The sequence below is a fragment of the Carya illinoinensis genome, chromosome 1 (assembly GCF_018687715.1).
Source record: "Carya illinoinensis cultivar Pawnee chromosome 1, C.illinoinensisPawnee_v1, whole genome shotgun sequence".
NCBI lineage: Eukaryota > Viridiplantae > Streptophyta > Magnoliopsida > Fagales > Juglandaceae > Carya > Carya illinoinensis.
In genome coordinates, this window is record NC_056752.1 from 28,847,386 (window position 1) to 28,909,329 (window position 61,944).

A 61,944-nucleotide genomic window follows, 5' to 3' on the forward strand; every position below is an offset into this window, starting at 1 on the left:
ATCCAACACTCCTTGTCGCCCAGGCAGACAGGAAGATAATACATGAAAATGAGCAAAGGTCCCACAAGAATAAGAGCCCAAGAAAAAGAAGGACGACGATGAAAAGCGTGGAGAGCACCCCCCGTAGGATTCAAGATAATGTCCCCTTAGGCAAAATAAAGACCACAGGGGATTCGCCGCCTATCCTTCATAGTATCTCAGTCCTCCTCCAACAGTTTGGCCTCAAGGTAGCAGCAAGCTATCTCCTCCTTTGATTTTTCCAACTCACGTTGAAGGTGGGCCCTTTTGTAATGGAGACAGGAGGCCTTCATCTTCTTCCTACCCCACTTGGTGTGTACATAGATAAAGGCCTCCTTAATATGATCTCTCTTAGTCCGTACTTTGATGACCTCCTAGTGGGCTTGAACCGCAAAGGATCATAGCCCACAAACTTCCTCTTCCAGCTAGACCCCTCTCATCAACAATGCAAGCCACCAATTGATCACCCCCTAACACATCAACAATGGATCAACAAGGAATAGAGAAATGAAGCAAAAATCAAAGGCAAGCTACAAGAAAACTTACCAAGGTCAAGAACTTCCTAAGCTTGACAACCGTGTCATGAACAGATTCTGCCTAGGCAGCGTTATCGATCGGACCAGACCCAAAGGGACGGGTACTGGAAGGACCAGGTAACCCCAAAGGGCCTTGCCTTCCTCCATGCAAGGGACGTCGTAGGCCTCCTAATGGGCCCAATTGATGTACTAAAGAGGGAGAATGAGCCCAGGGAGGAGAGCTCACATTCTAGGCTGCATCAATTGCCACCTTACCCAGGGACTTTACAGCACCCGCATCAACTAGCTGCTTGGCCAAAACCGCTTCACCATCGGGGGGAAGAGTGGGTGGCATAGGCTATTCTAGCATCCTCAACCAAACGACTTCTTGCTCGAACAAGGAATCTAAATGGAGAGGAATGTATATAGACCATTTCCTCGCTCAAATCCATGACCAAGGAGTTGTCTTGGGACAAACCCCTAGGATCGAGGGGAAAGGTAGGCATCTCACCCCCCTTGAATCATTGATGGAACGGAGCATGATGAATGAGAGCTCCTGTCAACCTTACCCAACGATACGCTTGCGACAGAGAATGGTGGCACCTCCTCAAAGGTTACGATAGGAGGGCCAAGAAGAAGGCTACATCAAGCTCTTCCTCATCCCAACTAAGGACAACTGTTGCCCTTGATTGCCTAGCAAGGTCGAAGACGGAACCATTAAGGGCAATGAGGTAGAGCGCAATTTGGGTGAAGGGTGATCAAGACCCATCATTGTAGGGTAGTTGACCTCAGCTTGTTCTAAGAGAGTGTTAAGGCTATTCGAGCTAGGTGTGTCACGTTGAGTTGATCCACCGACCCCTGCTGATGACAAACCTGGCAAGGAATGACCCAGTCTACCAAACAGGAAAGGAAACTCCTGCTCGAACTCTAAGCTACTACTGCATCCCGATGGCTCGTGAACCACCTTGGTGTGAGGCTTTTTCCCTTCTCCCTACATTGGTGGGCCAGAGGGCCTCTTATGACCACGGGAGGCAAACGACTCTCTTAGAAAGTGGCGGCCACTAACCCTCGATCAATCTAGCATTACCAAGTATCAATCGATTTTGGCTCTAGTAAGGAGGATCTCGGTTCAGACCTCCTCTTGATGTCCCTCAACTTAGGAGCAAACCTTCTTGAGACAACCATGCTCATGGTCAAACAAATTCAGGGAGAACTCCTAGTCGTCAAGAACGACAACCCACACTACACAGGTTGGGAACTCCTGACGAGCCTCCTCGCTGGCAGGAAACTCCCAATTATGGTAGAACAAGAATCTTTTGAACCAATCCTTAACACGAGAAAATTGGGGCTCCAAGCGAGGTACCCAATACTTGGCACGAGACCAAAAGCTGCACAAGTTTTTATCATGGCCCTATATCCCATGGGTGTAGAAAAACCCTCTAGTGCCTTCTCCCCCCAAAACCATGCCCCAAATGACGCAACACGACAACAAGATTCTCCAAGCATTGGGGTGGAGTTGCAATGGGGCTAGTGCAAGGTAGTCCAGAACGTCCTGAGCAAAAGGGCAAAAAGGAAGTCGCAAGCCATTCGAGAACATTAAAGGGTATAGCACGACTTTCTCTGCATATCCCTCCGACCTTCTCTACATGTCCCAAACATACTCCAACCCTCACAATTCTTTTTTAGGATCATTGAGTAAGTCAGAGGTGGTGGCGTGAAGCAAGTCCTCAACACATCATTTAATTTTTTTTTTTTTTTTAACAAGAATGCATAATCAATATGAAAATGGCATAAAAATTAGATGAATGATAAATATTAGAAATATAGAAATATAAAGAAATTTAAATAAATGCATAAAAAAAAAAAGAAAATGGCATTTTATGTTAAACTGATTTGAAGAATAATAATAGAAAAATAATATAAAACAAAATAAACTCAAATAAAAGATATTAAAAAACATAAAATTATAAACTAATTTAAGTAATAATAATAATATAAAAATAATATAAAACAAAATACACTTAAAAATAATTAAAAAATTGACTAAATTAAAAATAAAAAACACAAACATCAGAAAAAAGGTTAATTTTTTTAAAGGGTGTGAAACTAAAAGAAGTCGGGACTTTTATTAAAAAAAAAAAAGAATTAAATTACGATAAAATGTAAATAGTAATCAGAAAAATATTGTAACAAATATTTACTAAATGAGAAAAGAGGGACGCATTGACCACTCGTGCCACTCACGAGTGGTCGTGGGTGGGCTGCCGAGGTCACCAACATGGTTACCCTGCCAGCCACCACTTTTACTATTTTTTTTATTTTTTAATTGAATATCAAAGATAAGAATTGAATTTATTTTTAAGCTGAGATGGCTCAATTTTACCAAGAATCTCAAAAGAACTTTCACTCTACGTAATGCTTGCTCAATAGTTATTCATTATTAATTATAGAATTGTTGTAAGTGCGTACATGAATTTGGCGACATCTTTTAAAATTTTAATTCATCCATCTATTAATTTTTAAGATTTTTAAATTCATTAATGCTATTTCTTAATTCCTGCACATATTTCATATTATTTATAAAATTTTTATTACATACAAATAAAACCACATAATAATTTACGTATCAATATTGATTCATTTATATTCAAAATTTAAATTAATACTGATTTTAATAAAATTTATTTTGATCAATCACATTAAATTCATGTACATACTAATATACAATTATACTTATAATTAAATTTTTTCTATAAAAAAATCTTAAAATAAATAATTTTGAACAGCTGAAAAATTAATTTTATATATTATAATCTTTCAATTTTTATTTTTTGGAATGAATGGTACTTTGTTATTGAAATCGATTGCCCAGAAAGCAAGGTAAATTAAAAAAGAAAAGAAAATAATCTACATAATTTTTATGGAAAAATTTTATACATTACATTATTATATACTTATTAAATTAATACTTATTAAAAAAAAAAAAAAAAACCCAAAGTAACACACACTCGGCTGCTGTACATCACTTTCAACGGATGCTATACACTACATTTCCGGCTGGATGCACACTCCCCGACTCACACTTTCAGAATTTGGGAAACGACGGCATTCGAGTATCCACAGATAAAACCTCTCTTTCGCCGTCACTCTCATTCCCATTTTATCAGTCCTTTTTCCGCGCTCAACACTAACAAAAGCTCAAAATTTGGTATTGGATGGTTAAGCCTTTCAGGACTGCAAAGCCCCCATAGGCACTCAGGAATAGAGCTTCTACAGATTGGTTTCTGAATATTTTCTTATTCTCTAAATTGGGTTTTTGACGAATATTTCTTCTTGGTTGCCTGTGTTCTGTGGAGAAGTAGAAGAAAATGATGAACTTCAAGGAGTTTTGGACCAAGAAGACGTTGATAGGTCTTGGGCTGGGACAGCTTCTCTCGTTTTTGATCACTTCCACTGGCTTCACGTCTTCTGAACTCGCCAAAAAAGGTGTAGTTGCTTTCTTATATGTTACATCTGTTATTATTTTCCGTCTTAACCTGAACTTATACTTCTATAATTCTACTGGTTAATCCCCTATTATTCCATTCTGTTCGTAATGACTCAAAGAGTAATCTTCTAATTATTTATTGCAAGTTTACAACTTACGTAAATGCCTGGAATAATTTTGTTACCTCTGTTGTTACATTTTGAAGTGTGCATTTTTCATTTGTTGTTTCAAATATTCTATAAGTTAACGTTTCTTGGAACATCCGATCAAGAATGGGGATTTTAGTTTTTCTTTTTCTTTTTTTTTTTAATAAAAAAGATGAAGAATTTGTTAAAATTGTATTCCGTTTTTCTGATTTTGAACAAAGAAACCAATAATCCACATTTTATGCTTTGAGGGATTGCATTAAATTCATATGTAAATATGTGTTTAATTTTCTTATACGCGTATGTGTGTGTGTGTGTGTGTGTGTGTGTGTGTTTTCACCCCACTATAAAAGAAAAAAAAAAAAAAAAAAGAACAGGCAGCATATATTTAGCATATATATATTTTGTGCGTGTGTGTAGAGAGAGAGAGAGAGAGATTTCATTATTTATACATGTTTCTGATATATAGTGTAGGATAGCATACTGTTACTCTCTGTTTCTTGGAATTTATTCCTTAATCTTTCATGGTTTTGTAGGAGTTAATGCCCCAACTTCACAGTCTTTTCTAAATTATGTGTTCTTGGCAATTATATATGGAAGTATTGTGCTTTACCGGAAGAAAGCACTCAAGGTTATCCTCCATGCTTTTATTTTTTATTTACTTTCATATCTATGTCCGAAACACCTACATTCAAATGATCTCAAATCAGTACGTGTGAAGTTTACACAGCAGACTGATGTGATAAGGAAGTAATATACTCAGTTGGATACACTTTGCCAGAAAGAGATGTTGAGATGGGTTTTCAAACAAGCACGATGTTTACGGTTGAAATGGTTACATCCATAACTCTGGAAGTCAATCCTAAAAGGACATGGTTTAAATGTAAATCAGAAACCACGGGCCCTTACTTCTAAAGGAACCATCTACTGGAATCCATGATTAAATAATTTTAAATGTGTAGTTATCCAAGCTGTGGCCCTCGGGCTTAGAGAACATGCTTCGTTTAAAAGCATATAAAAACCATCCTGGTGATGATTTCCTAGATGAGTGTAAAAATTACACATATCAAGAATCCTAACCTTCTTTATTAGTTTGTGTGTCCTCCAATTACAAATTAAAGAGACTAGTTGTGATTGCTGGAAGTCATGGTAATGGTTAATGTTATTTGGGCTGGAAGCCTTTATGATTTAAACACCAAATATGGGTTTCATCTTAAAAAGTTATCTTGATTGAACCAGTTCAAAGCAATAAATTATTCTCCTGCAATTGTATTATTACTGGCAGATATATAAACAAAACGATATATGGTTCAATATGCATTACAATACGTAGTATCAGTAAAAGAAACTTGATAAAAGAAAAAACAGCATCAAGTTGCTAAGAAGTAGTAAAAGACTATAACAGTCAGCTTTTTACGTGCTGGTTTTGAAATCTGGTGTCATTATGTTGTTTCAATCTATTTGCTGCATCTCTCTCTTTTTTTTTTCTTTTTTTTTTTTTTTAAACTTCATGTGAAACAAACTGTAAAATTTAAAAATGAGAGAACGGAATTATATGTGGAAATCAAGGTCCAGTGATGGGTGATAAAGGCTGAAAAGCCTGGGAGAAGAACCTCTTTAATACCACTCTAACAAGGACACTTCACACTTGGATTGATGATAGCTAAATAGTATGGAATCAGATTTGGAGAGTTCGTGTGAGTATGTGCTTTCTAATGCAAATATTCATGGCTGTAATTGAATAATTCGTCCGCAAATTTCTATGAAATTTCCAAAACTTGAGCCTTGCTTTAGGGGGCAGCATTTATTTTATTTTATTTTTTTATAGGTGAAAAGGAGGATAACAAAGGCGATGTGAGGAAGATGATTGTTGAAAATTTCAGTGGTTCAAATGAAATAGGGAGTAGCATTTTTTAACACTTAAGGAATTACATAGTCATGACATAACTATTGTAGTTTTCATAATTTCTTTATAGTGGATGAGTAGAAGGAATCTTGATTAACCTGGATGATGAGGAAGTGAACTAGGTTAATAGTATTTGTGCTCATGAGATTTTTTAGGTTGGGGTGAAGAGAAAGGACCAAATAGCTCATTAATTAGTCCTCCTTTCATCATTGTCTCTAGTTGTTTTTACTTATGTCAATATTTAAAGACTAGCACTTCTATCAATTTTTTTTTTGCTTTTTATTCATGCAGGCAAAATGGTATTACTACATACCTCTTGGATTGGTAGATGTAGAGGCCAATTTTCTTGGTGAGAATAACTAATATAGTTTCTCTTTACTGGTTGTGTTTAGCCTGATCAGTTGTATGCATGTGTACTGCTCTTATTTTTTATTTGTTATTTTTTCATGTGGGATTTAAATTATAATATTTGTTCAATCTGAATGATGTTATTTGTGACCTGAGAAACTGCATTTATCTAGTTCAAATAAACAGAATGTCATTTCTTTCTCTGTAAAGCTCGCCATCTTCTTTTTGGTTTGATATTCTGAATTGGTAGTGTATCCAATCTTCCTTGCAATTCGATTTTTCAGCACATTTCTTGAAGATACTAGAATGGGATGTGATATATAATTTTATGTTGGATAGTGTATGTTAGTTTAACTTGAAGCACATCTCTAGAGAGATAACTACACATTGATATCTACCCAAAGAATCTCCAACCCGGTACAACAATTGCAATGTAATTCCAACACTTACTGACCAACACTTGCATGGACATCATCCTTTGCCTCAGAAGCTTGGCTTCTAATCCATTTTTTTCATGTTTTGGCTTTCTGCGTTATTATTAACCCTGTTTACATCCCCAGTTCAAATAATGGAAGAACATGGGCCAAGTGGACGCGTACTCTAGAAAAAGTAGTTAATCGGGCAATTATTTTTATGATTATGCAGTTATCTTGATGATTTTTCTGTCTTTGCTTTGCTATTACAATTCAGATAGTCAATCAAGAGTATGATCTACAAAGAGACAGTTGTCTGTCACAATTGGACTTATCTAAATAAAGTCTAATGCATGTATTGTACTTTTATTTTATACTTCAGGGCAGCAGACTAAGATCAAATTCTTTATCAATACATCAATACAATAAACAGTAGAAGCTTAATTAAAGTTTTACATTTTGAAGTGCTTTAGATACTATGTGATTGAGATGGAAGGAAAACTGACAGCCAATGAGAAATCACACCATATGTGGAACTGTATATGAAAATGACAATTAATCTGAATTTTATGGTGCTCAAATAGTTTTTGGGTAGGGATTAAAGGCATGCTATCAACAACAGTAGTGGAGTCAAGATTTTACTTCTACAAAGGGGGGCGGGTGGAGGGAATAGAATATAAAAAGGAAAAATTAAGTTTCATAGTTTGAGGGTGTTCAAAACCCACAATATTAGTTCATCTTGGTTTTGAATCAATTTTGAAAAGCACAATAACTTAATTTTGTAAGTGGTTTGAGTGTATATATATATATAGATATATATATATATATATTTTATGTCAGGGAACCTCTCCAGGGCTGGGCCCTTTGGACCTACCCCTGCAGAGTAAACCCCAGTCGCCTGCACCTCACCCTTGGAAGTTTTCCTATATGGAATTGGTTAAATCGTTGGCTTTTTACCAAGGGGTGTGGCCTCAAATGATGGTTTGCATCCATGAGGTGTTGAATCTTGGACCTTGAGGGGAGTGATACCCCAAGACTAAGGCCTTCACCACTTGGGCCAATCCCTTGGGGTTGAGTATATTTAAGTTATCTACATTACATACATCATAATTACCTTTTCGACACACATATATAAAAGGTCTCTAAATACAGAGTAATAAGCCATGATGTCCATGAGGGTACATCATATAATTTAAGTTCAATTTAGACTACAAAGGATGATAGCATAAAAAGATGAGCATGCAAATGACACAAAAAGTGAAAACCCTACCTTATCTTTTTTTTTTTTTTTTTTTTTTTTTTCAATCCCACGAGTTGGTTTCCTTAGGGCTAAAGGGGGAAAGGAAAGCCATAGAATTGATGAAAGAGACAGAGAGGAAATACTTACAGTAATGAAAGTGTAACCTGTACCTAAGAGAAACAAAATTCCTCAAATATTGAAAGGGGGAAAGGAAAGCCATAGAATTGATGAAAGAGACAGAAAGGAAATACTTACAGTAATGAAAGTGTAACCTGTACCTAAGAGAAACAAAATTCCTCAAATATGGAGAGGGAGAAATAAATTTCAAATGCTAATTTGTTTTGTGGAATTAATAGACTATATTTCCGAATGAAAAGTTAACTAAGTTTCTTGTTGTTTTGGGAGAAGTTTTTGACATACGCATGGTTTATATGATATTTTAAAAACTTTAAAAATCATGCTTAATTAAGATACTAAGTATGAGACCTTTAATATGCAGTGGGTTTGGTTTTACCCATAAAACTATTTATGGTGATTGGATTATTATTTGTTAGGTTTCTATGATTTAAGATGGGACTGCACCACATTATTAATCTTAGAAGCCATAGGTAATGTATAAAACTCAAATACTTAGGAGTTTAGAGTATAGGGGAGAGGAGGGGCCCCTTCTCTTCTTGCTAGAGTGGGGGCACGTCATTCATAACGAAAGGAATAAATTTTTTTCCAACGTTCATGGGGATTATTTACCCCCGTCAATTCCCCTGGCTCTGCCCCTCATCAGGAAAGATGAGAGAGTCTATCTGGTAAAGTGGTATATTTAAGGCTGTGAATTTACAGAAAAACATACCTGGACGGGGTCAATGGGTGATCAAGAAGACCCATGGCCTAGGTGGGTGGCCTCCATTGCACCTAGGTGGTGCACCCGCCTAACATCTTCCTTTGCGGAGATTGTACGTCATAATTTCTGGTTGCGCGGGCTGTGTTCGTTTGGCCCCTGTTAAAAAAAAAAAAAAAACTTATAAAAAAAAAATTTACAGAAAATAGGTTACTAATGTAAACAAACAACTGAAATGTGGAAGCTTTGAAACAATCAATCATCTTAAAAAATATATGTATCGCATAGTTGTGGGGTTATCAAATTCAGAGTACACTTTAGAACTCAAATTACCTTTTTGGTGGACGGTAAAGTCATTCTTAAAGTATATTTTGCTCAGTCATCATGCAATTAATGTCCTTAAAAAAAAAGAATAAACAAGAAACTAAAGATGAAGTTTTTAATTTGGAAATTTTTAGTATTAATTAGTCCCTTTTTCATTATTTTTGCAGTCAATACAGGCTCTTGTTAGAGTCAGTTTTTAATTTCTTCTTAGGCTCTTTTTTTCAGAAATGTTTATTTTACTTATCAAAAACATTATTATTTTTGAAATGGTTGCATTAACTGTAACCGTTTCAATCTCTGTTTAATGTGCAGTGGTGAAGGCTTATCAGTACACATCTCTGACAAGCGTCATGCTTCTCGATTGTTGGTCAATACCCTCTGTCATGGTTCTTACCTGGATTTTCTTAAAAACAAAATATAGGTTTCGAAAGATAGTCGGTGTAGTTGTTTGTGTTGCTGGCCTTGTCGTTGTTATTTTTTCAGATGTTCATGCTGGTGATCGAGCAGGTAAACATCATCTTCTGTAGCATCTAATTGATCTTTAGTGTTGTCCTTTTTTCTTTATCTGGTGATGCTTGGGTCTATTTATGTAAATTTCCAGCAAGCTAATGTTAATATATCTATATTTCTCTCATTAATTAGTTGTTCTGATGCCATGTGCACTACTTGGCTTGTAGGAGGGAGCAACCCCCGTAAAGGAGATTCACTTGTTATTGCTGGTGCTATCCTATATGCTATCAGTAATGTCAGTGAGGTAAGCTAATGAAGATGATTTTTTTTTTTTTTTTTTTTTTCTTTTTCCCCCTGATGGCAGGCCATTCTAAAAGTAAAAAGAAAACAAGGTCTGTTTCTGTATGAACATGATAGTGCAGCATTTTTTTTATTTTGATGTTCATAGTTATTGTTGGAAATCTGGTGGAAAATTATCATTGTAGGAAACTCTGCCTTTGATTGTCCAAAGTGGTAGACTTATCACCTTGGGTCACCCCCCGCCCCTCCCTTCTCTCGATCATTACCTTCTTCCTTCCCTTCCATCATCACTTATGCTGTATTATTAGTAGTGTAATAGTGTAATATTACTGTCATTGTCAGTTTTTGGTCCTCTCTCTTTCCTGCTGCTCTTCTGATTTTTATTATTGAAAACCCAAGGAAGAAGTTTCAATTTTGTCTCTCCCATCCCTTCTCCCTTCTCTTTCTTTGTTCCGATCCCTACTATCGTTTTACATGGGAGCCCTTGAACTGATGCTTTTTTGTTCCCTTTTATTGAAATTGTTCCTATTTGAAATTGCTTTATCATAAAAAACCAAATTCCATAAGAGGAGTAAATTCTCCCTAGTGCTTACCTTTTTATGTACCATTCAGTCTTTCCCACACATGGGCACGCACATACAACTTTTCTTTTCTATGAATTTCCAAGGGGCCTCGGATTTTGTTTCCCAAAGTCAGCATGAGATCTCCCTTGTTATGGGTTCAAAGAAGTGCTTTTTTGGTTAATAGGAAAATTCCTTTTATTTCTCGTTCCAAGTGAGTTTGGCAGCACAAACTGGTAGACACTCAAACAAGCACCATATTAGGGGTGGATATTTTTGTTCCTTTTCTATTTTTTTTTTTTACCTTTTTTGTAGTGTGATTAGTTAACAGTGCCTAGTCAAAACTTGGTATTCTTTTCAATGCAGGAATTTCTTGTGAAGCACGCTGATAGAGTTGAGCTCATGGCACTGCTGGGCCTTTTTGGTGCCATTATCAGTGCTATCCAAATGTATCCTTGATTTCAGAGCTGATTATTATATAATTTTCTGTGTTGGTAGATTTTTGTCAGTTTTACTACTTCAGTTTGTTTTTTTCTCTTGAAGTGACAATTTTGCTAGACATAAATGCTTGTAGAAAGGTTTATTAATGGGGTCAAAGGAATTATATTGCATATTAATACCAATGCACTTGAGTTTTAGATGTTGTAGTGTAAAGAACTATACAAGCTCAAGTTGTTTTGTTGTATATGTGTGATTCTTTTTTGAAGTTTTGGCCCTTAATGATCTCTGTAGAAGCATTCTTGAGCGCAATGAGCTCAAATCTATTCAATGGTCAGTAGGGGCAGTAAGTAATTCTCTCTCCCCCCTAGCACGCACACTCTCCCACACAATATTCCTCAAGTGAAGTAAATCCACAGGCTTTGAGAGGCATCTAACTGTCATATATTTAAGTCTTTGATTAAAAACAATGAAACACATTAGTTTAAGTGAAGACAGCTTGTAGAAAATGATAGGAAAATATGTTGAACATTGTAGCTTATCTTATTTATAATATATATATATATATATGATCAATAGTGTATATTTAAGCCCATATAAAGTTCTATGTGAAATATAAATATATATATATTTGTCACTCCTCTTGGTTTACCAATTAAATGGAATGCATTTTTGGTTGTGTTCTTAATGGAGCTTGCTTAAATGACTTTCTTGTATCCCTTTCTAGCTCCTTTTTATGTAACTAGCTGTATGCTGTTTTTATACCTCCTGTGTACATGGGCTATGCCCATTTACTTCTATTAATAAAATGTTATATATATATATATATATATATAAAAGAATTTCTAAGAACTCTCTCCCTCCCACCCCCCATTCCACCCGAACCCAAAACAGGTGTACAACATTTTGACACATTGAAGAATATATTTAGTTGAGCTGTGTGAGTAAAGAACAAGGCCTAATGTTTAGGTTTAAAACATTTCAAAAAAACATTATGTAATGTTTGAATCTGGCTCTGAACAAATATCCAGTCAACATACTCTTGATTAAATACACCACTAAATACTCAAAAGTTAAGAATTCATTCCGGAGAAAGAGACTCGATATAAGATAGATGACAACATATTGGTTTTCCCTACACCTAATGGTTTTTTGATAGAGCTATGGTTTTGATTATATTTTGTCTATGTGTAGAGAAGTTTAATCATTGTTTTTTACCTCATTTAATGTGAAATTGCTTTGTTCATGTTCTGGTGTCAGGCACTTCCGTTTGTTGGATTTGCAGTGGCTATGTTTCTCTTTTACTCATTAGTCCCTATTTTGCTTAAGGTATGAGCTTAAGTATCCAAGACTTGTCTGTTTGATTTTGTACTTGTTCCCCTGATGTATGCCTTATAATAGGATTGAGAGCCTTAGATTGAAGTTGAAGGATAATGATGATAAGAGATATATTTTCTTTTGTGCTCATGGTTATAGTTATGCTTATTTTAATTTTTTTGTTGATGATTCTTTAACCCATTGAGGACAGTGCAACTTTACCTTTTTTGGTGTAATTACATTTTATCTTTCTCCCACGCATTATAAAGCTCTTTCCTATTTATTATGTGGGACTGCCCAGGGAATGGTACTAACACATAGTGCTGATAGTACTGATAAGACCCGGAACCCGGTTCGAGAACCTTCTCTCATAGATTCCCTTCACTACATGCGCATCTAGTGCAGTGGCTTCAAAGCAAAGCTACATTGACCATCTTCCAAGTTATAAATAATCTACTGATCAAAGGATAATTTTCATTTTAGTTAAATGCTTCATATCACTTAGAGAACTAGGTTTTTGAAAACATTGGCTTTTGATAGATTTGGATAGAAATTTTGGAATTTTTTATTTATTGGATATAGAGATGTGTTGGCTTGGAGCGGGGATGTGAATTGATTAATATCTTTAGTTCAAATTGCATACCAAAAGGAATTAAAAAGAAAACAAATTTTATGTTGAAGTATTGCATGGAAAATTGCAATGTTGAACATCTTGGGACATACTACTAAAGAACTTTGTCTACTCTTGAGAGGCTATTTGAAGAGAATGGAATCCTCAAACTTGTAAAATGGATGGTTAGTGGCAAAGCGCCATGCCCTTATGGATTACTATAGCCTTCTTTTGAGTTTTTTGGGAAGTGATTAAAGATGACATTATAAGCATATTTTAAGAGCATCTTTTAAAACCGTATCTCCTACCCACCTATCCATCCAAAAATTGATCCTACTACCATCCCCCAAACACAACCAGGTATTACAGAGGAGGGAGACCCACCCCTTCCTTATAAACTTCCATAGCCCCACTCCATTAATCCCCCTACCCTCTCTAGAGCACCAACCCCCACGTTCATTGCCATACTTCATGTCAAGCACCCCTTTCCATAAGGCTTCCCTCTCATAGTTATACTGCCACAACCATTTACCCAACAAAGCCTTATGAAAAGCCCCCACATCCCGAACCCCCAACCCACCATCTCTCAAGGTAGAACATACCTTATCCCATCTCACCAAGTGAAACTTAAACTCATCTCCTATACCACTCCATAAGAAATCACACTGGAGTTTCTCCAACCTCTGTTCAATGCTAATGGGGAGTGGAAATAGAGATAGGTAGCATGTAGGAAGTTTGGATAAAGTACTTTTGATCAGTGTAATCCACCCCCCCTTTCGTTAAATATGCCTTTTTCCACCCAGCCAGCCTATGCTCGAATTTTTACAGCAACCCCTCCCAAATTGACTTAGCTTTGAAAGAAGTCCCTAGTAGAAGACCCAGGTACTTCAAAGGCAACAAAGAAACCACACAACCGAAAATATTAGCTAACCCTCTAATATTACTTCACCCACCGTAACCATCTTCGTTTTAGCAAGATTGATCTTCAACTCGGAAACTGCTTCAATACAAAGTAAGATAACCTTCTAAGATTGGATATGACTTGCATTTGCCTCGCAAAAAAGTAAAGTGTCATCTACAAACAAAAGATAGGAGATAATGGTGGAGCCATGGGTGCCCTCCGTGGAAAAGCCTGAGAAAAATCCTCCCCCTACTGCTGCCGACACCATTCTACTTAAGGCCTCCATTACCAAAACAAATAAGAGAGGATAATGGATCTCCTTGTTGCAGTTCCCGCAAGCTATTAAAGAATCCCACTGGGTCACCATTTACCAAGACCGAAAAGTGCACCGTTGCACACAATGCCTTGTGCACATCCTCCATCTTTCCCCAAAACCGCATCTACTCAACATATAAATCAAGAATTCCCAGTTCACATGGTCATAAGCCTTCTCCATGTCAAGTTTGCACAAAATACTTGGGATGCTTGACCTGATTCTGCCATCCAGACATTCATTGGCTATAAGAATTGAGTCTAAAATTTGTCTTCCCTTCACAAAGCCATTTTGAGATTTAGAGATGATCTTCTCCATGATCGTACTCATCCTATTGGTAAGAACTTTTGAGAGTAGCTTATACACACTGCCCACAAGACTAATCGGTCTGAAATCAAGGACCTCCATTGCACTGGAAAAAGAAGCTACGGTGGCTGATTTGAGGGTAATCAATCGAGGCTCACAGGAGTGGAATCTTATCCTTATCAAGGATGCACATGATTGGGAAGTGAATGCTTTGATGGAATTCTTGAACCTGTTGTATAATGTGCCTATTGTTGCCACAAATGAAAATGTGATGGTATGGAGTCCTTCTAGAAAGGGGAAATTCTCAATACATTCTTTTTATGAAGTTATTAACATGCAACAAAGGCTCAATTTTCCTTGGAAGAACATTTGGAGAAGTAAAGCACCCCCCCAATGCCGCATTCTTTGTATGGACAACAGCACTAGGGAAGATTCTGACCATTGATAATCTTAGAAGACGTGACCTCATAATTGTGGACTGGTGCTGTTTGTGTAGAAACAATGGTGAAACGGTGGATCACATACTCCTACATTGTGAGTTTGCTTGTGAGATATGGAATTACTTTTTCAGCAGAATGGGAATAGCATGGGTAATGTCGTGTCGGGTGGTGGATCTTTTAGCATGTTAGAAAAGGATCACTGGGACATCACAGATTGCAGCAATGCGGAAGATGGCTCAAATTTGTATTTTTTGGTGTATTTGGAGTGAAAGAAACGCGAGACTTTTCGAGGATCATGAACGTTCCTCAGAAGAGTTTTGGAGTTTTTTCTAAAAGACTTTGTTTCTGTGGGCTATTGCTTTAGATTTTAATAGCCTCAGCTTCCATGATTTTCTTGTATCTATTTCTAGCTCTTAAATAGGTGTATGCACATGTATACTTCCAGTGTACCTGGGCTATGCCCATCTTTGTCTCAATAAAATTACTTATTACCTAAAAAAAAAAAAAAAGAGTTTTATACCAATAGAAGTTTAAAAGAAACCTCAATGCAACCTTCATAGCTTTCATTCCTAAAAAAGTCTGCAATAGATATAAAAGACTACTAACCCATTAGTCTTGTGAATGGTGGATAGAGTATAATTTCTGAGATCATTGCTAATCGATTGAGTAGGGTTGTCTAGAAGATTATGTTGAAGTTGTAGAATGTGCTTGTTTGGGGTAGACAAATTTTAGACTCGATGCTTAGTGCTATGGAATACCTATATAGGAGGCTCAACACAAGTGAACCGGGGGTACTTTGCAAGCTAGATATTGAGAAGGATTACTATCATGTTAACTGGGACCTTGTTTATAATTTACTTGGGAGATGCAGTTTTGGGGGGAAATGCAATCTTGGATTGCACATTATCACTTCAGTGAGTTTTTGGGTATTGGTAATTGGCAGTCCAACTAGTTTCTTCTATAGCTCTCGTGGTTTGAGACAAGGTGATCCATTATCTCTGCTACTATTTGTTATTTTCATTGAGGCTCTTAGCAAAATGTTATTGGCTACCATTGATGGAGGTTCTCTTTGGCTCTTCTATGGGTGCTAGTAATATTCAGTGTTCTTAACATTTCCAAACTATTGTTTGCAGATGATACTTTAATATTTTGTGGGTGGGTTGGGTAATTTTATCAATTGGATGAGTGTTTGTACACTTTTATTTTTCTCTCTGTACACTCTTTCTCCTGCATTGTCACAATGGGTGATCTTCTCTGGTGATCATTGTTGGATATCATTTTCTGTAGCTGCTTTTTGAGTTATTCAGCAGCGACAATGGGCTTGATTAAACATATATTAATAAAAACTTATCATGATGGTGCCAAGGCACTGTCTCACCGACGTTCTAATGATTTTGGACGATTCTTAGAAGTTACAGACTATGGTGGCAGCTGGTCGTTATATCTGATTGTTCCTTGGACATATTTTCCAGACTGAAGGCATCTCTAAGAGCGGCTCTCTTTGCTTGGACAGCCTCCTTGTTAGCAAACGTCATATAATTGTGACTTATTGGTGCTCTAAGTGCAAAAGGATGGCAGGATTTGTAGACCACTTTTACTCCAGTATGAGTTTCCAAAGCCTTGTGGAATGATTTCTTTGGTAGAGTTAGGTTGGCTTGGGTTATTCCTAGAAGGATAGTAGATCTCTTTGCATGCTAGAGAGTGTTATTTGGAAAAATGCAAATTGCAGCAATGTGGACGATGGTCCCTATCTATCTAGTGTGGTGTATTTGGAGGAGGAAAGATAAAAATGTTGAAGACCACAATCAAACTATGGTAGAACTTAAATTCATTTTTTCAATACTCTGTTTCTTGTGCTGCCACTATAGACTTTAATGACTAAGTTTTCATGATTTTCTTGTCTCTTTTTCTACTTCCAATTTGATGTTTCTCTTGTAAACTTCCTGTGCAGTTAGGCTATGCCTTTTGTGTTCTTCAATAAGGTCTCAAATTAGTTATTAAAAAAAAGTTTGTTTTTCCTTGCAGATTAATGGGTCTACAATGCTGAACTTGTCTTTGTTGACCTCGGACATGTGGTCTGTCTTGATTCGCATCTTCGCATACAATGAGAAGGTTTGTAAGCTATGATATCATCAATCTTGTGATAAAATATCACATGTAAGATATATGTGCTAGAATCTGTAATTGACATCTAACGCCAATAATCCTTATCAGGTTGACTGGATGTACTTTGTAGCCTTTGCTGCTGTCACTGCCGGGCTTGTTATTTATTCAGGGTATGTAATTTTGGATTCTGTTTCGAAAATTCTCACTATTCCAGTTAGGTAGGGGTTGAAGAGAACATCATGAATGTCAACAATTGAATTGCGGAAACTGACTAATATTGCTTGGATTTAACTTGTTCAAAATGCTTCATTGAATATTTTAGCTTGGGCTTGAAAATATGCTCGAGATCAGTTAATGGCTATTGTGTTAATTGCCAATGAGCTTGTTGGTCTTTATGACATGCTGAAGATAACTAACAGGTTAAATACTAAATTGGTTCTCGTGTTATCCTAATCAATTTACTCTCTATGCTTTTAAATTGAACATTTTACTCTCTGCTTTTCAGATTGAATCAAATTATTCAATCCATTAGAATTTTGTTTATAGACCATTAAACATACTGATGTGGAATTATAACCTGAAAAAAAGTGAAGATAAAAAATCCAAAAAGATTTAATAGACATTCTAAAATTAAAAAATTATATAAAAATAATAATATTTTAATTAAAAAAAGAAGCAAACTAAAGGGGTTGCCACGCGACCACCTCTTTGGTTCTTCCATTGGGGGCAAGGAGGGGAGGGCCTCGCCTCCCACTAACCCAGTCATATATGAAAGACTTATTTTTATTGAGTAAACTTTTTCTTTTGCCAAAGCTCTACGAATCGTTATGAATATTTTGTTAAAGTGTATTTTATCTGTTGACTTTCGAAAGTCAATAACTTTCCTTAAAATATTAAATTTTATATGGATGAGTTCCCGATTGTATCTTTAATGCTATGCATTAAAAGAAAAATTATTGTGAAATTTATTAAAAATTCACTCAGATGATTTCAGAATTTGAAAGGAAGTTGGATTCCATTTTGATAGTTAATTGAGTTGAAAATTTAAATATATTAAGAAAAATGTGCTTTTTCTCGTTTGTTTTTACTTTATTAACACTTATGGATACAAGTTTATTTGCAAGGCCCCCCCCCCCCCAAAACAACACAAAAAAAAAATAAAAACCACAAAAAAAGACAATTCTTGCTTGCTTGTGTTGTGCAGTCTATCTAATTCCTGTGTGATATTTCCTCTTTCTTTTTGGTAGTAGACTGATATAGACATGTGTTCGACATTCTGATGGTTGATGCAGGGGTGACAGAGAGGATCAACGGCGTGCTGATGTTGCTGATGAAGATGCTGAACAAAGCAAGCGTTTTGACGAGGAATCTGGTTCAGGAAGTCGCAACCAAGGAACTATAGCAGGTAGCTCGAAAACAGGGGAATGCAGCAAGCATGATAATACTGCCATTAGTGTTGCAGGAAGGGAATATGTTGAGAGCAAGGACATGGGAAAAGATGTGCAAGGGAAGAAATCATGATATGATTAGGAGTTTGCTTTATGGAAATCAGGGGAAGACATCATCACATTCTTATTTGAGGAGGGAGAGGATGCAGTGCTGCTGCTATCAAATTGAAGGTAGCCTGTATATTGGCCTCGTTGGGATTGTCATTTGAACGATAACCATTTACTGCGTTGAAGAAAGATGTGTAAATTATGGTTCTCAATTTTGTCCTTTGTTGTTTACTTTTTTGCCCCTCCAGTTGACATTATTTTTGGAGGTTCTACGCGTTGGACCTATGAGGAGGGTACGTTATAGGCTTAAGCTTGATTTCTTGTAATTACATTTGTGTCCAACTCCTGGAGCTCTCCTGGTTTGCTGACATATATTGTTTAAATCTATTTACACGCTGAGTACAATCATGAGAAAACGAAAATAACTAGCAGGCTCCATTCCCGCATCAACACCAATTCAGCCCTATTCAACCTAGTGTTTCTTATTTTCTTAAATATTAACCTCAAATGTTTGGTCCGTGGAAGAACCGTGTTGCAGCTTTCCAACAAATCTCAGAGATCTCTGTCATGCAAGTAAGAAGCCTTCAACCTTGCCAACCAAACTGGGTCAAGCACTGTGATAGTAGACAAAGTAGCTTCTGCTTCTGAACCCTCATCTTTTCTTGAAACTGCATCTGTAGCCACATTCTACTTGTCCTTCTTATATTCAATAGTGAAATCATAACCTCAAAAGTTTGCTAATCCATTTATGCTTAAGATGGTGTCCCTATCTTCTGCTCCATTAGAAACTTAAAGCTTTGTTGGTCTGTTTTTATCATAAATGTAGCCCCCTAATAAATAAGGTCTCCACTTCTTAATAGCAAGCACCAAAGCTTGTAATTTCTTCTCTAAGGTGGATAAGTCCAAGGCTTTCCCTTTTAAGGCCCAGCTAAGAAAGGCCAAGGGTTTCCCATCTTGCATCAGCGCTGCACCAATTAGGCAAAGCTAAAACATGTGCGTTGGTGACTGCCTGCTTCAACCCCTCAAATGCTTGTGAAGCTTCATAACCTCGTATAAATGCATCCTTCCTTAGCAAATCAGTAAGTGGGGTAAAAATTAACCCATAATTCCTCACAAACTTCCTATACTATCTAGTCAGTCCAATAAATCCTCTCAAGGGCTTAGTAGACTTGGGCAAGGGCCAATCAATCATGGCCTTAATTTTAGATGGATTTGCATTAACTCCACCAGCATAAACTAAATACCCAAGAAATTTGCATAGGAAAGGCTAGAATACTTCATTTATCAAGCCTTGAAAAGTGGTTGGAGCATTGATTAAGCCAAAAGGTATAACCAAAAACTCATAGTGTCCCTAGTGTGTTTTGAATGCAGTTTTCTCAATGTCACCTTCTCTCACTCTTATCTGGTGGTACCTAGATGTGAGGTCTAACATAGAGAAGATTGTGGCCCCCAAACAACTCATCCATACGCCAAGTCCCATCAAATTTCCTCACCAAAAGTACAGGTGAAGAGAATAAAGATTGACTATCTCTAATTACCCCTGCATCTAACAATTCTTGAGATTAATTGGTACTTTCATTAATTGGTGCTTTCATTGAGAGGTTTCCATGGAGAAAGCCTAGCTCAATCAAATGGCATACACAAAAATGAAAATGGAGGATAAAGAAAGATAGCAATAGAACAACACAAATGAAAGGATAACACAAATGAAAGGATAACTTGAAGAACTTCCATTCACGGATTGCAAGAAGTGTTTCTACCTTTTGGGATTCATGGATTGAATCCAAAAGATGAAAGGATAGTGTGAACCACTTCAATTCATGAATTGCATGAAGTGTTTCTCTCAAGAGGATTCACGGATTGCACCCCATGAGTCCAAGTGCAAAGCACTGAAGGGTTCCTCAAGAACCCACCAATGGCAATGCCAAAGGTTCACATCTTCAAGGGTTTTCCCAAAGGTCCGAAAATCAAAATGTCAAAAAGTCCTTTCTACAATGGCTAAGTGTCATATTTATAGACAAAGCATAAATAAAAGAAAATAAATAAAGAAGGTCTTGGATGAGCTCCAAGTGGCCCTTGGCATGTTGGATCCGTGGTGGCCTTGGTGGCTTGGTGTTGGTGGCAAGGCCCTTGTGCTGTGCAGCATGGCTTGGTTGGCGTGGCTGGCTTGGTGTTGGTGGCATGGTCCAGGTGCTATGCGGCATGGCCAAGGCTTGGTTGGCTTGGCTGGAGTGGTGCGGGTGGCATGGCCTGGTGCTGCTTGGCATGGCCTGGTGCTGCTCGGCATGGCCCTAGCGTGGGCTTGGGTGCTGACATGGTTGGTGCTGTGCAGGTGGGGTTGCCTGGCTTGGTCTGGGTAGTGCGTTCTGCATGGCCTGACATGGCCCTAGGCGTGCGCAGGTGTTGGGTGCTGGGCGTGCACAGGTGTTGCACGCTGGGCATGGCTTGTGTGTGCTGGCTGTGCATGTTGGTCTGGCACGCTGGGCTGGCTGGCCGTGCCATGGCATGGCCTTGGCTTGCTTGCCATGCATGCTGGTGGCCCTGCGCATGGGCATGCTGGTGGCCCTGTGCATGGGCTTGCTGGTGGCCCATGGCTTGCACGATGTGCGTGCTGGTGGCCCTATGCATGGGCTTGCTAGTTGCCCTGCGCATGGCTTGCACGCTATGCGTACTACTCGCCTGTGCATGGGTGTGCTGCTGGCCCTGCGCATGGGCTGCATGCTGTGCATGCGGCTGGCCTGCTCACCAGCCTTGTGAGGCATCTTGGGCGTGCCAGGGTAAGGACCGTGGCATGCTTGTGGGCTATTATTGGGCTGTCCAGCCTTGTCAATGGTCGTGTCATGGCATCAACCATGAGCCCTCTGTGGCTTGTCAAGGCATGGTAGCCGGTTTTTAGTTGGGCCACACAAGGGGTCCTTACAAAAGCACAGATTTCTTACTATTCTCAAAATTCATATTGAGACTATTAAAATCCCACATTATAGCTCCAAGATTCTCAACCACTACATTCCTATTACCACATCACACCCTCCTGGAGAAAGAAGAAAGAAATCAATCTCAAACTTATTCTCTTGCATCTAGAATTCAGCACCCTCCACCATGCCTTCACTCCTAATTCTTTCCCCATTAACCACTTTATCTTCGATTTACTCCTTACTATTTATTATCAACCCAACCCTTCTTGCTATCATCGGATCAAGAAAGTTATGAGTGCTCCATGTATCTACAAGAACCACTACTGAACAACCCCAAAATTGGCCATTGATTCTCATGGTTTTTGGACTCAAAGAACCAGCAATGGATGAGATCTCTGGAATTTCACACTCAAGATTAAGATCCCAAGACCTCTCAATCTCTTCTAACCACTCACCATCCTCCAGATCCCCTTCCCAAAATAACTTCATGCCCTTAATAACAAAGATTATGGCCTTCTTGCATCTATGGCTTGGATTTCACTTCTAATCACACAAGTAGCACAGCCCCTTCTCCCTTCTCGCTTTCATCTTAGTTGGGCTTGATTTTCGAATAGGAATTGTAGTCTAGAATTACTGACTTTACTTCCAGGACCAAACTCCTTCATAATACGATTATTGACTGTGACACTCCTCCCCACAAGTACTGACACATAAGGAGCATGGTATCTCCCTACTCTGTTGCCACCCCAAGTATTATTGACGTACTCCTCTCGGATCTTAGCCAATCCAAAGGCAGAATTCAAACTTTGAGGGTTTGACCTCAAATTGAGATTTGTAGGCTACTACTTATACAGTCTACCTTTCTTGTAATTGCTTTCATGGGATTATCATAAGAACTCCCAAACCTCAATTGCAAAGCCACTACAAAGGAATCCAAACTGTTAAAATTTATTGTCTCCTCAGAATCCCGAAACTATATTAGTGCACTGCTTTCCATGTAAAAGAAAGACATCAAGATCTTCTACCCTCCAGCATGGGATGTAGGGCAAAGTAGTGATTTGCCTTATAAACCGACCTAGTTGGATTCTTCCCAGCAAATCTTGAAAAATCAAGTTTAATAGAATGCAACTGCATCCCTCTAGATACTCCAGAATGTTCAGTATTCATCCAATCCTCATGTCTGACATGCCCATGTTGAGAGGCCATTCTTCCTCTATTCACGGCTTCCAACAGCAAATCTATTTTTGAATTCAATTCTTCCAAGGCCCCTTGATGATTTTCCACTCCTTTTTTCTTCTTGTTCTTGATGCTGTCTCAAGCCTAGTACCATCTTCTCTAACTCCTTATACCTTGTGCCGTCAGCCATTCTTCCCAAGAACTCGAACGGCTCTATTACCACTTTGTTATAGTCTTCCACAAATCAAGAAAAAGAACATGTAAAAGTATTCAACGCTGATCTTCGAGAGATCAGATCCTAGAAGAATAGGTTTTATTCACATTCAAAATGAAAATGTCAGTCTCAGATTTTATACGTTCAAATGGCAGTAAAATTCGTTACACTGGGAAATGGCATAAACACAATCTCGCTACATTAAGTGAGGGCACCTCTGTAATTCTACCCTAGTAATGAATCACTTGCCACACAAACGCTCACAGTGAGGGCTCACTTATCCCTCAGTTCCACATGACTTCGATCCTTCACCACTCTTCCATTGCACTTCATCTACAAATACGACAACCCATCTTCACTGCACCCACTCACACATGACACCCCCTAACAAAATCCCAGATTATTATTATTTTGGTTTCCCATGGTTGTCTTAACGGGAGTAGAAAAAACAGAAGAATAGATGCTGGTCTACCCTATATCTGCCTGCTCTGCTTGCACTCGTATCTGTCTTTTCTCTAGTTAGGATTCAAACTTATGTGACACTTTTCAACATATTGGTAACAATCTGAGTCTCTTTAGGGGTAATAATTACTTCCTTCCAATACAAAGTCAATCATTGCTATTCCCTAGTCAACCTTTAGCATATAATTTCCACTTTGAGAGAGAGAGAGAGAGAGAGAGATGTTGAGAGAGAAGGCTCAGCCAGCCATCATTTATTGATATACTGCAATCAGTCCGTATACTAGGACTTGCACAAAAAAAGGAATAAAATTCTTATTCTGACAGATAAAACTGATGGAGGATTTGGTGGGGAACAAAGAGGATGGGGGTGGGGGCATAACCGTTGTGTACATTACAAACTCAATATGCAAAAGCATTAGTCCAAGAAACAAAAAGAAAATGGTTTTCAGGGGACAGGCTACGGTTAGAGAGAGAGCTCCTATATAAGTTAAGCCTGACATTATCTTCAAGACTGATCCTAAAAACAGCTGAGTTTAGTATGAATCCACATCCCGAAGTCCAACCCCATGATTTCTTAATTTTTTGCGGCGAGAACGGGGAAACAGAAGTTGCTGAATCTGCTTCTCGGCTGCAACTTCAGAAGTTGCCTGAAAAATACAATATGAACACCAAAACTGTCAATAGCGCCACATAGTTGTGTAAAATGTATAGATCATTCTATCTTTCAATGAGTTTTTGACACTAAAAAGGGATATTCTCACATGTACACAGTTGATTCTTGTTGAATGAGAACTGAGGTGAAACAGTTATTAATCATAATGTCTAAACCTTTTCCATAAATTCCCGCAAAGATGTTAGTTTATTTAATGGTACAAAGAAAACCATTTAGAAGCTATCTTGCATTTTGGTAGATGGGATTTTGAAAGAGTGTTTCAGTCAGGTTGAAATAGGCGATATAAAAAAAGGTCTCAAAGATCAGACCTTACTCAGTAAATCACTCTTACTATCCTGGTCGAAACCTATTAACCTCATGAAGTTTTAGGTAGGATCAGGTCTGGCAACATCTGAATCAAGATTGACAGCATGTATGGCAAACCCTTATTTGAAATTCAAAACAACATACAAGACACACAATATGCTCTCAAAGAAGGGAAAAAATACTCTTTCTCGGTCCCATAGTTTTTCAGGTATTGGCCATGGAGGCATTGCAGCCATCAGTGAAGGATACCCATGATACAACTTAACAGCATGGAGATGAAAACACAATATTAGTCTGGAAAGCTGCTAGGGATGGAGGTGGAGAAGTATTATTAGTAGCTAAGTCATTGATCAGCAGCCATGGAAAATTATTGCATTCAAGGACCAATGATGGTGACTAATTTACCAGTCTCCGCAACTGGAAAAAAATAATGAACAAAAAAAGAGGTTTGCAACACACTTAACGGAAAGAATTTTGCAAGCGAATGATCAAGGAAACGATCATCTAACAAATACAATCAAAAAGGGGTTGGCAGAAACAGAACAGGTCAACGATTGCATTATCTAGTTGGCCAAAGACAGGACTACAGATTGATCTGGAAGAATTATGAGCAGATCAACTATAGAATCATCTTGAAACTTCATCATGCCCAATTAACCATTAATGGCCCAATAGAGTCATATTCAGCATTGCATGCACCCATGATGTAAAATCTCAACGAAGTGCAGGTTAATTTGGGCAATGCAGCTGGTAATAACCCATCAGATTCCTCATATTCAGGGCAGATGAAGCCAGTATGGTCCAAGTTGTCAAGAAGATCTGGAGAGTAAAGGATATCGATGTCATGGTGGTCATAAAACAAAATACCTTAAGGCCAAGATGGATGAATTAAATACTTTCTCGGAAAAAAAAGAAAAAAAAAATACCAATTGTGAAGAAAAAACTACAGATCAGGAAAGGCTGCAAAGGGAAAATCCAACATTCAGATAAAAGCAACTGGCTCTAACTTGTCTTCACCACAGGCTATACAAATTGCAAACTACCTTATTGAAGCAAAACACATCCGGAAAAATCATTAGTCACAATGGTAATCAGATAATTGCTAAAGTCATTTGAATAAGCTTTTATTTCATACTGTTCACATCCTTCTCTAATCTATTTAGAAACTGTTTGAAGTTCACTATCATATTTTCCAATAGACATATACTGCAGTGGATTTCATAATTGACACTGCCTGAAACAGAGTACATTCTCAAGATGCAACTAAATAGCTTACCTTGACTTTGAAAGGAAAGCGATGTGTTTGTACTTCCACCCCAGATAAAACCCTAACATCAATGCCCAGACTGTCAACCCCAATCAAATGAGCTGACTATTAAATCAGAAAAAAGTGATCAGCAATGAACTAATCAACTCTAATTATTAAATGTCAAATGCAATAAACTATATAATATTTACAAACTAGAAGAGAAGTGTGGGCTATATGTTGGATGATTAAACATGTGATAAAACTAAATATATAGTTCATATAGAACATGCCATCAACTTTTGCTCATCTCCATAGCTTTCTTTTTTAACCAAATAGCCACCACAACTGATATTCTATATAAGCACTTTGTGTTTACATAAAATTTGAAAAGCTTAAAGCTCTTTTCCTATATGGAGTAATATTTCTCAATATGCTTCATCGAATTTCATCCTAAACAAACCAGACTCTTGCAACTATAATCCCTTGAAGCTAGAGGGGGGATACTAGGAGCTTGCTTCCTGGGGTTCATGTTCAATACACAAGCATCATAGATAAATTTGTCATTGTTTTTCGTATAACAACACAACTTTCAAGAATACATGCCTTGCATTCTAGTATTCGTAGGACTTAAATTCTCTATAGATGTCCTGTTCAAAGTCTATAACTGGCATGGTTTTAGAACAATAAATCTGCAATTGACAAATACTGGCTAAACCATTGGAAAGGTCACTGGAGATTACAAATAAATCCACAATTGATGCTTCTGTCCTGCTTGCTAAGCCATAAACTTGTGGAAAAACTTCCTTGAGTGCCCGATCGCCGCATCATATGTCATGCCAAAATTTTACCTTTATTTCCAACATTGAAGCGAGTATGTGCTGCATATGTGTTCCACCCTCTTCTTATATGTTTCCATACCCCAACTCCATAAGGCCCACTCACCTCATTAGAACACCATCCTCCCCATGATTCCCCGTGCTTCAAAGCAATGATAGTTCGCCACAAGGCCTCCCGTTCATGGTGATATCTCCATAACCATTTGTCAAGCAAAGCTTTGTTGAAAGATTTCAAATTCCAAATTCCCAAACCTCCTCCTTTGATGGGAGAGCAAATTGTGGCCCATTTTACTAAGTGGAATTTAAACTCATCATTTATCTCTCCCCATAGGAAATCACGTTGGAGTTTCTCAATGTGATGAGCCACCTTGGCGGGGAGTGGAAATAATGGGAGGAAATACGTTGGTAAGTTAGAAAGAGTGCTTTTGATTAAAGTCACCCGATCCCCTTTGGATAAGTACATCAGCTTCCAACCAACTAATTTCCTCTCCATTTTTTCTAGCACTTCATCCCACATGGATTTTGATTTGAACTCCACACCCAAAGAGGCGGCCAAGATATTTCATGGGTAGCTGACATATCTTACAATCCAAGATGGTGGACGTCATACTCTCCACATTGGGCACATACTCCATTGGCACTGCCTCTGATTTAGCCAAATTCACCTTCAACCCTGACGCAGCTTCGAAGCATAATAGGAGAGCCCTCAAAACTCTAATTTGCTCATGTCTAGCCCAACAAAAGATTAGGATATCATTAGCAAACAATAAATTAGATATGTTGAGCGAACCTGTAAGTGCCCCACCCACTGGGAATCCTGATAGGAACCCACCCTCCACGACCACTCAAATCATCTTACTAAAAGCTTTCATCGCAAAAACAAAAAGAAGTGGAGAAAGAGATTCACCTTGTCACAATCCTCAGGAACTTTTAAAAAAGCCTTTTGTCATACCATTCCCCAATACAGAAAAACAAGCCGTATAGATACAATGATGGATCCATGTATGTCATTTCATGCCAAAGCCACATCTCTCAAGCATATAAAGTAAGAGTCTCCAATTGACATGATCATAAGCTTTCTCCATGTCCAACTTGCATAGGAGCCCCAGCTCTCCCAACTTAATTCAACTCTCCAAGTGAATATTCATTGGCAATAAGTCTTGAGTCAAGGATTTGCCTGCCTTTAACAAAGGCATTTTGAGACTTCGAAATCAAGCTTTCCATCACCTTGCTCAACCTATTCACCAAAACTTTGGATAAGATTTTGTATAACCCACCCACCAGGCTAATGGGACAATAATCTTTTACCTCTACAGCATAAGGCCTTTTAGAAATGAGTGCTATAAAAGTTGCATTTTGACTTTTCTCGAACCACCCGCTTTCATGAAATTCATGGAAAACCCCCATGATATCTTTTTTAAGCACATCATAACAAAAAAAGGCCATGGAGAAGCCATTCGGGCTTAGAGCTTTGTCACCCACCATATGTTTTAATACCTGCCTGACCTCTACCTCATCAAACAACCTTTCAAGTTGTTCCATTGCCTGCAGATCAAGAACATCAAAAGCCAGCCCATCAAGTCTCGGCCTCCATGAAAACTGTTCCGAAAGAAAACTTTCATAGTAATTGACAATGTGATCTGCGATCTCAGTTTGGTTGGATGAGGCTACCCCATCTATCATCAATGTTTCAATAGCATTGTATCACCTACGCGAGTTGGCCACCTGTGGAAAAAATTTATGCATCTATCCCCTTCCTTCAACCATAATGCTCACAATTTTTGTCAACTAGATATTTCTTCCAAAAGAGAAATCCGTTCAATGTCCGCATTCACTTGGGTTTTGCAAGCGAGCTCAGTTTCAGATAGTACCCCCTCCTCTTCCATGCCCTACAAGCCCTTAAGCTCCTCCAAGATTACATTTTTTTGGCTTTCCACGTCACCAAACACTTACGCATTCCACACCCTCAAATCTTTTTTCAAAGACTTTAATTTTCAAGCCAAAATATTACTAGGATTGCCATGAAATTGGTAGGAAGACCACCATTGTCATATTCTGTCTAGAAATCCATTTGACTTCAACCACATGTTCTCAAACTTTACCTTAAGCCTCTTCGAATGCTTCTGTAGTTCAAAATGATAGGAAAGTGGTCCAAACACAACCTGGGGAGTCTCTTTTGAATGAGGTCCAGATAGTGTGCCTCCCAATCCAGTGAGATTAGAAATCTTTCAAGCCTTTACCAAGATTGAGGATCTCGGTTGCTTGACCAAGTGAAAGAGCCATCTAGAAGAGGAATATCTTGTAAATTTTGTTCAGAGATGAAGTTAGAAAAGTTTACCATTGGTGGGTTGAAGCCAGAACCACCCGATCTTTCACTCGGAAAGCAAGTGACTTTGAAGTTGCCGCCAATGTACCAAGGTAGGTCCCATAAGCTGCTAATACTGGCCAACTCATCCCATATTAAACTTTGGGCCCGGTCAAGATTAGGCCCATAAACTCATGCTAAAGTCCACTGATAACCATCCATGACACTCTTAAACGAGCAAGCCGCCACATAATCCCCCACTGATAAATTATTGGAGATATCTCAATGTTAATCTTACTAATGTGTGATTGTTCAAAAAGGCCCTTTGGGGGAAGTGGCTTTCTAGTTGTCAAAGAGGCCCTCCATGGCTTGGGTCATGCCTAGAAGTATTGAGGAGTCTTTTTATTCTTGGAGAAGACTAGGCCACAGCCCACAAATTACAGCTGATCCCTATTTGCCTACGATCATGTTTAGATAGTAGATTAACCCTATTTGCCTCGTTTGATGTATTTGGAATGTGAGAAATAATAGAACCTTCGAGGATCATGAGCAAACAATGGAGGGTTAATCTACTATCTAGACATGATCATAGGCCTTCGCCATATCCAACTTGCATAAGAGAGACCCAGATTTCTAGATTTTAATCTACTCTCTAGACATTCATTGACGATGAATACTGAGTCCAATATTTGTCTTCCACGTACAAATGTGTTTTCGGGTTTCATAATGATCTGCCACAAAAGTTCTCCAAGACGATTTGCAAGCACCTTGGAGATAATCTTATACACCCCATTCACAAGGCTAATAGGCCGATAATCCTTAACCCCCGATGCCCTAGTCTTCTTGGGAATACGTGCAATAAAAATAGTATTTAGACTTTTCCCAAATTTCCTAACCGAAAAAAATTCCTGGAATACTTCATTAAGTCCTCCTTCACCACTTCCCAACAAGATTGGAAGAAACCCATAGAAAATAAATCTAGACCAAGTGCATTGTCTTTGACCATCTTCCTCACCACTTCAGGAACCTCGGTAGGGGTGTAACTGTTCCAATTCGGTCCTGTTTTGGGCGTATTTTAGAATCAAACCGGTATACACCGGTTTTGATAATTGAAGAACCAATACCAGACTGATTCATCCTCGAAACCGGTACTTCCAGTTTTACCAGTTTTAGTCTGATTCAATCTGATTTTCCGAATGAACTAGCAAGGTCAAGCGCTCAAGAAGTCAAGCTTGGAACAGTAAACTGATAAATTTAAAAAAAAATGTCTAAATATAAAAATGATATGCAACAAAAATAATAATTATAGTAAAACTATTATAGTATATGTACATTATTTATAAGAATTATATTATCATATATGTTAGCGATAATATGATAGTTACTTAAAATTAAAAGATTTTATGTTATATTAATTTTATGTTATAAAATTAAAATTTATATATTGTATCAAATGTTATATTAATTTTATGTTATTAGATTATTATACATGAATTTTAAGATTTTAAAATTTCATTTTATATTAATTAGAAATTTAGCATATAATATAAATATATCATATAAAAAATTATTAATATATAATTAAAATAAATTATATATATATGAACTGGTCTAGTCATGTCCGGTGTAAAAAAAATAAAAACCGGTACCGGACCAACCAGTTTTGCACTGGACCGAATACACCAGTCTAGTTTGGTTCGGGCGTTTTACCAGTTTTTATTTTCAGCACTAAACCTCGGTCTCCTCAAACGGTCTCTCTAGCCAAGAGACATTCTGCTGCTCAATGGACTCAAAAGCCAGCACATCAATCTTCGGACTCCACCAATGGCTCGGTAAGCAACTGTTCAAAAAACCAACATGTTCTTGAATCACAAGAATCTTTGTACAAGCATCTCAGTCAATATTCATCATCTCAATGGTATTAGTTCTTCTATGGGAGTTGGCCACTCTATGAAAAAAGTCTGTACTTCCATCACCTTATTTCAACCACAAAGCTCGAGATTTTTGACTCCACAAGATCTCCAATAGAGTAACCCTCTCTAGTTTTGAAACTAGTTCTATACTCCAAGAAGGTTCCTCCAAATAAAGGTCTCAACCCTCCTATGCCCTCTCTACCTCATGAAGCTCCTCCAATAGTGACTTCTTGCGATTGCCTATATCTCTAAAAGATTGCACATTCCAAAGCTTTAAATATTTCTCTAAAGCTTTCAATTTGCCTAAAAAAATAAAGCTAGTGGTGCCTTGGATCTGATAGGAGGACCACCATTGCCTGACCCATTCCACAAAGCCTTAAGTTTTTAGCCACATATTCTTGAACTTAAAGTATGTTTGTCCTCCTTAAATACTCCCACAATCCAACAAGATGGGGAAATGATCAGAACATAGGCAAGGTAGTCTTTCCTGACATAACTCCGAATAATGAGTTTCCCATTCTTATACACCAAGGTAGGCCCCACCAGCTATGTACCCTGGCTATCTCCTCCCATAGAATGTTTCTGCTGCTGTCCAAAATCAGCCCAAAATTCCAGCAAAAGCCCACCTGGAATTATCCTCCACATTCTAAAAGGAACAAGCCACTGTGTACTCCCCAGTATGCTCCTCCATTTTATCCACCACCCTTCTATCCCACATAACAATTACTCCACCTGAGGCCCCAACCAATGAAAGAAAAAACCAGTTGACATATGAACAGCTCCACAAACTTCTAACAGTACTTCTTGAAATAAGTTCCATCTTAGTTTCCTGCAAACACACAATGTCCACCTTCCACTCACGGAGCAAATTTTTTATTCGCAGGCGCTTATTAACCTCATTAAGCCCTCGGATATTCCAAGATATAATCTTGGGCATCATAAAGAAAATGTCGACCCCCTTTTGATCTTTCTCTTTTTGAGCAGCCCTCATAACTGATAGACCAAGTCAATCTCTTGAGCTCCCTCTGTTTTTTAGAATCAGATTTCTTGAGCTGAGCATTTCCTACTTGAATGGCAGTAAGCAAATCCAAGAATTGTTCTTCAAAACCTTCACACTCCCCACACAATGTTGGATTTCCTGCACCTTATGAATAACCTAGTCAAAGGCAATAGGTTGGCACGGTGGCAAAGACTCCAGAGGTATAGGCTCCCTGTCCATCTCAACCCTTTCCCTGGTTTCCCACTACGATTCCATCAGCATCCCTATCTCCTCCTCGGCAAAGGGAGACCTGCATTCCCACTCAAGAATGTCACTCATAGGAACTAGCATCTGTAAAAGCCCTTCATTGATGTCTCTGTCACCCCCCACCTCTGTACGCATCTCATTATCGGTAGCCACTGTATGAAAAGCCTTCATCGGAAGGGGTACCACTGGAAACTCCACATCCCCATCATCTCAGCTTCCCACCGTCCTTTTCTGTCCACACCGTGACGAAAAACTGCCGATCGATGGTGGAAGATGTTGGTAGCCCGTGTCTAGTACCGATTATGTAGCTGCCGTTGACTCCACCATTACTCTATCCTCCATCTCAGCCACCGTCAATGGTACCTCAGCCTGCTGCAAGACTAAAGGGACACCCTCTGGTTAAACACCTTTTCAAGCCTTGATGGTTAAAAACCTTGGCTGACTGCTTCACAAAGACTAAAAAGTGATGCAAGGCAGGTGTACAATTACACATATCACATTGATATCAGAGGAACTGAAGGTATGGCACCTATGATACCATACCAAAACTCCATCCAATGTGAAACCTTAGCAACATGACAAAAAAGTGGGACCGGATAATGACATGAATATCTAATGAAGCAAATAGCAATACATTCATGTCCCAAACGTTGTTTATTAAAATATTGGTTGTAATGCAATTGTCCAAATTAAAGGAAAAACACTAAGGTCAAAAGCGTCCAAGTTAAATTCTCAATAGGAAAAGGTGTACTATAACATAGCAAATAAGTAAGCCACATTAGAACTTCATGTTAAATAAGAATATATATATAATGAAGCAATAGAGTTTTGCTTATTCTTTACCTCAACATCCAGACCCTTCTTTTTGCAAAGAGCTTTAAGAGCAGCATTGCAACTAATACCCATCTCGCCAAACCGCTCTACAATTGCTGGAGTAGAATGTGCAAGAACATCAGGCTCAGCATCTAGAAAATCTTGCAAGCTAACTTCAGACTGCAAACATTCAAAGGAGCAAGAAATAAATTAGCCTAAAGAGGTTTGACGGACACCTTTTTTTCTAAACTAAATGCGTGTATAGAAACAAAAGCTACTTTTTTACACCATTCCTCTTTATTTGAGTCAAAGCACAATATTCTTTGCAGCAGTAGGCAGTAGCAATCATTGTTATGGAACGTCATTTATTTCAGGTAAGGCAGGACAATAATAGTCAAACTTACAACTATGACCATGTAAAGCCTAATACACATGCCTGGGCACCATACACAGAGAATAGCTCTATTCTCATCATCTCCAGCCTGTACAAAGTTGAGCCAGTGTTGACTTGATCACTTTCAGAATTCAAGCTCGAGAATTCTTCATCTATAGACAAACAATTACACGTTAAATGATAATGCAATAGACATATATGCTGGTGACTCTTATCTGCAACCAAAAATATTGACACAGTAATGGTATTCATGCATATAGTTTTCAGACATTGCGGGTATGCTTAGTTTCAAAAAACTTTCAGACATTTTTACAAAAATCTTTCAATTTCAATCCAAACATCTTTTGGGCACAAAATAAATTTTATATATCAACAATATTTTTCATGTTTTTTATAAGTAAAAAACTATTTTATATATATCAAAAACATTTTTCATACAATCATTTGGCCGAGCTTTTGTGAAAAATAAAACATAAAAACCACAACTTTCATGAAAACCCAAAAAACATATATCAAAAAAACTTTATCCAGACTTTTAAATTTTACCTACCCACTTTCACAAACTCCAATACAATGCAATTTTCAAAAAATTATCATCCATGCAACTTTTTATTCTAACTACACATATAACAAGACCATATAGAAAACACATCTCAATTTTTTTTTTAAGATTTCTCTAAAATTAGAGAAAGTGTTACTCACCAAGCATGCCCGCACTTACCCATCTGTGATGTTGGTTGAGTTGAAACAGCCAACATTGTTTTCAAACAGCCAAAATTGTTTAAAAACGTTTCTCTTTGCCCACATGAGCTTGAATTTGCATTTGGTTTGTGAGTTGAATGCGTTCAAATTAGAATCAGATTATTATGCTGTTTTTTGGGCTTGCTTTTTGAAGCAGGAGATTCAAACATCTTAATTTTAGTAATTTGGGACTGAAAATCTAAAGAGATATAACCTTTAATAAGTAAAATTTAACCCACAAATTGGCAACCCAAACCATAGGTGGATGAAAGGAAGGCTGGGAGTCACCTGGGCATGGGATTTGTTAGTCAGTTGATTCTACAGGTTTCCCCCCACAGACCCAGTTATCATGCCATTTCCGTTTCTCCAGTCGCCACCCAATCCCTTTCTTCCATCACACTCCATAAAGAAAAGGCTCCAATTTTTCTAATGCAGAAAAACCAAATAGTGGGGTGTTTGCAAGACAGTATGACTTGTTTGCATGATGTGGCAAAATCATCACTTTAAGGGGAACCTAGAAGTTGGACATGTCAACCCCAGATAGACAAAAAAATTCATTCAGAACTTTTACTGGAAAGTATTCACAGGGCAGATGAGAACACTTTTTTCTCTTCCTTCAATGGTTCAACCCCAGTACATTGCCAGTCTGTAGGGGAAGTCCCTAGAAAGAAAAGCTAACATTTAAACTTAAACAATCTAGAAAATTCAAGGTGGGGGAAGGGAAAAAAAGAAATCCAAACTAAGAGAGACCAAAAAGACATGAACTTCAGTATAATTGTACCTCAAAGATTAAAATTTTCCCTATTTATAGAGATGACACCATAACCAATATTAAAGACAATATATGCATGCACGCATACACAAAACCAAAGATATAATGCACCTGCAGAATCTGATAAACACACAAATGAAAAACATTCGTGGGGTTTTAAAATTATAATCAACAATTTTAATGTTTATTATTCCTAATGATTCACCCAATTCATCACTCACACACACACTCACAGGCACCCATCCACCCACCCACACCAAACAAACTCTCTGTGAGATGTGGTGCAATAATTCAAATGAGCAACGGCAGAGGAGTAGAAAGACGATATACCTTTCCAGTCTGAGCTGTATCCATCACTATCTACACAATGAAACAGCGTTCTAATATATGATTCTTCATCAGCAAAAGCAGGTCTGAGGCAGCCCACAATGGAAACACCATTGGACGGATCATCCATTTTTTTATTGTACTCCATACCAGAGGCCTACATGAAACATATACTCGGTAAATCACTATCATAAGAAGGAACAAAAAAATGAAAAAATAAATAAATGGCTCACCTATCGAAATAGTTAACTTACAGTTTCATCAATTTTCAAATTGAATAGATAGAATATAAAGAATCAGGACTCATTATATAAAATGTGGGATGCATAAAGTAAACATCACCCAAGAAATATCAATCATATATTTGTTATAGCTCACAAGTGTTTCAATTGGAAAATAGATTGACAGTACGCAAATAACTTTGACAACAATTTAACATTGACTAATTCAGAATTCACCTCTTAACTAGGTGTTACCTCCTGCATACTCTCTGTGTACTTGGGCTATGCCTATTCTTATTAATATAATCTTTTATTTATAAAAGGAAGTTCAGAATTCAGATATGTTGCCGAGCATGACATTACTAATCTATATATGCACTAGCAGCCGAAACCTAAAGGTGCATCTAAACAGTCAAATATGCCATTCCACTTAATTTACAAAAAATGTAAGATGAGTACGTTACTATTTTATGATGGTCAAAATTTAGTCTATTAGGAATTGAGGATATTAGGCATAAAAAAGATGGAATGGTTTAAAGGTTGAATGAAATCATCCCATTTACTTCATACTGAATAAGGTTTCAATCCTAAAAAATCATATCATATGCCCTGCAACAAGTTCAAATTAGAGGATAGATGTCATGCCTATCGATCCTATGAAAAAAATAAGAAATCCAAAGGTAGAACACTTGCGTTCTTTGATCTAACCTAACTGCCACATAATCTTTTTCATCGGCCAAGACATTTCAGCTAACTTTTCCACCAATGGATGACTCAGGAGTTCTATAACTGAGAAATTTGTTGCATAAAAGCTCATGAATAAATTGAATGTATAATAACATCATCTCACTTAACCCCAAGGGGTTGGCCCAAGTGGTGAAGGCTTGGTCTTGGGGTATCACTCCCTTCAAGGTCCAAGGTTCAACACCTCATGGGTGCAAACAATCCTTTGGGGCCACACCCCCTAGTGAAAAGCTAGCAATTTAACCAGTTCTGTGTAGAGAAACTTCCGAGGGTGCAGTGCATGACCGGGGTTTACTCTGCAAGGGTGATTCCAAAGGCCCTACCTTGGAGAGGTTCCCCGACATTAAAAAAAATTAAAAATTAAAAAAAAAATCTCACTTATTCATTCCATTTAAAAATGTTAGTCAGAAATCCTTACCAAAAAAATAAGAAAATTTTGGTTGGATTTTTGGACGAAAGATGAACAGTAACCACGCATATTGTAATTGAATATTTAAACTAGTCGCCATGCTATGAGGTCTCATAGTCCATTATATTAATTCGCCAAAAATTATTTTGTTCTTAGGTCACAACTTGCACAATTAAATGAATCAAGCAGATACATGTGACTGCATTTAAACTTTTGCAAATAAGCATATATTTGGTAAAACCCATGTCCTAAATAAAATGAGCACTAGTGTATGCAAATGCTCGCTATTGAGACTCCCCCTTTTCTTTTTAGGACAAGGAGACAAAGATTACTATAGTATCTTATTGTTAAATGAAATTCTTATATGAGCAGGGTAAACGCATTCACACAATTAGAGATGGTTCAGATAAAGATGGCGTCTGACTTAGAAGTTGTCAAGCCGATTAGTGATTACCATCGTCAAGCATTTAGCAAAATAAATAGGGTGGACCAAGCTAGAAGTATCTAGCATTCCCCAGTCCACTGAAATATCAGGCCCTTCAGAATCCACAACCTATTTAATCCCAAAACAGAAAGGAATAAGGTAACAAAGAAACAAAAGGATACAGAAGTTTACCAAATTCATTATAGAAGTAAATGGTAAGTGATAGCTGACCTCATCGTCAAAAAAGCCTTCTTCAATAGAAATGTTGTGTACACCAGCTTTGTTTCTGTTCTTATATATTGGAATCTCCATTCCAATCAACACATTCTGATAAATCATAAATCCAATGATACCAAAGCCCAACATGCAATTGTACCATATAAAGAATTCTAGAAAAAGACAAATAACCAGAACTGGTACAATGATGGCAGAAAAATTATTATGATTAATAACTCCCAGTTCCTGATAGCCATGTTAAGGTGAGTATAAAGTTCGCTTGAAGTGACTAATGAATATAGATGTAATTCAAACAAAATTCTATCTCTATGTGTGTTTGTGTAGATTCTCAAAAAAAGCACACATTCATTTGTATATACACTGTAAAACTTATAATTCTAGCCCAAACCATCAATGTAAGTTACACTTCTCTTGCTCTCATAAGCCTTTTGTTACCATGATCTCTGCTTTGGTCCTAGAAGAAATAGTTTTATTGCATTTATATGATTTATACAGCTTCCCAACATGTTCTTGCTACCACCTAAACACTTTTAATGCAAATTTCTATATTATAACTAACCACTAGACATCTCTTTGATAACTTTCCAGAGTTTTATTAAGTTGCATGGCTGACAGCTAGTTTCCATGATAAGTTCAATTGTTTAATAAAGGAGTTGTTTGGAATAGGTTTCATCCCATCCCATCCCATCCCATCCCATCTCATCTCATCTCCTTTCCAAACGTCACTCAAACAAAAACACTTTTTCAATTTCAAATTTTCAACTTTTTTATCTAATCATTACCTAATCGTTACAAATTTCCCAAACTTCCAAACAAAACACAAAAAATAATTTAACTTTTTTAAATACCAAAACAAAAATTATATTACAAAATATTATAATAATATTTTAACTTTATTTTAACCTTTTCATCTAACCATTTCACTATTATTCACAGATTTCTCATCTCATCTCATTCCCCAAGCATCCCCTTATTTTCCAAGTACTACAAATCATGCATCTTTTGATATGATATCATAGATTCACATCTTTTTTACATGCAAATAAAATCAATCATTGAAACATTTACTCTGACATAAAACTTAAAAACAAAAAATAAAACAAAAGTACATGTTCTGAATTCTGATTTAAGGGTTGCAGGACAACTGTATTTAATACAATAGTATGTAGCACTATTAATGCAATATTATATATTATAATTACCCACTAAACTATATTCTAAACACTTTTAATGCAATATTATATATTATAACTACCCATTAAACGTCTCTTTGATAACTCTCCAGAGCTTTATTAAGTTGCATGGCTGACAGGTAGTTTCCATGATAATTTCCATTGTTTAATACTTATTTTCCAAGTATTTCAATCATGCATCTTTTGATATGATAGTATAGATTCACGTCTTTTTGACATACAAATGAAATCAATCATTAAAAAATTTGCTGTGACATAAAGCTTAAACAAAAAATTAAGCAAACGTACAATTTCTGAATTCTAATTCATAGAATGGGCCAGTTAATGGTTGAAGGATAACGATATTTAATACATTAGTCTATAACAGTCCTCTTAAAACAAACACCTACTTGCAAAAATATATCATGCAAACATCTTAAATTAGCAAAAAATAAAGACAGTGAAAGGAAAAACTAAATGTCAAAGCACATAACCATTGAGAGAAAGAAAGAAACAATGAGAGGCAGATATGGAAACACAGACAGACAGAAAACTTGACAATGAAAAAACTTTTTTTTATTGGCACCGGGTGTCCGAGAACAAAGTCCCAACCAATCCCAGGGGTGCACAGGCCCTCGGAAAGAACTAAGTAGCACATATAAAATTTTTACCAAAAATATCACATAAACTGACCTACGTTTTTAAATTTAATTAACAACATATATGATTTTAATATAAAGATCCTCCTCCTAAATGGTCCCCAAGTGTGTTTCCAACTATGAAACTTCCAAGCTGCAGAGTTTTCATTTGAAAAAGAAGATAATTTATATGGAATCAAGAAAATGCTGACCACAGGGTTACTTGCTCCACGATCTTCTAAGATGTTTGCATCATCCAAAATTTCAAAATATATATCTGAATAAATAAAGGGAATAAATCAGGTTGAATCATAATCAAGCTGGTATAAAAATATGAATGTATCCACTCAAAATCTGACTCAAAAAATAAATAAGAAAGCAAACCTCCGTAGTCATCAATAACATACTGAAATTCAGCCCATGAAATTTGTTCATGTGGTTCACAATGTACCATCCCAGGAAAGACCAGCAAAGCAAAGTTGTTAGCCTAAGACAAAAGGAAAATTCAGATCATGAATAGTAATACCAATACTCTTCAATTTTTTCCACAGACAGAATTATTAGGGCACATAATTAGCATGCAGGTTAACATCCTTTTCTAGTCCTAAACATAAAATAATTAGAATTAGTGCATAGGAGCATTAACAGGTACATACCTCGACTGTGGTTCTTGCAATTTCAGCTGAACTAAGCTTAGTGTAGCGGATTCTTCTGGAAACTTTTAGATCTTCAAGAGGATGGTAAGCTCTGTCACTGGTGTAACTAGAAGAATCAGGAACAGAATCTGGGTAGTCAGCAGCAACTGAAACTTTTGAAAGACAAAGATCATGTCCCGAAGACATCCAATGGAATTGAGTTGAGCCGAAAAATGGAATCTTGCATCTGAAAATTGACAGAGGAAATTTAAATTTTTCTCTAGCCAGAAAAGGATCAATTTAATTTGAAATATTTGGAAAGGCAGTACAAAAAAGTCTATAAACAGCAATTGAGATGAAGAGGCCAAGTAAAAGAGAAGAAACCATGGGATCGTTTTTCCTTTTCTCAGAATTGAATGTGCATAAAAAGATTTAAAAGCTTTATGCCTTCAGGACAAAAATAAACAAATAAATAATCCTCTTGGTTCCAGTAAAAATAAACCAAGCGATAAAGTTATTAGAACCAAATCTAGTCTTCAAGGAATGCTCTAACGGTGTCATACATATTTAACGAGATGCAACCACCAAGTTGGATTTATGAATTACTCGATTATCAAGTAATATACACCTTATGCCAGCAGGAACGGGAACTCTACGAAGATCAAAACAAGGTATGAGGCAGCCGTTTGTTATCCCATATGATGTTGAGCAACAGACCCCCTCTGCATGACATGCACCACAATAAGGAACTGAAGGCACAATAGTCAAACAAAGAAAGGGATTATTATGTGAAATCCGTTAAAAACGAAAGCATGAATAAGGCAAGTTAAAAGGGGGGAATGAAATTAAAAAACATATATTCAGATTTTTTTTCCAATGTTTCCTCAGCATCAAACAGATGAATAACAACTGTAAATAGCCCTTGCAATCAACTATTGCATGGCGGCCTTTCGTCAACAACTAAATAACAGTATTGAAGTGCTCATTAGCATTCAGAGTAAGCTCTATATTGGCATTGGAGTTGAAATTTTGCAGAAAGTCAAAATGGGTTTCTACTAAAACATGCAAATCCGAAGGGGTATTCGACAAGTTCTGCTACTGTCAGTATCATTTTCAAGCATAACAAAAAGACATGCAAAATAATATAAAAAGGGGCATCCGCGATTACCCAGGGGGAGTGAAGTAGCAGCTGCGATCGCCATGAGAGAGGGACGGAGAGATCAGAAGGAGAACAAACAAAGCGCTGTGCCGTTGTCTGCGAGAAGCATGTAGTAGTCTGGTTAGCTCATCACGATCGCTTGGCCAGATAAGAGAACACTGACACTACAGGGGTTTCTTTCGTTTCTTGGCGTGCCAAATGATAATTGGTTTTAATTTTCCTTTGTAAAGAACCTCAAATGTAAGACTGTTCTTCGACTCTCCATTAGTTACTGCTCTCCGGCTCCTGGGCCCCACTAGAACCTATTTCCATTTTGTTTTATAAGTGAGAAATATATATATATATATAGAGTTCATCAATCAAATAAAATGAATTGAGATAAAAATTAAAAATTAAATAAAATATTATTAAAATATATTTTTATAATATTATTTTTATTTTAAAATTTAAAAAAATTAAATTATTTATTTTATTTTATATAAAAATTTAAGAAAATTATAATAATAAAATAAAAATAGTTGTAAAAATAAATGACTATGCTGTCAAATATTAATTGCCTTCCAAATTAAGAATAGAAATTGATATCATTTTTTATTTTTTATTTTTTTGTGTAAAGAGAGATTAAAACAATATTAAATGTTGATATGGACCTGTTCTGTCGAATAACTTTATATCAAATAGTATTAAATGTTGTAAAATTCATTTTACGTGTATATTTCTATCTAAACCTGAATCATTCAATTCAGTTAGATAATTTATTCAAATACATCGACAAATTATTAGGTTTTGATCATTTACATCTTCGATTGAGATGTCTTGTTAATACTGATGAATGTAAGATATATAACACAATCTTTGTAACAAAATATTAGTTAAATATATAGATATGTATAGTAGTGTAATGAGCAAGTAGTAGCCTTTTCTGCCAAAGTTTTGAATTTCGTTCCAGTTACCATTTCAGTTGAAGTATTAGAATGAAATATCTAATTACTAATATATTTCAGTATATCGTTTCGAATTAGTCATTATATAAATAAATTATATATAAACAAGTATATATTAAAAAAAAAAAACCTATATCTCAAACTGCCTCAAAAACAAATTAACAAGTTAAATTCTTTGATAGTAGTTCTCGATCCAAGTCTTAAAACCATACATAGGATGTGGGCTTTATACTTGGGTCACAAGGTATAGTGACAAAGGCTTGATCCATAGATTGCTTCCCCTACCCCCCACCTATATATCGGGTAACTTCATGGAAATAGTCGCACAATTATAAAGCCATCACCTTTCTAGTCAAAACATAACAATAAATTTCATTGGGGATCAACCTAAAAGTCTTGAACATACGTAGGATGTGGGCTTTGTACTTGTTAAAAAGGTATAGTGACAGAGGTTTTTTCTTTTTTTTTTTTTTTGAAATCAAGATAACTTTCATTGATCAAACATCATGTTACAAGGAATCTAGCTGAACAATATGTCTAACACAATTAGGAATCTCCTCTAATTCATAGAGGTCACAATCACTCAAGAGGGCATCCTTGGCAAGGATGTGGGCTGCCTTGTTATAATCCCTCTTAGTGTGGCAAAAGATCCAAGAAGCAAAACCTTGTAGAACCTGTTTTGTGTCCTCAATGATTAAATCACCTTGGCTCCAATCAACTGTTATCTTCTGCATTCTCTCCACCACTTGCAACGAGTCCCCTTCAAAAATGATAGGATGAAAGCCAACATCTTTTCATAATAAAACAACCATAATCATTACATATGCTTCTGCAGTGAAGGGAGAGATCTTGAAGCTTCTTCTTGCTTAGAGAGTGCCAAGAACATGGCCAGTATTGTCCCTAAGGATTGCTCCAATACCAATTAGGCATATGGTTTGATTAAGAGCAGCATCCCAGTTCAATTTGTAGGTCCCCTTAGTAGGTGTTTTCCATCTTTGATTCCTTTCAGAGTAGATTATAGTTGTTGCAATTGGGGCATTCTGTTTTGTAGCTTTAAAGCATTTTAGATCATCCTGGGCTTTGTGAACAATACAGTTTGAATGTCTAAACTCCTTACCATGCACAAACTTATTCCTCCTTGTCCATGTTAGTCTCACTATCAATCCTGCTTCCCCTAACAATGTTTTTGGTAGCTTGTCAATCATTGCTGCCAGATTTCTTTGAAGGACAAGCCATCTAGGGAAAGTTTTTGAAGTGGTCTACTAGCTTGACTCTAGACTTCTTAGGCAGTACCACAATTTCATAGAACATGACCTGAGGACTCTTCTTCAAGACCACAAATTGGGCAGTTGTTGTCCTCTCTAATTTTTCTCTTAAATAGATTAGAGAAAGTTGGCAAAGCCTCATTACATGCCCTCTAAAGGAACATTCTAACACCATTGGAACCTAAAATTTCCACAACAATTTCCATAAGCCACTTTGTGCACAGTTAGTTAAGGGGCCACTTACTTGATTGGACTAAATTTTTTTATGAAGATGATAGCCACTTTTCATTGAGAATATGGCATTTATGGTGCCTCCCCAAATCAGTTGATCTTCTCTATTTCCCAAACTGATTGGGACGGTTTTAATTAATTCCACCTCTTGCTAAGTAAACAAGTTAGAGAGAATTTTGTCATCCTATCTTCTGATAGAAGAGTCAATTAAGTTAGCCACCAACATCACATTAGTTGAACCATTGGACCAATTTTGTGGAGTAAGGAATTGGGGTCTAGGAAGCCATCTATCCTCCTAGATTTTCACCTGTGAGCCATTCCAATTCTCCATTGCAAACCCTCTATTAATAACTTGATACCAACATGCAAACTCCTCCAAGCCAATGATGGTCGAGAGCGTACTTTTGCATATAAAATTGAGGCATGTGGGAAATATTTTTGATTGAGAATAAAGGCAGGGAGTGAAGTTGGGCATTGTAATATTTTCCACCCATTTTTTGCTAGTAGAGCCATGTTAAAGCTATTGAAGTTTATGAAACCCAAACCTCCTTAATCTTTTGCTTTACTAATTTGGCTCCACTTTATCCAATGTATCTTGAACTAATCCTCACTGAAATCCCACTAAAATTTTCTTAGAACCTAGTCCAATCTATTGGTGATGGATTTAAGCAGGAGAAAGATATATTGTGTATGTGGGGATGGCATGCAGCATAGATTTCAGTAGAACTTCTTTTTCAGCAATTTATAGGCTGCTTGTTTTCCAATTGGTGATCTTGGACCATACTCTATCAATCAATCCATGAAAGCAAGCCACCTTTGCTCTTCCCACCATGGCGGATAAGCCTAAGTATCTCTCAAAAAATCCTGTGGGAGTGACTTCTGCAATTCGAAGAATGTTAGTCCTGCTATCAAAATGTATGTTTTAGCTAAAGTAAATGGATGGCTTTTATTTGTTTAACAATTGGCCAAAAGCTTGCTTATATACATTCAGAATGCTCATAAACCTCCTCCATTCAAGGGTATTTGCCTTGCAAAAAACATGCTATCATCAGCAAAAAATAGGTGGTTGACTTTAACAGGACCCCTGCTCACTAGTACACTTGAAAGACTGCCATTCATCTCTACGTAGGACAGTAGGTTTGAGAGGGCTTTTGCACAAAAAATAAATAGGTAAGGGGATAGGGGATCCCCCTACCTTAGTTCACGAGTTGGGTTGAAATTGTCCTGAGCTTCATCATTGAGCAAAATAGAGTAGGAAACAAAAGTGAGGCAATTCATCACAAGGGTTGTCCATCTTCTATCAAACCCCATCTTGCACATCATAAAGGATAGAAATGACAACTCCACTCGATCATAAGCCTTGCTCATGTCAAGTTTTAAAACCATGTAAACTGTCTTGCCTTACATTCTTATGGACATGGTGTGAAGGGTCTCACATGTGGGTCTCATATGCCACCAAGATGTTTTTTGTTATGGCCCTACCTGGAATAAATGCACTTTGGTTCAAAGAAATTATGTCAGGCAATACAAGTTTGAGTCTATTTGATATCATTTTTACCATAATTTTATAAATTACATTGTATAGACTAATAGGTCTGAAATCAAAACTTTTTTGGGATTTTTGACTTTTGGGATCAAGGTTATATATGTATCATTTACACCTTCCAAAGGACCTACTTTGTTAAGGATGCTAAGCACAAAACTTGTCACTTCCTTGCTTGTGATGTCCCAAGTTGGTTGGTAGAATAGAGCCGAAAAATCATTCGGTCCTTGGGATCCCATCCCTTTTCAGTTGGAAGACAGCACTCTTGACTTCAGCTTCTATAAATTCCTAGAGTAGAAAGGCATTCATACTATCTATTACTCTTTGAGGCATTTCCCTTAAACAATCTTCAATTCCAATAGGAGATGAGGTGGTGAATAGGTCTGAGAAGAAGCTTGTGAAGATGGCTCCAATTTGCTCTTTGTCAGACATCATCATGTTCCTGTGATCCAGAATTTGTGAAATCTTATTGACTTTCCTTCTATGTGAAACATGCAAATGGTAAAAGGTTGTATTCTTGTCCCCTTTTTGTAGCCAATGTTACTTGGCTCTTTATTTCCATCTCAATTCATCCTCAGCAAGTGTTTGGTCGATTTCACTTTGCCACCTTTTGACAACTTCCACATGATTCCCACTACTTGCTTATTGCAACTCACCTAATCTCTTTAGTTTCTATCTTATGTCATTTGGAGCCCTCTTGCTTACTTTCACATTCCATTTCTTTAAATCAATTTCACAGTTCAATAGTCTTCTTCTTATAATCTCAGCATTATTCTCTCCATAAGCAAGTCTACACCATGCTTCTTGAATTGTTGTAGCACAATCTACTTTTAAAGACCAAGATGCTTCGAATCTAAAGCACTTAGTTTTAAAAGTTGGTTGCCCTCAATGAGAACCAATGCAAATAAGCAGGAGGGAGTGATTTGATTTCAAGGCTAGAAGTACATTGTAGCATGAATCATTAAAGTTTTGCAACCATACTGGATTAGCAAGTGCCTGATCCAACCTTTCTTTGGTGAAATTTGGCTCACTTCTATTATTAGCCCAAGTAAACCTAGGGCCTCTAGTTAAAAATAAGTTCAAAGAGCACCATTCTAATGTGTTCCTGAAAGATTCCATATGTTTGTAGGGTCAAGGGTCACCTTCCATCTTCTTAGCCTGACAAATAATCTCATTAAAGTCTTCACAACAGAGCCAAGGAGTATGAGCTACTGGTTTGAGATACTTAAGGAACTCCCAACTTAAATGCCTCTTTGAGGTTTTTGGGTGACCTTAGAAACTCGTGAAGAACCATGGTTGCTCATTTGCATTTGATACATATGCACAAATGTGCCACCTTGAGTAATTATGTATAACCACATTAACATTAACACTAGTTTTTCACATTAATGCAAGCGCCCCACTGCTTCCTCTACTATCCACAGCTAGGCATGCCTCAAATCTTAACCTGTTGCAAACATCTTCAATTCTTGCCTTTGAACATTTTGTTTCCATGAGAAAAATCATGGTTGGGCACTTACCCTTAACTAAGAGGTTAAGGGACTAACTGTCCGAGGGTTCCCAAGCCCTCGACAGTTCCAAGCTAAGATACTCATTGATGTTAGTAGGGCTGGGGTTCATCCACTACCTTAGCTGTGTTGTTCTCATTAGTGTTCTCATTCCTCTTTAATCTCTTTGGATCATGCTCATTTTTATTAGTGCTTCTATTTCCACCCCTCTTGATACCAGTTCGCATGGAATAGTTTGAGATATCAGTCAGGATTCCACCTCCATTTGCTCCAGTTTGAGAGTGCCTCCCTCGAGCTAGTCTCTTCCATTTTCTAGTGTTGGTTTCGACAGAGCTCATGCCTTGTTTCTAGCTAGCATCTGTACCAGGTAAGTGACATGTCATCTCTACTTTTGAGTCTGCTTTTAAGCTATAATCCATGTAGAGATTATGTGGTGCCACCTCACTACTTACCAGTCTCCTTTGGACATCAAGTGATATGATCAAACCTTTTGGTTTTTCAATCAATTTCAAAGGTACATAGTCAGAGTCCAGTTCCATTTTAGTGCAAGTACCTGAAGTGATTTGGATCCCTAGTTCATCTTCGACAGTGATCAGCTTGTTTTGGTCTGGTGCTTCTTTTTAGCCTAAGGGTTGACTTCCATGTTGAGCTTTATTGAGTGACCCAAGGGTAAAGTCTGTACTATTACTTACTTTTGAGGTTTCCTCTGTTGTCGAGTGTCCTTTGCCACCTTGAGTTGATTTTTCCAGGATTTCTTCTGCAATTTTATTTTACAAATTTGCTGAAAAAGCATGTGGAATAGTTTTATTTTTTGGCCTAGGTTCTTCCCTGTTACCACCTCCCCTTTCACCATGCTGCCCCCCTTAGTGGTGGTTGTCACCTATTGGACCACCGTATCTGCGACTATCAAAGATGTTTGTGTTCATGGGTTGTGCTCGCAACCATGAACCAAATTGCTGAGGAGTTTGTTCATCACCCTGTTGGTCATTAAGTGGCCTCATGCAAGAGCTTCCCTTATGCGACAACACACCACACTGGAAGCAGAAGTTCTACAACCTTTCATACTTGAATGGAATCCAGTTATGCTTATCATCAAACATAAGTCATTTACCTTGCATCAGAGGTTTGTGGAGATCCACTGCCACCCTAACTCGAAGGCATCTTCCCCATGCACGCCCATCTGCCCTGCTTCCACCCTGATAACATGCCCAATCGAGGAAGCAAATTCCTCACCAACGTCCTCTGTCATGGTGGCTAGTCGGAGGTTATGAAGCTGGCCCAAAAAGGTTCATAATCAAAGTGTAACGCATTGATTGATATTGTTTCATCAACCTCTTGTAAAGCTAGTAAACTTTTGTCAAAGAACCAAAGTCGACCACTAAGGAACTTCTCTTTGTCCACCAATTTCTGGAATTCTATTAGGAAGCACTGGTCTCCTAGTTCCTTGAACTTGACCCAACCCTTGAGCCTCCATACTTGAGACATGGTGACCCTAAAGGCCTTTCTATTAACTCCCTTTTCCACCAGGGCTTTTTTAATGATCAGCTTATAATTTTATCTTCTAAACATAGAAGCTGTCAAAGTAATACAATAGTAAATCCCAAGATTGAATTCACAGAGACAATGGGAATTAAGCAAACCTTTTATAATTACAAGATAAAATATTGACGTTTATGGTGATAAGAAATTTTGAAAAGAAGAAAGTCTTGAACTAAAATGTGGATTATTTACTAAGGAAGTGTAGACTAAATTAAGAGTATGATTAGTGGCTGTTTTGAAAGTTCAAGCTCGAATTAAACTGAAAATAAAAATAAATTTATGATTCTAAAATTACCAAAACTAAGAGACTTGGAGAAAGTGTATAGCAAATGAACTAAACTTGTAAGAAACAATAAAACAAACACTTGGGATGCAATTTTCATTCACTGATTTGGAGATGGATTTACTTCTTTTTTCATCGTCTCTCAACTACGCTCTCATTCCTAGAAGTCATAGTCGGATAATATAGCAATGAACCTCAATTCTTAGCCTAATAAAATTACTTGACAAATTATATAACAATTGTAAGATAGTGAAAGAAAGCCATCCAGTCTTGTTACTTGTTCAAATATCAATTGTGCCTTTACGTCTACAGCCAATCTAAACCAAGAATAAAGAACTTCAATCATTTCTAGATGTAAATTGAAATATTATCTAACAAATTAATCATTGAAATCACACAATATTGAAGAAAATATACCCAAAACAATCATAAGTTACTCATTGAATCTCAAGTCTAAAATCTAGCATATCATCTCTAAATTAGTAAAATGTTCAACAATGATAAACCCTAATATTTCAAATTGTTGTATAAAAATAAATGCAGAATAAAAAAAATAAAACCAGTCAAGAGAGCACAAATCTGGAAACAACTAAGAAAATGCTGAGAAAATACAATCTGCCGAATGAATAAATCACAAGATTTGAAATGAAAGTGAAAACTGCAAAATAAAAATCAAATCTGAAAAACAATAGTCTGTCAATGGTTAAAATCGTAAAACTGGAAACTAGAAAAGAGAGAAATCTAAAACCGAGAGAAAAAAAATGCTTCACGCCAACTCCCCTTTGTTCGTCAAACGTAAACGAAAGAAAAGAAAACAAAAACGTAAAGTAAGAGCTAGCCGCCCAAGGTCTAAAATCGAAAAGCACTAAAACTAGAAACAAGTAAAGAAAATGAAAACCAGCCGCCTAAGGTATGCGTCTGCCCAAAACTAAGAGAAGATCGGCCAAATCAAAACTACTCAAAAGAAAAATAAATATAAGTTGCCGCCACCTTCCGTCTGGAATGAGAAACAGGAAACTAAGCTAAAAACAGAAGGAAGAAAAATGAAATAAAAACTGCCCTCCAAAACCGATCTCCAACCCAATAAATCCTCCAACCAAAAATTGCCAACATGCTGTAGGTTGCTCCCTCTCCATCCGTGCTGTTTTCCTCTACATTTGGCGCAATGCCTCTACATTTGGCGTGAACTGCTCTGCTTTTTGGGAGACAAGATGTTGTGCATGAGTTGGTGCTGCTGTCCAGATTTGAAGGCCACTATGTGCTGCCCATTTTTGTTCTTTTCTCTTGAATTAGATTGGCTTCCACCAAACCCATAATCAATCCTTTTATTTCCTCATAAGTCCCCACTCTTTCTTTCCTTCCATAAATGCCTATAATATATAAATAAAATGATATTATAGTTTAATTATTTCAAGGGCAAATATGAGATTTTGATGTGCAAAATATTAGCATCAATAAATTCTTCATTAAGTGTTAAAATTTGATGCATAATTAAGTGTTCAACCCTTATTTGATGTAATAAATCACTTACTAAAACAGCTTAATTATGCATTTCTAATACTTCATCGCACCCCCCAACTAGCTCTTTGCTAGTCTCTAGCAACAAGAGTGAAAGAAAATAAAACTCTTAACTTTCATCCAACATAACTGAAGTAAAAAATCTATGCATAAACTAGAGATTATTGTCAAAATGGGTATTGAAACTAAGACAAACCAGATTAAAGCTTTTGTAAAAACTCATGGCATATTCAACACTCGAGTAGGAAAAATGTGTAGAAGATTGTAGCTACTAAGTGCAGCAAGTGTGTGGCAAGATTACCAAGGTTGACTAACATTTTGTTATATCTTCACCAATATTAGCAGCTTGTCATAAAGAATCGCAAGTGATCTTACTCTAATTCAAAACCATTGCGATTTTTTTTTTTTTTTTTCGGTTTCCCTAGAGGGGTCAGATCTATAAATGTGCGCCTACCCACACTTTCACAAATAAGCCCTTACCACTAGGTTGTTGTACCTCTTGGTTTTCTAGGGAGAATCAGACTTATGAATGTGCGTCTACCCACACTTTCACAAGTCAGCCCTTACTACTAAATTACCTAAAGACTGTGTATTTTTATTTTGTTTTTTTTTTCCTTCTTTTTTTTTTTTAACCGAAATGGTTCATTAGAGAGTTCTTGTTCACTACAAACTTAAGCTAGACTTATTGAAATAGAAAGGCAACCAAGGTATTCAATTTGTGTACAGTCAAAAATAGTAATCAGCTACTTCATGCATTTCTCTTTCTCAAGTAATTGAATATAAAATATGAACTTCTATTTTGAACTAAAATCCGAACCATTTGGGGTTACTGCTACCCATAATTCCAACACTCCTTTCCCAAGCATAGAAGTTTGAAAACAGTAATTCCTAAAATTTAGCCAAGAAGTGTGACGCCCCCAAATCCCCACGCACGGATACGGGGAAATCGAAACGTCCGGATGATGATATCACGGGTCACCACCCTAACGACGTGTGCTAAATGTGTGCAAAAGCAACAAATGTGCACGAAGGGACACGCAGCGGATAGGAAAGTCATATAACTAAGTACCAGAATTTTTCTTAATTTAACACAAAGCTGTTCAAAACATATATATTAAAATATTACAGGACACAAACATAATTTTAAACTAAATACAAAGCATAAACTTCAGCACCCCGGAGAAGCCGCGTCCTAGGGCTCAGCCTCCTCCTCCTCATCCTCAATCTCTGCACCAATATCTACGGAACCAAATGGTGCCGCAGGTAAGTAAAATCCAAACACTACCATATAAAAACATATAGAACTCAAAGAATATGCATGAAGTGATGCCAATGCGCAAAACCCATAAAATCATATTTTTCCACACACGCCAAAAATCTCATTTGGCCTAAAAACAAACCCTTTCCAAATATCACGCCAAAAGTCACATTTGGCCCATATCTATCTCAAACCATTATCCAATTAATCCGTATGCACCATGACCTCCCCTAGGGGTCATCCGCACACCCTGGCTCCAGTCCCACACATCAGGTTACGACCACGCATGTGACACCTAACGAGCGATGCCCAGTTCTGTGCCCCGCGCGTTCATAGCCAAGCATCCTCTAGCCCTCGCCAGCGAAGGGCCACGGAGTCGGTGCATAGAGCGATGCCCGATTCAGCTCCCGACGCGTTCGTAGCCAAGCATCCCCTAGCCCCCACTTCTGTCGTCGCCCAGCGACAACTCAAGAGACGTCACTCAGTTTATTCCACTCCCGAGTGACCAGAGGAGTTCCACCGAGATAATACCTCATCCCGGCTTGGGGTCGTGCTACACACACACCCGAAAATCCACTTACGCCAATAAAACAGACCTTTCTCAATTAAATAAAAATGCATGTGCATGCACCATGTAAATGTGATATCAATGCACAAAAATAAACAACCATCCATAAATCAATAAAACAAGCAACTCCGTCCTCCATCCATCCGACCCCCGAACTCCTTAGACTTAGTCGGGAATCAGTCAACCAACAGATAAATATTTATTGAATGAGAAAAATATATTTAAATCTAAAAGTAGAGTTTGAAAAATACTTACAGTGCTATATGGTATTTTTAGAAAACACGCGGCGTTGCAAACGGCGGAAGGAAAGCAACGTAACAGTGCAAATTCACTGTGGCCGTGGGTTGTAAAATACCCACTTTTGAACGGGGACAAACCAAGGCTCAAAATTGATAGAGAATGGCCTTGAGATATTTATGAAGCTAAGGGAAATGAGTTTTGGCAGTGGGTGGTGGTGGAAATGGCGGTCGAAAGCCAAAAAGGGGCTGAACGGAGTTGAGCTCGTGGGAGCTGCTCCGGCAACGGATCGAGGCCGAAAATGGGTGGTTTAGGTCGGCAAGAGGTAGGGGAAGAAACTGTGAAGAGATGGTAGCCGGAGGTGGTACGACGGCACCGAAAATGGTGAAAAACCATATGGCTTGGAGTAGCTCATGGTGGCTAACGGTAGCTCGGATGGAGGTGAAACTTGGTGGGGATGTTCACCAGTGAGAGGGAAAGAAAACTAGATGGGTGGTGTAGGCCACACCGCCGGCGAGCGGCGGTTCTGGGCTGCGAAAGCAACCGGCGACAGGGGCAAAAACAGAGCAAGTGTAGTGACTTCCGGCGGCTCTCGGTTGCTAACGACTGGTCCGATGGCTCTGAAAATTGGTGGGGATGATCTCTGGTGGAAGGGGAAGAGAATGGTGGTGGTGGTGCACTAAACGGTTGCCGGACGGTGGAGAACTGGGCGGTCAAAGTGGCGGCGACGGGAAGGAGAAAAGAGAGAAGAGCTGCGCGGGGAGAGAGAAACCGGGAAGGAAAGAGGAAGAAAAAGGAAGAAAAGAAGAAAAGAAGAAAAAGAAAAAGGAAAAGGGAAAAAGAAAAAGAGAAAAGAAAATAAATGAGGTCCAATCCTCACTCCGTAAACCAAAAACAGATCCGCCGAAAACGATATTAAAAACCGTAAAACGACTAAAATAAATTAAACACCACCTCAAATAAATTAAAAACCAATTAAAATACATTAATTTAAAATAAATAAACCAATATATTATTCAAATTAAAAACAACCCTTCAGTGAAAATACACATAAAAACGGGATATCACAAGAAGTTTCATAAAAGTGAAAATCGAACTCCATCAAACTAGATGAGGAACACACAACAAAAGGGACACCTAGCATGTGAAAGAAAAATGAAATTCTCCATCCCCAACTTAAAATGAGCATTGTCCTCAATTATAAAAACAAAGTGATAGTGAAGGGAATGAAGGGTTACCTGGTCACAAGAGAAACATGTGACAAGAAGAAAACAATGAAAAATAGAAGAGGGAAAACACACCTGCATAAACTAAAAACTAAAACAGAAGAATGCAAGAAAGAAGTGAAATAAAATGACAAACAAATCAAACATCAAGGCTCGGTTGGAGGGTCAGGGTCCAATAGATGGATGGTGATATCCTCTGGTGAAAAATGGTCAACAAAATGTTTGAATCGCTGTCCATTAACTTTAAAGATATTACCATTGTGTGGATTGAGGATTTCAACAGCCCCATGAGGAAACACTGTTTGAACAATATAAGGACCACTCCATTTGGATCGAAGTTTACCGGCAAACACATGGAGTCTAGAGTTGTAGAGGAGAACCTTTTGATTGGGGAGAAAACTCTTTCTCAAAATGTGCTTATCGTGGAAAGCCTTAATTCTCTCCTTGTAAAGTTTGGCATTATCGTAAGTATCGTGTCTAAACTCTTATAATTCATTCAGCTCCAATTTCCTTAAAACACCAAAATTGTTAATAGAAAAGTTAAAGTGTTTGACAACCCAATAAGTCTTGTGTTCTAACTCAATAGGGAGATGACATGCTTTACTGTAAACCAAACGATAAGGAGACATGCGTAGGATAGTTTTAAAATCTGTCCTAGAAGCCCATAAAGTGTCCGAAAGCCTCAAAGCCAATCTTTCCTATTTGGGTTGACTGTTTTTTCAAGAATTGTTTTGATTTTACGGTTGGCTAACTTAGCTTGGCCATTGGTTTGATGATGATAAGGAGTTGAAATTTTGTGATGGACCTTATATTTTTTCATTAACATCTCAAATGGTCTATTGCAAAAGTGAGAACCTCCATCACTAATTAAAACCCTTGGTATCCTAAATCGAGTGAAAATATTGTCTTTCAAAAAATTTAACACCACCCGATGGTCATTGGTCCTACATGATATTGCCTCGACCCATTTAGAAATATAATCCACGGCAACAAGAATGTAAAGATAACTAAAAGAAGACAGAAAAAGACCCATAAAATGAACCCCCCAACAATCAAAAATTTCTAATGCTAAAATGGGTTGTAAGGGCATCATGTTTCTATGGGTGATTCTTCCTAATTTTTGGCATGGTTCACATGCCTTACAAAAATTGTAAGCATTCTTGAACATGTGGGGCCAATAATAACCACATTGCAAGATTTTAGCCACTGTTTTCTTAATTGAAAAGTGGCCTCCACATGCACTAGCATGACAAAAATTTTATATGTTTGGAATGTCACAATTAGGCACACACCTCCTCAAAATTTGATCAGAACAATATTTGAATAAATAAGGGTCATCATAAAAGAAAGATCTGACCTCCAATTTAAACTTTTTGATGTCTTGAGGGCTCCAATGTGGTAGGGTGTGTCCTGTCACCAAGAAATTGACAATATCAGCAAACCAAGATAAAGAATCAACAGCTAAAAGCTGTTCATCTGGAAAAGAATCTGAAACGTGAGTAGTAGGTTCAGAATTTTTAACGACAAGTCGAGATAAATGATCTGCAACCATGTTTTCTACTCCCTTTTTATCCTTGATGCTAATATTAAATTCCTCTACACTGACCAAGAACAGCACCTATGACAAGGTCATTGGCGTCACACATGATCTCAAATGGCAATGACCAATCATGTGGTTGAATTATAGGTGCAGTGACAAGCATAGATTTGAGTTGCTCAAAAGTAACTTGACATGCATCAATCCAATTAAAAATGCAATCCTTAGCTAACAATTCATACAAAGGTCTCGATATGGAGCTAAAGTTTTTTATGAAATGCCTATAAAACCCGACATGTCCCAAAAATAATCTAATATCTTTGACTGATTTTGGAATGGGTAACGTCGATATTAGATTAATTTTGGATTTTTTAACTTCAATGTCTCGGGCTGAGATGATGTGACCAAGGACAATACCTTGCTGCACCATAAAATGACATTTTTTTCCAATTTAAAAGTAGATTTTTCTCTTCACATTAAGCCAAAATAGCAGTGAGGTAAGACATGCATCAAATGAATCACCATAGATTGAAAAATCATCCATAAACACCTTTAAGATATGCTCAATCATGTCACTAAAAATACTTAACATGCATCGCTGAAATGTGGTGGGTGCATTACAAAATCCAAAGGACATTTTTCTAAATGCAAAAGTTTCAAACAGGTAAGTAAAAATAGTTTTTTCTTGGTCTTCAGGGGCTATTTTAATTTGATAATATCCTGAAAAACCATCAAGAAAATAATAAAAACTATGGCCCGCAACTCTTTCCAAAGTTTGGTCTAAAAATGGTAATGAAAAATGGTCCTTTCTTGTGACAGCATTTAGTTTCCTAAAATCAATGCACATGCGCCATCCTGTGATGGTCCTGTTGGGATTAACTCATCTTTTTCATTTTTCACAATTGTAACCCCAGATTTCTTAGAAACTACTTGAGTAGGACTTACCCATCGACTATTCAAGATGGGATAGATAATACCTACATCCAAGAGCTTCAAGACCTCATTTTTAACCACCTCCTTCAACATAGGATTCAACCTCCTTTGCATTTCTCGAGTTGATGATGAATTTTCCTCCAAGAAAATTCGATGTGTGCAAATGGTTGGGCTGATTCCTTTGATGTCAGCAATCGACCATCCAAGTGCTCCTTTATGTTGCTTAAGAACCTGTAGAAGTTGCTCCTCTTACTCAACTGATAAAGAAGATGAGATAATACATGGAAAAGTGTTAGTTGGCCCAAGAAAAACATATTTCAACGATTCAGGTAGTGGTTTCAAAACCGGTGATGGAGAAACTTCATCTGATGGTTGCTGGTTTATGGATTGAAGTGGTAGATCTTCAAACTTGAGTCGCCACAATGAGTTCATTTTGCTACCTGCACCAAAATTTACTGCATTAGTATCCAACATCTCATTATTTTCTAATGTTCCAGGTAAAACAGGTTCCATTTGACTCTCTTTCTCCAATAAAAGAATTTCTTCAGCAAGTAAGGAGTCCAAACAATTCACTTCCTGGAGTTCTTTCAAATCATGTGGTTGCCTACAAGTGTTGAACACATTTAACTCCAACGTCATATTTCCAAAAGTCAATTTAAGGATGCCACTTTGACAATTTATCGAAGCGTTGGAAGTAGCCAAAAATGGCCTTCCTAAAATGATGGGGGCCTGAAAAATAGAGTGAGGAGTTAATTGAACATCTAATATCACAAAATCAACGGGATAATAAAACTTATCCACTTGCACCAACACATCTTCTACCACTCCCCTAGGCTTTTTAATTGAACGGTTGACCAATTGCAAGATGATAGAAGTTGGTTTCAACTCTCCTAAACCAAGTTACTCATAGGTGTTATAAGGAAGCAAATTGACACTAGAACCTAAGTCTAGTAGTGCTTGGCTTATTTCGGAGCTTCCTATAACACAAACTATTGTTAAAGAACCTGAATCTTTATACTTAGGAGGAGTATTGGATTGGATAATGGCACTGACTTGTTCCGTGAGAAATGTCTTCTTTTGTACATTAAGTTTTCTTTTAACCGTACACAAATCTTTCAAAAATTTGGCATATGTGGGGATTTGCTCAATGGCATCAAGAAGAGGAATGTTAATGTGTACTTGTCTAAAAATATCTAAAATCTCAGCATGATGTTTATCTTTATGTAAAGGAACCAATCTTTGAGGAAAGGGTGCCGGAGGAGTTACCTTTGGTTCCAAAGAAACATCAACATCAGAATTTTTACCTTGTGCATTGGAAATAGAACTTTCACCTTTCTTGCCAGCTTCATTACCCAATGTATCAACTTCTTTGCCACTACAGAGAGTTATTACGGCCTTATAAGTCCTGACATTTGCTTCTGAAGAAGATGAAGACTCTACGGCAGCAATTTGGACTTGAGGGTTTGGTTGGGGTTGAGATGGGAATTTTCCTTTCTCCTGTGCACTCAAGGTTGTATTCAGCTTGGTCAAATTATTCCTTATGTCATTGATGGCTTGAGAAGTTTGGTTATTTATGGTGGTTTGACTTTGTATGAATTGCTGAAGAGTAGAAGCCATTTGTTGAAATGGGTCATCCATGGGTTTTCTAGGGGCTGGAATTAGTGCATTTTGCTGGGTATGAACTGAATATTAAGGTGCACCAGCTCTCGGGTGTGTTGAATTTGTGGGATGATCATTTCTCCAGCTGAAATTAGGATGATTTCTCCAACCTGTATTATAAGTGTTAGAATATGGTGCAGGAAAAAGCTTATAAATCATGTTAACAGGAAGAGAAGCATCACACAAAACTTCTTTAAAAGCTGGAATAGTAGGACATTCAGATGTTACATGGTTAATATCCTCACAGATGTTACATTTTCCTTGTTTTGGAATGTCCTGAATTTCATGCACTTTTTTCAACTCAATCGCCTCCAATTTTTTTGACCATAAGGCAAATTTGGCTTTCAAATCATCCTCCTCATTTAAAACATATTTAACCCCCCAACTCACGATCCTCAATGGTTCAACTCTATCATAAACATAAGAAGTGTCCCATGATTGAGCGTTTTTAGCCAAGTAATCAAAATATGCAAATGCTTCTTCCAGCTCCTTATTAAAGAATTCTCCATTACACATGGTTTCGACAAATTGTCACATCTTAGATACTAAAGTTTCATAAAAAAAAAAAAAAAAAAACTAATGATGTGCCAATTCTCCTAACCATGGTGTGGACAAGCATTTAAGAGATCTTTAAACCTTTTCCAACTTTGATAAAAACGTTTCATTTTCTTTTTGAGAAAAATTCATGATTTGTCTCTTGAAAACATTGGTTCGATGTATTGGGAAAAACTTTTTCAAAAATTCAGCTTGCATTTCTTGCCATGTTCCAATGGATCTTGGCCTCAATGCATTCAACCATGTTTTTGCTTTGTCCTTAAGAGAAAAAGGAAACAACTTCAATCTAACAATCTCCTCAGTACAATTTTGATCAAAAAATGTGGAGCATACTTCCTCAAACTCCTTGAAGTGCAAGTAGGGATTTTCAGAATCCATTCCATGAAAATGAGGCAATAATGATATTATTCCAGGTTTAAAATTGAAATTATGAGTATTCAACGGTATAATGATGTATGATGGAGTGGTGGTCCTAACAGGATGCAAATATTCTCCAAGTGTTCTATTTGGATTTCCCACATCCCTATCATGATGTTCATTTTCAGCTATGATGTTATCAGTGTCAGATGATGATTCAAGAGAATGTGATGCAGAGTTAAAAGATGTCAATGATTCTGTCCTAAACAATCGAGATGTGTGGTCTCTAGTCCAACCAGTCATACAAACAGAAGCAGAAAATTAAAGACAATGAAAAATAAATAGAGAAAAGGGAAATAAAAAAAAAATCAAATGTCACCCAGGCTGTGAAGAAGTTCACAGCTCCACAAACATCCTATTAGGAAAAAGAGAATGCTCTGACAAATACCAGTTGTCCCTAGAAACGGCGCCAAAAACTTGATTAGCTTATAATTTTGTCTTCCAAGCATAGAAGCTGTCAAAATAATATAAGGATAAATCCCAAGATCAAATTCACAGGGACAATGGGAATTAAGCAAACATTTTATAATCACAAGATAAAATATTGACGTTTATGGTGACAAGAAATTTTGAAAAGAAGAAAGTCTTGAACTAAAATGCGGACTATTTACTAAAAAAGTGTGGACTGAATTAAGAGTATGATTAGTGGTTGTTTTGGAAGTTCAAGCTCGAATTGAACTAAAATTAAAAATAAATCTATGATTCTAAAATTACCAAAACTAAGAGGTTTAGAGAAAGTGTGTAGCAAATGAATTAAACTTGTAAGAAACAATAAAACAAACACTTGGGATGCAATTTTCACCCACTGATTTGGAAATGAATATACTTCTCTTTTAATCGTCTCTCAACCATGCTCTCAATCCTAGAAGTCATAGTCGGATAATATAGTAATGAACCCCAATTCTTAGACTAAAAAAACTACTTAATAGATTATATAACAATTGTAAGATAGTGAAAGAAAGCTATCCAAGTCTTGTTACTTGTTCAAGTATCAATTGTGCCTTTACGTTTACAGCCGATCTAAACCATGAACAAAGAACTTCAATCCTTTCTAAATGTAAATTGAAATATCATCCAACAAATTAATTATTGAAATCACACAACATTGAAGAAAATCCACCCAAAATAGTCATAGGTTACTCATTGAATCACAGGCCTAAAATCTAGCCTATCATCTCTAAATTAGTAAAATGTTCAACAATGATAAACCCTAACATTTCAAATTGTTGTATAAAAATAAATGCAGAATAAAAAAAATAAAACCAGCCGAGAGAGCACAAATCTGGAAACAACTAAGAAAATGCCGAGAAAATAAATTTTCCGAATGAATAAATTACAAGATCTGAAACGAAAGTGAAAACTATAAAATAAAAATCAAATTCGAAAAGCAATAGTCTGTCAATGGTTAAAGCCATAAAACTGGAAACTAGAAAAGAGAGAAATCTAAAATCGAGAGAAAAAAATGCTTCACGAAAGAAAAGAAAGAAAAGAAAACAAAAATGTAAAGTAAGAGCCAACTGCCCAAGGTCTGAAACCGAAAAGCACTAAAACTAAAAACAAGTAAAGAAAATGAAAACCAGCTGCCTAAGTCTGAAATCGAAAAGCACTAAAACTAAAAACAAGTAAAGAAAACGAAAACCAGATGCCTAAGGTATGCGTCTGCCCAAAACTAAGAGAGGACCAGCCAAATCAAAACTGCTCAAAAGGAAAATAAATATAAGTTGCCGCCTCCTTCCGTCTGGAATGAGAAACAGGAAACTAAGCTAAAAATGGAAGGAAGAAAAATGAAATAAAAACTGCCCCTCCAAAACAGACCTCCAACCCAATAAATCCTCCAACCAAAAATTGCCAGCGTGCTGCAGGTTGCTCCCTCTCCGTCCGTGCTGTTTTCCTCTGCATTTGGCACAACGTATACTTCTGCATTTGGCGTCAACTCACACTATGTGAGACCAAAACCTTTGAGGCCTCAAAGGTACTGGATTCTCACTCTTTCTCACGAGAGAAGAGAAGGCACTAACTGGTGGAAATCCTCTTTGGTTTGGCACCTATAGTGACAAAGGCTTGATCCATAGATTACTTCCCCAACCCCCACCTTTATATCGTATAAATTTATGGAAATAGTCACACAATCATAAAGCCATCAGCCTAAAAGTTAATAATCTGGGTTTGTTTCAACGGTGATATATGGATGAGGCATTGGTGTTTAGTCAATTGGTATGGCTTCAAGATTAAGTGCAAGATTCTAATCCATATAATGACTTATTAATTAAACTTTCTTCTTAAGGCTTGTTATCTATTATGCAAGTATATTTAGGAATACATGAGAAAATAGAGAGAAAAAGACAATTGGTATTTTTGTCAATACCTCGTGTAATTATTTGAGCTGAAGTTGGGCAATTATGTATGGTTGACAGTCTTCAATGCCTTAAGGTTCTTTCCATTTATCTCTCTTTTTATAATTTTTTGGGTATGGCCATATGACGCCCCCAGACCCCGCTTGGGATTGAATTGAGATTGAAATATCAGAATATGCAACTCAAGATTACACACCTCTCATTCATGAAAATTAACATACAATACACCTAATATGTTTCTAGCAGAATGCAATAATCGCATTGGAAAAAGTTCATATCTAAGTAAAGTTTTGAGCAATTAAAATATGCTACCGAATACAAGTAACTATTAATCGCAAAATACTTGTTCAAAATATCTCCCATTACAAAATAAAAGGTTTAAACCGCAACCCTCGATACCAAGTTCATCATAAAAAAGAGGCACATATCTAATGTAAGTGTTATATAAGTTACTCAAATTTCCAAGTATAATGTTCATTCTAATTTAAAATTTCTTGGGTTTCATTGATACGCTTAAGTAGCCATGTCAAGTCGATTATTGTGTCTTCGAGACTGTCTTCCCTAACATGTCGTGAGCTAGATGCCATAATGCTCTTGCTCTTCCTAGTGCCTCCCTTGCTAAATTCCTCCTTAGATCTTAGGGGATCCTCACGTTTGCATTTCCCTATCACTATCGTCTATTCCTATCACAACTTCTACCATCTAGAGGGAATGATAGTGGATACTAACCCGATGAGATTTCAAAAAATCTTAGCAAGTTAAACCAATAACATACAAAAAGATAATATAAGCATGTATAAGGTGAACCATGAATAGATTGCATGAGCATGGATGTGAACTTGACTAAAAAACTCACTTCTTTCTTGGACATATTCTTTTTCAAAATCTTTAACCTTGTAATCATGTAACAGAGTAACAAAATGACAATGTAACAAAATATCACAGTTCGTTTCATATTAATCACTTGTAATCATTAGGTTATATAATAATGTGGGTGGATACCTCACGGCTATCCCTAGAAACCGTGGACTCCCTACTAGTTACCGCATCACATTGTCGGTCTTATTGACCGGGTGTGAGTATGTCAAAATCCATAGGATATAGCAATTTACAAATCACATTCACTACATTTTCAATGTATTGCATCCACTAGAGTTAGGTGTAGCAACTTCACTCTAAAATCCTTTATAACTCTAATTTGATCACTCCAGATTGAACATGGGAGTTCCACTAAGATATTCTCACATCCTAGCATTGGGGTTGTGACAAAACTATTTTTGATGCACAATCTGAAAACATGATACATGTAACTATATAACTTTCATGAAATAGTGTTGTGTACTTATGCCATATGCAAAGGGCATATCATGTGTACAGCTTGAAAGAATTAGAACATGCTGAAACACATATTTTTTTTTTCATAAGAGTCAGGGCCATCTGTTCATGAGAGGCCCCTATCCTGAGTTTTATTAGAAGAAAACCCTCATGTATGGCGAAGGAACACCATGGTTACAAAAAATCTCTAAAAAAAGACACCTCATTTCTCTCTAATAAAAGGAATTCCCAAATGATCCATACGAATTAGGCCTTGCAAGCAAGTATGAGCTACTTGGAAACCAAAATCTATGTTAACACCATGTGAGCCTTCCTTTGCCAATAAGTTTACAACAATATTAGCTTCCTGAAAAATATGTTGAAACTGTGCATTGATCTCATTTGCAAGCTCTTTTATCTCCTCCCAAAAATCCCAAAGAAACCAAATGCTACAAATTCCAGATGCAAGCCAATTCATGACTACCGCTGAATCCGATTCTACTAGAACATCCTGCATTCTCAAATGTTTACATATCCGAAGACCATCAAGTAAAGCTCGATATTTGGCAATAGTATTAGTTGCAAAACCATAGGAATGTGCAAAG

At 37.1% G+C, this 61,944-nt stretch overlaps 2 protein-coding genes and 1 non-coding gene across 8 annotated transcripts; 2 read left to right on the forward strand and 1 right to left on the reverse strand.

The window, feature by feature from the left end:
- Nucleotides 1-3,572: 3,572 nt before the first annotated feature.
- Nucleotides 3,573-18,874, forward strand: LOC122314673 (solute carrier family 35 member F1-like). The gene is made up of 11 exons (XM_043130170.1): nucleotides 3,573-4,019; nucleotides 4,703-4,797; nucleotides 6,364-6,421; nucleotides 9,545-9,739; nucleotides 9,910-9,986; nucleotides 10,909-10,991; nucleotides 11,275-11,326; nucleotides 12,241-12,309; nucleotides 16,893-16,979; nucleotides 17,082-17,143; nucleotides 18,266-18,874. The coding sequence occupies exons 1-11, from the start codon at nucleotides 3,902-3,904 to the stop codon at nucleotides 18,492-18,494; spliced, it is 1,125 nt and encodes a 374-aa protein (XP_042986104.1). The 5' UTR covers nucleotides 3,573-3,901; the 3' UTR covers nucleotides 18,495-18,874.
- On the forward strand, nucleotides 8,913-9,070 carry LOC122294132. The gene has a single exon (XR_006237530.1). It is a non-coding gene; the product is annotated as a U1 spliceosomal RNA (small nuclear RNA).
- A 4,584-nt stretch (nucleotides 18,875-23,458) lies between the features above and the next one.
- LOC122314679 (uncharacterized protein At3g49140) lies at nucleotides 23,459-40,669 on the reverse strand. Of its 6 annotated transcripts, none has more exons than XR_006243860.1 (13): nucleotides 40,460-40,669; nucleotides 39,920-40,040; nucleotides 39,313-39,538; nucleotides 39,041-39,143; nucleotides 38,869-38,933; nucleotides 36,841-36,936; nucleotides 36,640-36,738; nucleotides 34,815-34,968; nucleotides 33,014-33,123; nucleotides 32,608-32,757; nucleotides 25,492-25,543; nucleotides 24,218-24,300; nucleotides 23,459-23,883 (listed from the first exon to the last, which is right to left on the reverse strand). XR_006243860.1 is itself a non-coding variant. In XM_043130198.1 (13 exons), the coding sequence occupies exons 1-12, from the start codon at nucleotides 40,491-40,493 to the stop codon at nucleotides 24,265-24,267; spliced, it is 1,290 nt and encodes a 429-aa protein (XP_042986132.1). In that variant the 5' UTR covers nucleotides 40,494-40,668; the 3' UTR covers nucleotides 23,459-23,883; nucleotides 24,218-24,264. The 6 variants fall into 6 exon arrangements, 5 of the variants coding, with proteins under 5 accessions (XP_042986132.1, XP_042986158.1, XP_042986119.1 ...); XM_043130198.1 differs by having other exon boundaries at nucleotides 25,492-25,587; nucleotides 40,460-40,668; XM_043130224.1 differs by lacking the exon at nucleotides 24,218-24,300 and having other exon boundaries at nucleotides 40,460-40,668.
- Between the last annotated feature and the right edge of the window lie 21,275 nt (nucleotides 40,670-61,944).

Bases quoted from the DNA above. Each gene is read 5' to 3' on its own strand.
- LOC122314673 (XM_043130170.1), top strand. From the start codon at position 3,902: ATGATGAACTTCAAGGAGTTTTGGACCAAGAAGACGTTGATAGGTCTT. The intron at 6,422-9,544 runs GTGAGAATAACT...TTTAATGTGCAG, and splicing joins TGTAGAGGCCAATTTTCTTG to TGGTGAAGGCTTATCAGTAC. The intron at 17,144-18,265 runs GTATGTAATTTT...TGGTTGATGCAG, and splicing joins GGGCTTGTTATTTATTCAGG to GGGTGACAGAGAGGATCAAC.
- LOC122314679 (XM_043130185.1), bottom strand. From the start codon at position 40,493: ATGGCGATCGCAGCTGCTACTTCACTCCCCCTGG. The intron at 39,539-39,919 runs GTGTATATTACT...GTCAATTTTCAG, and splicing joins CCCGTTCCTGCTGGCATAAG to ATGCAAGATTCCATTTTTCG. The intron at 33,124-34,814 runs GTATATCGTCTT...GTTTGTCTATAG, and splicing joins ATACAGCTCAGACTGGAAAG to ATGAAGAATTCTCGAGCTTG.